This window comes from Poecilia reticulata, linkage group LG19 (assembly GCF_000633615.1).
Source record: "Poecilia reticulata strain Guanapo linkage group LG19, Guppy_female_1.0+MT, whole genome shotgun sequence".
Lineage (NCBI taxonomy): Eukaryota > Metazoa > Chordata > Actinopteri > Cyprinodontiformes > Poeciliidae > Poecilia > Poecilia reticulata.
Window position 1 is genome coordinate 9,211,292 of NC_024349.1, and position 58,327 is coordinate 9,269,618.

The 58,327-nt window shown below is 40.1% G+C and overlaps 2 protein-coding genes and 2 long non-coding RNA genes across 6 annotated transcripts; 1 reads left to right on the forward strand and 3 right to left on the reverse strand.

Annotated features, from left to right (window-relative positions):
- Nucleotides 1-1,598: 1,598 nt before the first annotated feature.
- LOC103481420 (transient receptor potential cation channel subfamily M member 4-like) lies at nucleotides 1,599-19,909 on the reverse strand. Of its 2 annotated transcripts, XM_017310641.1 has the most exons (29): nucleotides 19,711-19,774; nucleotides 16,668-16,903; nucleotides 16,535-16,596; nucleotides 16,288-16,465; nucleotides 15,152-15,332; nucleotides 13,977-14,146; nucleotides 12,613-12,790; nucleotides 12,404-12,468; nucleotides 12,096-12,329; nucleotides 11,721-11,823; nucleotides 11,521-11,642; nucleotides 11,130-11,429; nucleotides 10,559-10,660; nucleotides 10,310-10,438; nucleotides 9,551-9,680; nucleotides 8,955-9,100; nucleotides 8,098-8,210; nucleotides 7,894-8,007; nucleotides 6,677-6,723; nucleotides 6,356-6,588; nucleotides 6,161-6,276; nucleotides 5,378-5,510; nucleotides 5,121-5,295; nucleotides 4,468-4,633; nucleotides 4,178-4,359; nucleotides 3,580-3,712; nucleotides 3,436-3,508; nucleotides 2,533-2,626; nucleotides 1,599-2,369 (listed from the first exon to the last, which is right to left on the reverse strand). In XM_017310641.1, exons 2-29 carry the CDS (start codon nucleotides 16,677-16,679, stop codon nucleotides 2,338-2,340), a joined length of 3,723 nt encoding a protein of 1,240 aa, XP_017166130.1. In that variant the 5' UTR covers nucleotides 16,680-16,903; nucleotides 19,711-19,774; the 3' UTR covers nucleotides 1,599-2,337. The 2 variants fall into 2 exon arrangements, with proteins under 2 accessions (XP_017166130.1, XP_008435047.1); XM_008436825.2 differs by lacking the exon at nucleotides 16,668-16,903 and having other exon boundaries at nucleotides 19,711-19,909.
- On the forward strand, nucleotides 19,298-20,700 carry LOC108167254 (uncharacterized). Its single transcript, XR_001777606.1, has 3 exons — nucleotides 19,298-19,534; nucleotides 19,903-20,005; nucleotides 20,665-20,700. It is a non-coding gene; the product is annotated as an uncharacterized LOC108167254 (long non-coding RNA).
- A 1,559-nt stretch (nucleotides 20,701-22,259) lies between these two features.
- On the reverse strand, nucleotides 22,260-28,619 carry LOC108167300 (uncharacterized). The gene is made up of 5 exons (XR_001777666.1): nucleotides 27,526-28,619; nucleotides 27,230-27,427; nucleotides 26,900-26,987; nucleotides 26,173-26,217; nucleotides 22,260-23,201 (listed from the first exon to the last, which is right to left on the reverse strand). It is a non-coding gene; the product is annotated as an uncharacterized LOC108167300 (long non-coding RNA).
- Nucleotides 28,620-31,289: 2,670 nt separating this feature from the next.
- med1 (mediator complex subunit 1) lies at nucleotides 31,290-46,067 on the reverse strand. Of its 2 annotated transcripts, none has more exons than XM_008436827.2 (19): nucleotides 45,862-46,067; nucleotides 45,653-45,740; nucleotides 44,602-44,744; nucleotides 42,925-43,198; nucleotides 41,208-41,311; nucleotides 40,531-40,609; nucleotides 39,736-39,790; nucleotides 39,520-39,652; nucleotides 39,349-39,377; nucleotides 39,174-39,245; nucleotides 38,525-38,599; nucleotides 38,080-38,231; nucleotides 37,045-37,156; nucleotides 36,825-36,949; nucleotides 36,601-36,728; nucleotides 36,204-36,405; nucleotides 36,007-36,102; nucleotides 35,630-35,735; nucleotides 31,290-35,555 (listed from the first exon to the last, which is right to left on the reverse strand). In XM_008436827.2, exons 4-19 carry the CDS (start codon nucleotides 43,043-43,045, stop codon nucleotides 31,790-31,792), a joined length of 5,355 nt encoding a protein of 1,784 aa, XP_008435049.1. In that variant the 5' UTR covers nucleotides 43,046-43,198; nucleotides 44,602-44,744; nucleotides 45,653-45,740; nucleotides 45,862-46,067; the 3' UTR covers nucleotides 31,290-31,789. The 2 variants fall into 2 exon arrangements, with proteins under 2 accessions (XP_008435049.1, XP_008435048.1); XM_008436826.2 differs by having other exon boundaries at nucleotides 41,208-41,314.
- Between the last annotated feature and the right edge of the window lie 12,260 nt (nucleotides 46,068-58,327).

Below are 58,327 nucleotides of genomic sequence, written 5' to 3' on the forward strand. Positions count from 1 at the left end.
TTTTTACCAAATACTTTTTGACTCTTACTTCTTGGACCGTTACTTTTTTCACTTTTTACTTGAGTAGAAATAAGCTTTAGTGCTGCTCTTACTTGTAATTTTTGGGCTCTCTACCCTTCCTTCTCAAACAACTCAATAATGTCACTGAAAATGTGTTAATTTTTGTTGATTTGTTTGACTATGGGTTACAGCTGATGAATAAAGTGCAGAGCTGCTGTCGCATGAATGACTAAATAGACACAGTGCAGCGTTAATAGCAGCCAATCCTGTTAGAACTGTAGGTATTCCTTTTTGGGGAACTTCCATCAAACTTATTCCTTCCACTTAACTTTCCATTAATATTCTTCCGACCAACTTGTTCAACAGTTGCCTTTTGTGACTTAGCCTCTCTTTGGTTTGTCAAGCCTGTTTGTTGAATAATTGTGGTTTCCACAGTCAGTGCTTTAATGCTGGTAGCCTGAATATTATTAAAAGTTTCCCCGTTTCATCAAACCTGAATGAAGTGAATGTGTAGTTGACATGTTCCTACAGAACAATTTAAGCCAGGAAAACATTTAAAGCAGGACACTGGGTGACATTTCTGTTTTGAAAATTATTTCTATCCATGCCATGGGGTTAGCTGTGAGGCATAACTAAATAATCAGAGTAAACACTTGAAGTAGCTCTCTGTGTTAATACAAGCTTCACTTTTTTGTATTAGCATGAAACAAATTACTTTTTTTACTCCCAAAAAGTCATTATTTTGAGAAATATTTCAAAAATATTTCCCATTAAAATCACTGGTGTGGAATTAAAAATTAAAAGTCCATTAAGCTGCGCAGACGAAGTTGTGTTCATCTGCATTTACAACCAAACTGTTGCTTTCTGCTGTGTTTGGATCCTCTATATTTCATTTCCTCACACTGTAATCTAAATAAATAAGATGCCACATATTATGAGGTGCCAGTGACAAAAAGCAAAGTGACATATCTTTAAATGCCAGTTTGTAAACTGATCTCGGGCTCAGAGGAGGACGGCGTGCCAGCATGATGCATGGCCTGGATGTAAATAGAAAAGAAGATTGTTGTGTGCACATTCCAGTCGCTTTTCAACCGTGTAATGCTTTCACTTTCAGGTTTTGCCAGCGAAAGCAGAAAGCAGGTCAGAGGACAAATGTATTTACTTTATATTTTAAAGAATCTTAAACAATCCTTTCTGTAAAGCTGCACAGTCAGAGGAAACGAAGGCAGAAAGTGATGACGGCGTTTCATTTCTCAGTGAGCTGATTGACAGGAGGTCCAGCCAGCTATTTAGAGTAAAGGTTCCTTCAGTAGTTTGCTCCACTATGTGACCTTCAGTGGAGCCATGTCATGTTGAAACCGGGCACCAGGCCCCGTTTGCTCTCCTGTCCTCAGTAAATCCTCCATGAGCTTTACGTGCAATTAACCAAATGAGAAAAGTCAAACCCACCTCTGAAGATTGAAATTAAGACAACTGGCTTCTAGATTTGGACAAAATCCATCTAATAGATATGAAAAGTATAAAAAGTATCCCAAATTTATGAAAACAAGTGTGAGGGAACAAAAGGTTAAGTAAGACTCTCAATAACACAAAAAGCATTAAATCAACATAATTTAATGCATTTATTAGACAGAAGGTATAAAATTCCTAGGCTCAATGAGAGAAAAGTTTTTGTAGCTAATTTTGAGCAACCGCTGACTGTAAATAAACACAATAAAATGAAACACTCATTTCCCCAAGTAAACATACACACACTGCAAAAACACAAAATCGTACCAAGTTGCTTTGGTCTAGTTTCTAGCGCCAATATCTTACTACACTTTAAATGAGGTGAAACTAACTCCCAAAAAACTTTTCATCAAGATATATGAGCTTGTTTTAAGTTAATTCCTTAAAATGGAATTAAAAAGTTATTGTTCCATTGGCAGATTATTTTCTCTAATAAGACATGTTCCCATGTTATCAGTGGAATAATCTGCCAACAGAAATATAAAACAAGCCGAAAAGTTACTTATAAGTCAGTTTTGTCTTATTTTAAGTTTAGTTAGGATTGTGTTTTTGCAGGGCAGTTTTAGATCAGATGTTAAAACTACAGCATAGATCATGTTAAACTGACTTCAATGCAAACATAGTAAACAAACAATCAGCATTTCAATATCAGTTCATGAATACTGTTCCACGTTTAGGTGCGTCTGAAGGTTTTTAAGACGGATTGTTGTTTTTAATCCAGTGACAATGAGGGGTGGGAACTACATGTATGTGCCTCAACAAGCTGCCAGTGTGTCATGTTCCATTTAGGCCATTCCCTCCTGGTTCACATGTGTCCTTAAGGTCCAGCTACGATGAACCGGAAGAACTGGGAACGCCATCTGTGTGGGAAACCACAGCAAAGACATGAGATGGTAGAAGTGAGGAAAAATACCCAGAAGTTTTGAATCACTAGTCAAACAGGTTTAAAGTCTGTGTCACATTAAATCCCTGCAATATTCCTGTAGACGCCCGTGAAGGTTTTTGCATAGTTCTGGAGATTACCTCTGAACGTGGGCGGCGGTCTGGGCGGTTTAAACGCGCCGCCTTGTGCTAACGTGTCAACAATCCATCTCAGAGCATTTGAGCAGTTCTCCATCTGAGGAGAAGAAGAAAAAACAGGTAAATTCATCGAGCTATTTTCCCCTAACAGAAGAAAATGATGCCAAGCAACCAAAGAATCCTTTAGATTTTGCATTTTTGACTTTAATTCAGCAAATGCGAGTCCAGCTCCAGGGCCTATTTTTAGGATTCATTCAGCAGAAACTCAACAGCCATGTTGGAGAAATTTAGGCATGTTAGTAGTATAACATAACAGCTTAAGAAGAAGGAGAACAATTATCTGCAATTTTTGTAATTAAAGAGAACAAATATAAAGGCTAAGCTAGCTTTAATAAGTGTTACTGAAGGTCAAACTGATGCGACTTTCACTTTGTTTACTGTTCCATGTTCCCTGCCTGCCTCTTTACTTGTGGTTTTGTTTTGTTGGTTTCATTAAAAAAATTACAAGAGAAAATTCTTGTTGTTTTCTGTATTTTAGCAAGAATAAAGGAACAAAGTCATGACAGCGGAACATATTTCAAATGAGTGAGGGAATTGGGGTATTTATTTCTTAAATTCACATGTATTTATGTATAATTGGCTGATCAATACCTGTAAGGAAATAATCACCTTATCCACCAATCCTTCCAGCTTTGGCCATCAGAGACTCTGACATGATACTGAATGCTACTTTTTTCATTGTTTTCAGGCTGTTCCAACATTAATGCATTCAAAGACATGATGTAACTTTGGAATATTTAAGACTCAATCCTTCTGTAATTTTTCTGTCTTTTGTTATTTATCACATTAATGAAACAGGTAACGCTGTGACTGTCGGGCCAAAGGCAGCGTCAAGTTTATTCTCACCTCGTTCTCGAGAGCCCGGAGTCTCTGGTCAAGGTCTCTGTTTTCAGTCATGTGTTTAGCAACACTGTCCATCCTAGAGAGAAAAACAGAGATTAAATGATAATAATAATCATCATCATCATCAGTAGTAATCTATACACTCACTTGACAGACATCCGTTTGAGCCTCTCTGAGTCGCTGCTTTTCTGGATTTTGTTTTGGGCCGTCAGGAAGTCTTCTTTCTGGATCGTTTCCCACGTCATCAGTCTGTTGGCAGCCTTCTGACTTAACTGAAGAACTACAAAAAGGCAAAGGAGGGCAGATTGTGACATAAAGTTGATCCTCATGTAATCTTCATTAAAAAGGCGACAGTAAGCAACAAAACAAAACAAAAGAGATGCTTGACTTTACACCTTCATGACTTTCACTGACTGAGGGATGTGTTTAGGAAATACTGAACCATCCAGGAGAGCATTAGTAAGGTCACACACTAATGCTGGACGAAAGCTGACTCACAGTCTCTGCTCTAACCCTAAATGCTCCCTAAATGCTCTCTACTAGACTTTAAGTCAACTCTGTGCCTGAATCAGTTGAATGTCTTACAACTACATAATTTAGCACGAAACGGTGTTTGTCTGAAATAAAGCTGCAAAATCTGGTCTCCAAAATAACTTCATGTATATTTTAGTTTTATACTCAAACTTTTAATCCCAAATAAAGAATCTGAAACACCCAACTTTGCTAATGCAATCAAAATACTGACCAAACTGCTGAACCTTGACAGAGGGAACTTTACGGATCTTCCTCTTGATGAAAAGATTGATGTGGGAGAAGATGATTAACGGAGGAGCCAGTGACGGCCTGGAGTGATACTGGACAATCAGGTTGTAGCGCTGGAACTTCCAGTAGGACTCGCTGTTGGCCTGGACCTCAGTGAAAGTGTTGCTGCGAGGACAAGAGTAGAGTAAACCCAGAATCAGTTATTTAAACCCAGAATCATTCAGTTAAACCCAGAATCAGAGGCGTCCGATTGTCCGTTCCTGGTCCACCGACCTGAACATGGCGATGAGCAGGTTGATGAGCAAGATGTTGGTCACCAGGAGATAAACCATGAGCAGGATGACCACCAACCAGTTACCGGAGGAATTTCTGCACTGCTCAGCGCCTCCATCAACCAACGTCTGGTTATCCGTGCATTCTACGTCCCAAACCATTTTAACTGAAGGACAAAAACAAAACAAACAAAAAAACACATAGATCAGGAGAAAAAGTACAGTTATGTTTTATTCTATTGTCAGTCAGTTTACCGTTTATATACAAACCCAGATAAACCAATGGGAGGACAGATGAACAGGATGACTGGACAAATGGATGGATGGATGGATGGATGAACAGATTGACAAATGGATGGACGGATGGATTGTCAGATTGACAAATGGATGGATGAACAGATTGACGGATGGATGGATAAATGAATGGGTGGATGGATGGATGGACGGACAAACGGAAAAAAGGAAAGATGCCTAGCTGTGTAAAGGGTTTAGTGATTATGGGACAAATCGGAGGATGAATGAATCCAACATTCTGCATTAGTACCTGGTGGAAAATCTGATTTTTTTTTTCTTTTTGAGTACTTTTCTAGACATACGTAAAATATCAAAATTAAATTCCAAAATGCTACAAAATCCAGGAAACGCTCATCTTACCGTCAACCTCCTCCACAGGAATCTGACCGTAGATGTGCAGGTACGGCCTGTAGAAAACTCTGCGAAAGATGCGATCAAAATTGGGATCGCGGCGGTAAAGCAAAGCCTGATTCGCCACTCCGTACGCCATGATCCAAATTCCCAGGAAGAAGAGGAAGAAGAAGACGTCTTTCACCTTGAAAGAAGAGAGACGCGCTTTTTGTTGCACTGTAAAAAATGATGCGCAATCATAATAATAATTTGGAAACTTTTCTCACCATTTTGCCAACAATGATAATTTTTGGTCCCATCTGTTTGTGAATGGCAAAAATGTGAATGAGACGAAGGGTGAAGACCATGAAGTCCACACAGAGGAGTTCCCTTCCATACTCATAAGACCATTCAAACATTCTGAAATAAATGTTATGCAAGCATAATTAGTGTGGTAACAGCGCCATCTGGTGGTCAAACTTTAAACTACACTTAACTTATTATGCTTCCTGGAACAGGTTAGAATAGGTTTATGGGCGACACAAAGCATGGTCATTAACATTGTTTGGCACTAAATCATTCTTACATGACTAGATTTTAGTCTGGTCAGTTCTGAATGTTTTGAGCACATAGAGCGGTAAAACCAGCTGACCAAATGTGCTGGAGATCTGCTTGGTTGCTAGGAAACGGGGCTGGGCTTGGCTAGGGTTGCTAGGTAACGGCGCAATGCTTGCTGAATGTGACTTAAATATTGGAAGGTTTTTCAGACATCAAAATAAATTAACTAATTGACAAAAAACTGACTGGGTGGGAAATATTAAGCAGTGTGAATTATAAAAATGTTCAAAATGTGATTTTTTGATAATAGGTCCTCTTAACACAAAATAAATACTGTGGTAACAGCACCATATAGTGGTCAGCCTTTAAAACAACCACATTTAAATGTACAACCAACAGAACAGAAAATCATTTGAGACTTTCTACGGCAGCGATAATAAAAATGACTTCAGAAACTTTTTGTTGTGAAATGGGAGAATATAAATGAGTTGAAATTAATTCAAAGTTCATACCTGCAGATTAATCCCGAGATGAAAAGAGTTATAGCAAGAAGGTCAAATTTATTCCACACATCCTGAATGTAAACTCTGAGTGTTTGACGCCAAGTCATCACCCCTGAAAAGAAAGTCTGGAAGAGCAAAAAAATAAATAACATATTAGCTTATTAGAAAAGCAACAGAAAAATCTGTGTATAAGTAATTTCTCACCTCTCTTATCTCCTCACACACCATGGTGAAAACCCAGAAGTAGAGCACATACTCTGAAGCGGCCAGACCTGAAGGGCCTTTGAAGTCCAACAGCAGCACAAATGCATACAGGATGAGAAACAGGAAGTACATCAAGACGTTCCCCAAAAATGCCGTGACAGGAGCAAACCAGAACTGGCGCCAGCGGGACACGATAAATGGGCGCCGCGGCGGTCTGTAGGGTTCAGGAACGCCTGCGTCGAAGTAAAAACAGATCCTGGAAATGAGCATTAATGATGTTTGAAGTGTTTTTCAGTGATGGTGTCTGGAGAAGAGCCTCGCCTCTGATGCTGGGACTCCTGGGGCTGGAGAGCTGGCCGTCAACTTCACTAATGAAATGAGAGATTTTCAGTTCAGAAAACAGCAAAAATGTGTGATAATAAAACCTCTGAAGATTGAAACAATTAATCCGATTGATCGTAATGAATCAATTATTGTAACCAATGTTAATTGTTAATTGGAGTACATAAACAATTCCTGAAACACACTCAAAGCAGAAATTAAGAGAGCAAAAGTGTTCAAAGACTATCTACATTTTGCATCATTTAAGACATAAAAACATTCTTCTGTAAATATGTTCTACACAAAAATCAAGTGGAATAGTTTTAGCTTCACCAGGTTAAACTGTTGTAAAAACTAAAATAAAAGAATCTTTAGTAATCAGTTAATGTAAAATATAATCAACAAATCATCCCTAGCCTGACCTGATGTTAAGTCGAGCAGAAAGGACTGAACTTTTCACACGTTAGAAGGATTTGTTTTACTGCAGATGCATCAAAAAGGTCAAGTGTTCACTCAAGGAATGATGAGCAATAATATTTTTACCTTTCATCTAATGTATTTCTAATATTATACAGAAAAGGACTACATGAAAAATCTGCACAAAGTGCCAATATTTTTGCTCGATTAATCGTCCGAATAATTTATAGTTTAACTGATTACTAAATGAATCATTAGTTGCAGGCGTATAGATGTAACATCATTTACAAAGAGAGAACCACAAACTTCCATTTATGTTATTGACATTAAAGTGGCATGCAGTGTTGAAATGGAAGAAAAATGACATGAGGTTTTCAAACTTTTTGGAAATTAAACTATGAAAAAGTGTGACATGCATTCAACCCACTGAATCAAAACTCTTTTTAAATTCAATATTAGGGAATTATACTGTGGTATAAAAGGTCAGATTTGAGCTCTGTAACTCTGCAGCTCCTCCAAAGTTCCCTCTTATCTGCTTCACAAACTCTTATACACAGAAGGACTCTATCCACAAAGTAGGTGGAACCTGATTGCACTGGATTTTATTTAAGGGCGTTACAGTAAATGGAGGTGAAAACATAATATACGCTTTTCAGATTTTTATTGGTGAAAACATTGCATAGTTGCAAAATGCCGACATGTGAAAAGGTTTCCTACTCCTGCAGGGAATTGTATGTGGGAAAATGTTTATTGGTGAAAAGGCCAAAAAAAGCAAATATAGAAGAATAATTAAACTTTACATGTGTTTGATGTCGGAGAAAGAGAAGATGGTTGTCCCGTAGTGATTGTCCGCATCCGGACTCAGGTTTTCATCGCTGCTCCTTCCTTCCTCCTCCTGTTGGTTTCCATCTTCCCTGTGTTGGAAATATTACATGCAAATCAAGGTTACAGTGACTCCGACCCATTTGGGAACCTAATATCAACCGAGATTCTGCAGATTTCACCTGAAAGAAATGAATTTTGTGTAGCAGAGGAAAGGGCAGAAAAAGGTCAGCAGCAGCTTCCAGACGGCCGTGTCTCTCTGCATGTCGCCCCACCAGATCTGGGACAAAAACGACTGGAAGGGAAAAGAGACAAGGTCCAGTGGGATCATCAAGAGATGCAGAAAGAGGCTGAGCTGCTGTGGTTAAAGGGTCCAAAGTGTGGTTCAGGGGCCATTTGTGGCCCTTGGACTAATATTTGAGATATTTTTTACAATAGAAAATTGTAAGTCTTTTATTAACAAATTCTACCACGTCTATTCAGAAGCTGACATTGGTGTCCACAAATCTATTCTGTTAAATTTGGCTAAATCTTTTTATGTTTTGGATATACAACAATTTACACATCCCCTTCCTATAAAGAAATCTGACTCTTTATTCATTTAAAATATTCAAAGCTCAGTTTATTTCTTTGGTTCTTTGGACAACAAGTACCAAATCATAATTCACTGTATATCATTTACAAATAGAAATATTTATGTTTGAAACATTTCCTTGTTCAGTTGGTTTAAAAGTGCTGGTGGTCCCACCACTATGTGGTGTTGACAAAAACATGGGAATGCAAAGTCTGGATGAAGATGCTCATGTTTTTTCAATTACTGATAACATTTTTAAGCACAATTAAAAACTGACGGCTAAATTCACAAATTTAAATCTCTGTGGCTTTTTCCCCTCAAAATCTTAAAACGGAAAAAGTCTGAATGGAAAGAACAGAACAGACCTTAAAGAATTGCTTTGGACAGACAGCTACATTTTCCCCCCAAACTACCGTTTTGCTGTGGACACAGATAAATAATCAGAGTGCAAAAACGATGATGCACCTGCACGCCGTCATGGCTGAAGAAGAGGCGCGCGTCGGCGCCCATGCCCATCTGCAGGCAGGTGGTGCTTCCCCAAACGGGAGATTTCCTGATCAGCAGGTCGAAGGAGCGACTTTCATCGCTACGATAGCAAGAGCTGAAGATATCTTAGACAAAGAGAGGAGATTAGTTTGCCTGAAACAGATTTATTGATGACACGAAGGCATCACAGTTAACAAGAGATCAGAATAAGCTACACAATAATCTGAACAAACCATGCAATTCATGCTAATTTTATGAATAAATAATCTAGGAATGTTCTGATAAAATCCCAAGCATCAATTTTAAATAATCAGTATCAGAAACCCTGACTAAATAATGTTTATTCCATAAAAACAGCTTTCTTGCAAACCTGCTCTAAAGAAGGATTTTACACAAAATAAAAATGCAGTTTTATGGAGTCAATCAACCTTCATCACTGCCATTAAGATTTTGAGACAAATATTATTTGAAGTTTGGAGTCGTTTCTAAATTTAGCAGACTACAAAACATTATTTCTCAACATGTATTTTAGTGTGTGGCTGAATTAAAGTGGAACATGTTGGTATCCGTCTCACCGTGCGCCAGGTTCTCGAACGTCTGGGCCAGATCTTTCATGGACAGTTTGATTTCGGTTTCAGACTCCAGCTTGGACAGCTCTCTGAGCATCTTACAGCCACTGAGAGCCGTCAGCACCGACTCTCCGGCCTGACAAACACGGCAGGACAAGCAAAGACGTGAAACAGTTTTAGAGAATATTATTTTCTCAGGTCCATACAGTCGTTTATTTTCAATGCAACGCTCCCGACACTTAAAAATGGAAAATCTGACAATGTAAGAAATGTTTCTGATAGACCAAACTGACAAAAACAAAATGTTTATATAAATAATTTGGTTGTCCTTAAAAACAACCTATTTCTCATTTATAAATGTCTAGTAGCAATATAAAATGTCGAAAGCTGAAAGAATGAAAAAAAATTACTAACAGTTGCAGAAGGTTGTGTACAAATCATAATATATTGGGTATAACAATACACCTAAATATAGTTTCACGGTTTTGTGTGAATAAAAAACACACAATAAACAAGACAGCTTGTTTACTGTCTCATTCAGTAAACAAGCTGAATGAGACAAACCCAAAAGACAAATGCAAATTTATTTTTAACCTTTTAAACAGAAAATGAAACAAAAATGGGACAGAAAGCATAATTCTAAGTTAGCAGGCTCTCAATTAGCATGTTAGAGCTGAAACATTTCAAATTAGGATCCATATTTTAGCTTTTGTCTAATAAAAAAAGGTTATGTTGTACATTCTTGTTTTGTGTCAGATATTTTACCATCTCCCAGAAGAAAGTGGCCATCTCAGTGCGGTTCTGCAGAACGGCCCAAATGAAGAGCGAAGCCCAGGGGTAGAGGCAGCGCTGGTTCTGATAGGAGCGATTTTCACACAGCAGCCTGCTGACACGCTGAGGAAAAAACACAACAAGACCCAAATACATCGGCTCACATCAGCTGAGATCTAAAAAAGAAACAAAACGGTTCTTATCCAAACACCTGACAAAAACAAACAGGAAAATCAAGCGTACCTTGACAGCTTTCCTTTTAGAGCTGATTTCTGAAATTCCCAAAACGTCGTAGTAAAACGGCTGGCAAGTATCACCCAGTAACAAATCCAGGACTCCTGAAATCTAAGAATATGGAAAATAAAGTTTCATCAGTTGGTGTTTTATCCTCACATAATTTTTATATTAGCAATGCAGTGATAGAAAGAGAGTGATGGAATAATGTAGGCAGAGATACAGACAAAAATATAGAGAGATGTAGACAGATGGATAGAAAAAAACACCATGGGGATCTTCATGTGTCACAGCAGCATAAACAACTCACAATGACTCAAATCACAATGAAAAACAATCTAAAATATAACAATATTTAGAGCAATGTATAAAAATCATAGAGGAGCGATAACAGAGGCAGTAGTGTTGGAAGCTGTAGAGATATTTCAGCAATTTATTAATGGTCCATTACTGGTTGTATGCAGTCAGAAAGCAGTTGGTCAGAATGACCTGCTGTACCTTTCAGTCGGCTGCTGAAGGAGTTTTTTAAGGCTCCACAATCTCATAAGATTTAATATTGATGAAGGAGGTGGAAACTCACCTCGAAAAGAGTGATGTCTGTCGTTGGCTCGCTCTGAAAGTCCTCTTCTGTCATTTTGAAAGGGCCTTTTGGCTCACTAGTTGCTGCAGGCAAAGTTGTTGCAGTTCCAAGTCTGACCACTAAGTGGCGCTGAAGCAGCTGATATAACAGCGTTGAATCGGGAACGGAGCGGTAGAGCTTCTCCAGTCTGCCGTAGGTCAGGTATTCGACGATGTTTAGACCGTTCTCAGTGAAAAGCTGCACAAACTGCGGCTTATCATTGACCAAGACGTCCGTCATGGATTCCTTCAGATCCTCATACTGTTTGGACGAGAAATACATTTTTATAACCAAGAAAAAGGTAAAACGATTGAAAGAAAATGTAAAAAACTCTGCATTTCTTTCCATTTACCCTCCAATGAATGTCTCCATTGAAAAGTTCGCTCTTGGCAATGTCAACCCTGTTCCATGCAACAGCGAGTTTCAGCTCTTCGTTGTGCGGACTGGCCTCAACCGACGTCCGCTGCTTACTGGCTGCAAGACAAACAGAAAACAAACATGTCTGACCACATAAAAACATCTGCAGGTTTTAGTTTTAAAGGTTTTCCCTACCTCCAACCAATGCCTTGAGGAGGACTGTGTCAAAGTCTGTGGGACTCTCCTGCTCTCCATAGTGGATTGAAATCAAGTCTCTGCATTGGTAGATGCTCAGAGCCTGCAGACAGAGACGTCAAAATTAGAAAAAAACTGGCCTCCATCATGACTGAAGAATCAAAGAGGGACACCTTTAGGAAACAAGAACTAAAGTTCAACCACCTTCGGTCCCGACCTGTTTGGGCAGCTGGACCAAAACTCTCACCACAAGCACTTGGGTAAATATTTTCTTGGTATTTTCTTAAAAGTGACCTATTATGTTTCAAGTTCGACATGCAAAGAGCAGAAAAAACCACTTCCTCTTTCAGTACAGAAAAACCAAGCAGAACTCACACGCTCAACAAGTTTGTCAGACGCCGATTCTGCAGGGAAGTGCTTCTTGACTCGCTCTGCAACTTTTTCTTTCAGATCCACACTGGGACCGGATTCGCCGTCACCTTCACTGCTGGACTGGAATCCTGGGGCAGCAGACACGTTCTCCAGGAGGTCGGCAACAAAGTCTGCTAGGCCTCCGGAACCGGCCAGGACCAGCCAGGGCATGGAGTACTTCAGCGACAGATCCATTCGCTGGCAGAGACCAGAAAATCCATGATTACCACGTAAACTAAGGCAAAACGACAGTAATCAAGTTGACAATTCACCTTTAAGCTGCTTGTGTCTCCTGATATCAACATACAAAGAACAGGGATGTCAATTGTTCCACTACCTGTTAAGAAAAATATTCATTTTACCTTCATTTCTATGCTTACCAGATTACCCAAAAAGGTCAGAATAGTTCAAATTACTAAGAAGCCCTTAGATTATTTTTCATCCATTTCATGAACATTAAGTAAATACATATATTTCTAACCCCATATTCCTGTGCGCTGATGGGAAATGTAGTCCTCCAGCTTGGCTCTGAAGACAGTGTCTCCTCCTCTGCGGCCCACACTCCCATCGTCCACCAGCAGGAAGGACTGGTAGTTGTTGTCCAGACAGCAGGAATCCCGAACTGGGTTCTGGACATAGTACTTTGCAGGAAAGCTGCCCTGCTCAAGAAAGAATACACAATAATTTATTTCAGATGAGAAACCGGCAAAATTAATGAATGTATCTTTTTATCTGCAGTGAGTATAAATAGTGGAGGCATCCCTGAACAAATGGTAGCTTTTAGTGATGCACAAAATGGAGACAAAGGCATTACAGAACCTTTTCCACCATTAAAAGGAGATCCATTATGTTTTCTTGAACAGATTAGGATAGAGCTATTGGTGATTTAAAAACATCTTCATTACATTCTTTCCATAAAAATCCTCCTTCAGTAATGAGATTTCAGTCTACTCAGTTCTGCATGTTTTGAACTGTTTTAGAGCGTCTTGTCACTTTAAATCCAAATAATCTGCTGCTGGCCACGCCCCCAAACCAATGTTTACACTCGCACATGCAAACGGCTAAACAGATGCGCACTAAAACAGCCGTACAATCTTTGAAAAGCAGAAGAGGAGCCTCCTACACAACCAACAAAATTTCAGTAAGCAGTTTATAGGTGGCAAGTCAACAAAAAAAAAAAAAAACACTTTTCCAGCAGCCGTTGTACAGCTGTGAAACCACCTGACCAAAAGTGCTGGAGCTCCTTGCGTTGCTAGGTGACGTGCTGGGTTTTATTGGGGTTGCCAGGTAACAGGCAGCCACTGTGCCTCAGTGCGGTTGTGATGCTCTGTTAGCGATGTGTAGGGTTGAGTTTTTTCAAGAAGTTGTGTCCGTTTTCTGTTCGTGTTTCCCCGCTTTGTGTAGCTGTGGTGACGTTAACGCCACGACGAAAGTTCATCCAACATGATTCATTTCAAGTGCTTTGCTTTCTCTTTTCAATATCTTTTCTTTTTTTTCAAATAATTTATAATATTTGAACTTCCAGCTTCTGAAAGCTTGGAAACAGTTGTTACAAACCGACCTAATGTTGATTAAGACAGAAAATTAGTTTAAGTCCAACGGGTCAAGGTAATATGTTTACTTTATGTTTTGTATTGTATACTTTGTACATCATCTGTGTCTTTTTTATTAGTTCTGCAGCGTACTTGTGGTGTAAAACAGAGACTGAAGATATACTCGTGTTTGTGAACAAGCCAAAGTAAATGCCTTTTACAAATGAAGGTGAAAATGTTCAGTAAACATCACACCTTCCTGCAGAGCATAGAAACCTCCAGGGTAAGATCATGTGACTCTTAAAACAATGACCTTGGGGTTGACCAGCTGCTCCTTGTTGTGCACTACTCCCCACGGAGCGACGCCCACGGCCACCACCTTGTTGAGGGAGTCGGAGGAGGCTGCAGTGGCGTGATCTCTCACCGCCTCGCCAACACACCTGCCGACGCCTTCACGCAGTCCTGTTGTAAAGATCCACGCTCCTGGGCAGGGACAGTTCAACATTACGTGTTCAATAAAAAGTCTAAACAGGAGTCCATGACAAATCAAAGTCTCTAAACTTGGTCCTTATCTTTCCATGAAAGATGTTTAAAGTATGTCTGAGCCTTTTGGAGATTTACCAAAATTTAATCAGCCTACGTCTGCAGTTTTGTCAGATTTTTGTCTTCCATTTGTTTGTAGCCGTGTGTGAAATAAGCGCTGTGATCAGCTGATTTGACTGTGCACTGTAAAATCACAAAATCTTAAAAGTATTCTTGCTCTAGATTTTAGTGCAAATATCTCAGCACACTTGAAATAAGATCAAACCTTAGAAGTAGCTTTTCAGCAAAACATAGGAGCTTATTTAGAGTCAATAATTGATTAATATTGATGAAAAAGTTCTAGTTCTACTGGCAGATTGTTTCACTTATAACAAGACATTTTTCCCATGTTATGAATGAAATAACCTGCCAATGTAACTAGTACATTTTAATCAATATTAAAGAATTATTGACTTAAAATAAGCTCATATATCTTGCCAAAATGCTACTTGTAAGTTAGCTTTGTCTTCTTTCAAGTGGACCAAGATATTTGCACTAGAAACTAGACTAAAAATACTTGGTGAGTTTTTGTGTCTTTGCAGTGTGCAAGCAGTTCATTAACAAGCAGATCATTGCTTTGATCTATACAATATAAAATCAAAGGAGAATACACAAACGTTAGTGCTTGTAATGTTGGACAGAGTGAAAATGTAGTATAAATGCTTTTAACACTGAACAAAGTGATATGATACAACAGCAACGTAATACTTAGCATTTCTGTGAGTTTTCAAGCTGATTGTGTGTGAACAAAATGAGTAAATAAATGTAAATATGCAAAAAGTTCCTTGTCTAAAAGGACATTCTGTTCTGGATTATAATTGACTTTTTCATTTTGGAGAAAAACGTCTCGCTGCCCCTTTTCCATCTTTTCTGCTCTGGGTTTTAAAGACCTCGGTTTACATTCACCTGCTCTTTGTGCTGCTTTCACCAGTCCCTGCCGGAGGACTTCTCGGACCCAGGTCTTGACCTTCATTCTGCCCTCTCCACCCACAACGGAAACCACCAGGTTTGGTACGGGAAGATGCCAATGGGTCGTCATCAAGTTGTACACCATAGATGGCTGGGTGTCCCACGACAGGCGTAAGAACTGACAGAAAGACATTTCTGTCAGTTAAAAAAAAATCTAAGAAACCAGCACGCATCAGAGCGAGGGATCAGACATGAGGTCAATAACAGGTTTACGCAAATTTCTTACAGACCTGTGATTGTTTGATACACTCCAGAAACACAAAATCTTACTGAGTAATTTTTTTCTAGTTTTTAGTGCAAATATTTTTAGTATTGTTGAAATATGGCAAATCAAACTTTCCAGCAAGAAATATGATCTAGTTTTAAGTCAATAGTTAATTAATATTGATGAAAAAGGTTTAGTTTTTTGGCAGAAAAATTGAGTTATAACATGCAAAAAATGTCTTATTATAAGTGAAATAATCTGCCAGTGGAACTAGAACTGGGTTGCTAGGTAACGGCTGGGCTTGGCTGGGGTTGCTAGGTAATTGCTGGGCTTGGCTGGGGTTGCTAGGTAATGGCTGGGCTTGGCTGGGGTTGCTAGGTAATGGTACCAGTGGAATTAGCTTTATTTAGTTAAAACAGTAGTTTTAAGTCAATAAAACTTAAAACTATTGGAAAGTTTTTCTGGAAATTTATTTTTAAGTTAAATTTGTCTTATTTCAAATGCGTCAAGATATTTACACTAAAAACTACATGGTAGGATTTTGTGGGTTTTGCAGTGTATTAGGCTTTTCCACATGAAGCCAAGTTGCTTTGGATCACTTTTACAAATAAAACCATAATTTAACAACTGGAATTTGTATTTACTCAGTTATTTCTCTGATAGTAAAAGTAGTTTGATTGTCTGAAACAGAATAAATCTACAATGGGACAATTTATTTACTTAAGTGCAGCCGCAAGTCAGAGGTCAGAAATCTCCAATGTGTTGACATATACTACAATCTCTCTTGATAATTAGGTCGTAAGATTAAAACAAACATTTATTAACCAACTCAGATCAGATTTCTTAAAGCCAAACAGAAGGGACCCACTTGGCTGTGTCTCTTGCTGGCTCCTGCAAATTGAACCTCTCCAAAAGCGTCGGTCGGGTATTCAGACGAGTGCTGGGCGCTGTCCCAGCGGTTCACAATGGCCGTGCTGAAGCAGTCCCCAAGCGCCACGGAGGAGTGGGTGTCTCTCGCTCCTCCACACTGACACAGCGCTCCATTACTGACACAAAGAGACCAGATGAGGGTCCGACATCCACACCGCGGCACGTAACCGTCACGCTGCACTTACCTGAAAGAGTCCTCCACAAAGGTGGTGCAAACCCTCTTCTTGTAGATCTTGGCAATCCAAGTCTGTAATGATTTCAAACAGTTTAGGAAGTTGAAGTGAAGCGCTTGCTAAGTCCTGTTAAACCCACTCTTACCCTTTTGTGCATGTTGCCTGCAGGGAGTTGAAAATGCAGCAGGGAACAGAGAATGTCTCAAGCTGCTGAGTCAGGCTCGACCCGAACACCTGAATGTGACTTTTGACGGGGCGCTGCTGATTTGACAGGGATCTATGCACAGCCAACATAAATCTATGAAGCAAAGCAGCAGCGGACGTCCCCGACTTACAGGCTGATTTTCTCACATCTTAGAAATTAGAAATATTTTTGAAAAACTGCAAAAAAAAAAAAAAAAAAAAACCACTAATATTAACAAGTATTTTTGATCCAATTTCAAGTGCAAATATTTTAATTCACGTGAAATAAGACAAAACTAACTATTTTTTTAATCAACATATAGGAGTTTGTTTAATAATAATTTAACCCTGTCATGCATGGCGGTCACTGCAGTGGACAGATCCTAAAAGACTTTTTTTTGTGTTTCTTGTAGATTTGTATGTGATAAATGCACACAGACCACTGGCCAGTCCCACAGGATGACCAAAGATGTCTTCTCTGTGATTTGGGGGAAATTGAGAGTGAAGAGCACTTTTTGTTTTGCTGCCCTCAGTTTTGCTGAGAAATGATTTATTTATTAAAATACTTGATGTTTATCCAGATTTCTCTTATGAGGACAAAATGCGTAATTTAAATATTTTGCGTTTCAGTTAGCACAGTTTATAAAGAGGACACTTTTTGTTTAAATAATATTTATATCCATCTATCCATCCATCCATCCATCCATCCATCCATCCACGAGGACACTGGTGCATCTTACAACACACTGCCAACTACTGGTCATCCACTGCAAGTGCAAGAAGTGTTTTTGTTAAAAACTTGACAAATTTCACAAACTGATGAAAAATGTCGACCAACTCAGGAATATACAGTCCCTCCTTCTACTGTAAAAAAATCTGCTGGCAAGTAAAAAAAAAAAAAATAAATATATATATATATATATATATAGTGACACAAAGTGGCATAAACAAAGTAGTGCGAAGGAATGTGCAGAACTTTGCAGAATACGTTTCTGACAGGAGTTGACGTGTTAAACATGTTGGGTCTGCTCCTTTTAGTTCTGCACATGACGCGGAACATGCAGAAGCCGTGCCAACTGGCACCGCTGAAAGAAATGGAACGCGGCCCTCAGTCTGGCGAAATAGCTGCTGTGAGGAGACAAGTTTCTGAGAAAAATTAACTCTGCATTGCACTTCTATCCAGTGTTTTACGGTCAGAACAATAAACTTAATGTTCAAGTACACCTTGTACACTAGATCATTTATGTATACATTTTGTAATAAAGGCCAATAAAAACAACTTAAACTGGTTATTCAATAATATATTTTTTAGTAAAAAAAATATTCCAACTCAAATTATTAGAAATTCTGCACACAATCGTTATGATAAACTGAAGAAAACCAATGTTTTCTATTGAAGCATCTTTTTAAATTGATGGACTCAAATGAGCTTAAACGACAGATGTCAAGGTTTCAGTGTTAAAAAATATAAATGTGCAAAACACAGGATTTGCTTGTCCTTGAAAACTGGAAAAATTAACCACCCCTCAAGTCTGAACAAGAAAATAGAGCAGCTGCAGGAAAACCTGAGTTTAATATTAATATCTCTGCTGTATGTGTATGCCATGTTGTGAAGGCTGCAGGAGTAACTATTTAACCAGAGAAACACAAACTTTACTGATGGCATGCAGATAACAGGTGTGATGTCATTCCCAAAACCTCATAACCAACTAACCAAACCTGTCCTCTTTATTTGCATGCAGTTACCTTTATTGAACCCGCATGGTTTACAGGAAAAGCTGGAAATAATAAAACAGTCAGAAGACCAGGAAAGACTGGGATGGTTCCATTATCAAAGATCTTTAGCGAGCATTTCAAGTTGCAACAAAACTACAGTCTGGTTGATGACGTCGAATGAAAAGATATCCATGTCCAATTTTCTGCTAAATCGCTACAAGTCGAGGCCCCAGGGAGACAAACTTACAATTTGATTTGATCAGAACGCTGAGTGAAGAAATAAAACACATAAATCCACAACAAATTAGTCCTCCTCCTGCACAACTCGCATCTAATCTGAAACAAGAGGGCATTTCTTAATGCTTATCTGCATTAAAGTCTGAATTGTGGCATTCAGATTTGTTTGTTTGTTTTCTTTCTCTTTTAGTGGCATTAATCTTCTTCCATACAAATGCAACTTCAATGCTTCTAGATCTATTCAAAAAATCTGTAAGAAGTCAGTTGTTTTATGTTTACTGATGTTAGCAAATGGATTCAAATACGTTAGTGTAGATTCAGTTTTTTTTTTTTTTTTTTTAAATAAACCGCTTGACAATATCTTTCAGAGTATTAAATTGTTAACGGATTATATGCTAAAGGAATCCAAAGGACATTTTTTAATGTTTGTTTTCATAGTGCGTCTTTTAGTAACAAGTATCAAAATATTTCTTATTATTTTTAAAATAGCTAAAATGTTATTTAGGAAGTCTGAATGGGTCTGAGGTGAACAGTAACGCTTATAAATTTACTAGTTTTATTGTACGGCTTGACTTAAACGCACCATGGAGTTAGAAAGAAGCCGTAAATCACAATGTAGGAGCGCAAACAGATCCCGGCACAACACCTGCAACTGATTAAGCGTCGTCTCTGAAGTGTAAAACAGTTTAATGTGTTTCTGGTCGGAGCTTTTATTCAGTTAATTACCCAAGGCGATACGTCAGCTAACTTCCGGTAACTTGCTGGACAAGTGGTGTTGAAGATTACGCAGGACTTTTACGCTCCCTCCGTAATGACGCCGCTACAGAGACGTGGGTTTCCATAAACAGAACATTGTTATGACCGGTGTCGGCGACAGTAAGTAAGTGGGTGAGCGAGGTCCCCACAAAGCTAATATTTCTCTACTTTCGAGACTCTCAACAATGCATACCACTGCTCTGAGGACACCTTTCAATTGTTCTTTTCCATCACAGCCGTCATGACACACCTCGCTTTACTTGTTTAGTTGTTTCTCTTCTTAAAGGTTTACCCACCTGGTCTTTCTCAGATTTACTGAGCTTGTCTGTGCTTCCTCGCATTTCTCCGGCGTCTTTCATCTTCCCCTTTCTTTCCTTTGCGTCCTTGTCAGTGGGAAGTTTTGTAGAGGAAATCACTCGAGGTTAGGATTTCTCTCGGGCCATTTCCCTCCTCTCTAATATCAGTTCCTGTTTGTATTGTCTCTGCAGCCAAAGAGGAAAAACGAGGTGCGCTGCAGCCCAGACACACCTAACAGGGTGTGGTTTCGCAGCTCAGCTGTATGGCTATCGGCGTGGCTTGTCAAAACCACAGGTATTTAAAAACCAATGACGTCAGCTGCTACCTTTTTTGAGTCCACTTCCTGACATAACTAAATACAGATCTATTAATTTCATACATTTTTTTACTACTTTAGCTGGTTGTTTACACCAGCTGTATGGTATTTGTTTATGGTTTCACTGTTTTGAAGACAAAAGCTTAAAATAAAACGATTGTTTTAGTCATTTTTGGTTGATATTCGTATAAAAAATGTCACGTTCTGCAGATTTTTCATTTAACCACTTAAGCCTTTTTTTAAACATTAGATGCAAATAAACAAATAATCAATCCCCTCCCCTTTTTTAAAAACAAGATAAACATTTTACCTAAAATGCAACAGCATTATTTTAATAATTTGTAGATAAACTGATTAATTTTTTAATAATTGGATTGCTAATGGTGCTTATTTTTCTATCTGTATATTTCTTGTATAGTTTTGGTTTAATCACTGCTCTGAGTTTATTTATCTTTTACAAAATTATATTTTTTCTGAGTCTGCATAATACTCAAGTTAACCATTAATCAATTACTAAGTTAGTTGATGATTATTTGAATTAATCACATTTAATACGATTAATCGTCCCAGCTGTAAATATGTATTTTTTTTTAAAACTGTGTTGTAAGTGATGAGATTTTCCCTGAGATGATGAAAGCTCTGCAGTAGAGAGGATGTAGCAGCTGACACGGCTGCTATATCCTCAGCGTCCACGCTGAGGATGGACGACCCCAGCGGACCGGCAGATCAGGGCAGCGGGTCAAGTTTCCAAAAAAGAGGGGACCGGACCGTGGCCTTCAACTAATCCTCTGAAGGAAAGTTTATTCTTGGACGTTGCTTTCGCTGGTTTCCCTCAGTGAAAGACTTCTCTGACACCCACCAATTCACAACAGGTTATCGTCTATTTCTAAATGTGAATTTCTCTCTTTTGTAAGTGAGGAAAAAAGGCAGGATTTTTTTTTCAGCCATCTGATCCAGCAGTGCACCGCAGAAACTGGGTGCACCACTTCTGTGCTTCTCATTAAAGGAGTTTCAAACCATAGAAATAATATGGTGGAAATTATTGGGATGTTTGAACTCATAACTTTTTAAAACCATTTACAAACTGTGTAAGGTACACTTCAGTTGTATTTTTTATTTTTATAAAGTAATAATTATATTTTCTAAGCTATAAACTTCCTACAACAGCTGACACGCATCACCCATTAATAGCTCCAGAACAGCTGACACCCAAATAATATTAAGGAAATATTATAAATATTTTACCCCACATTATTTCTATTCAATATAATGTAAATAAATAAGGTATAACTTAAATAAATACATGGAAACTCAACTCAAAAAGAGTGATTTGTGTTATTGGTCTGAATCTCTACCGTCACTTTGGACCATCGGCGGCTGCAGGAACTGTTGTTGCAGTTCGAGGTCTCACCACCAGGAGGCGCTGAAGAAGCGGAGCTGTTCAAGCTATTCTCATTGAAAAGAGTAAAAACTGGTTTTCATCATTGATGTTGTTTTTAAGTCATTTTATAAGTGTCAGTGGAACTAGAACTTTTTCATCAATATTAAGGAATTATTGACTTAGAACAATCTCCTATATCTTGCTGAAAAGTTACTTGGAAGTTAGTTTTCTCTTATCAAATCTACTAAGAGACTTACTATAAGGGTTTATGTTTTTTTTTAAAGATGGTGATAAATGTTTACTTGAAAGCTCATTATAAACGTGGAGGACTTTAACTCAGGTCTTATGAGGAGAATATTAAATTTGCCCAATCTGGGAAAGTGATTTGAAGACATTTCTTAAAGGGGACGACTATTCAAAAATCTCATTTTTATACTTTCATGTGGGTTTCTACTGCTTCTAAAAAAAACCCCCACCCAATCGTTTTTTGGAAATAAATGAATGTTCCTAAACCTATTGAGTCTTACTCTAACTAGAGCTTCTGGAACAATCTGTTAAAGCTGGTTTCACTAAACCACCTAATCCAGGTGCCAGGCCCTTTTTCGGTTAATGAAGCAAATCAAGTGAGTAACCCTGCAGCTGCATAAGAGCCACACCTGTTAACGGCAGCTCTCTCTCTCTAACAATGAGCTCTTGTTATCGGGCTAGATTAATTTATTAGCTCAACATGAGCTCCAGGGGTGTTGTAACCATTAAAAACCTCTAGAAACGTGTGCCATTAGTTTTTACAATCACTAAAATAACTATAAATTAAAAAACGACAACATTCATTTGATTGTCCACACTTCATATTAGAATTTTTCATGATGCTTTATTTAGCCAGGTTAATCAACTGCATAAACTCAATAATCAATTGTTTTAGATCCAAGTTAATTTCAAAGTCACATATATTAAATCTACTACCTTTCCCTAATCTGTGTTGTTAATTAAAGAATGAGCAGTTGGACTCAGATGGCTCATGATCTCGGCGGCAGAGGTTTGCTTCTTCCCTGCAGAGTCCTCCTCTGAATGGGTGAGAGATGTTGTCGTCCTCAGTGTGGTTCAGCTTGTCCTCAGCTGTGGAGTCTGTAGCCACAGTCTGTTGCAGCTGTTGGAGATCTCTTTGGGAGAGTTGAGGACAGCAGTCCAATCAGGAGCCAGGGCTGTAGGCCGTGTCTTTCCACGGCTCCGTCCTCCATCCGTATTTTCTGTCTGGACGTCTGCAGCCGGGGACGAAGCGCTTTGTTCCCCTTTTCAGAGTCTTTTATACTTTTTCAACAACAATTTCAAAGCACCTCTATTTTTTTTTGTTTCGTCCTGACCCTAACTGATTTTACCTTTGGCTTACTACAGCACTAAGGTTACAATGTGATTCGTCGTGTACATTTCACAATCATATTATTATTTAATCACAATAATTAACATTAAAAAGATTACAACCACTTTTTATATGGGCCTGTTTCAATACTAATACTCTTTTCTTCTTAATTACCATTATTTTATTCTGTGCATGAAACTGGAAAGATCTCAACATGCCAGTTTGGACGCCGGACGTGGCCATCGGGGCCCGAAGGCCCCTAACGGCCCCTAACGGCCCCTAACGGCCGAATCCATATGGGTCCTTGGCCTTCGTTCCCGCCTTTTCCAATTTGCCGTTGCTGAGTCGGTCCTGGTTGCGAAGGCGACAATTCGTGGATGTGCATATTCTGCGAAACGGGACTCGACGGAAACGTAACTTTTCATTCAGGGTGTCACTGAAAAAAAAAAGAAGAAAAAAAGGAGATCAGCTAAATTACAAATTAATAATCAGGTTGAGTTTATTTGACATAAATCTAAAATAAGGAAAAAATAAAATCTCCTTGGGCTGCCACCTTATCGTGGTGGAGGGGTTTGAGTGTCCCAATGATCCTAGGAGCTATGCTGTCTGGGGCTTTATGCCCCTGGTAGGGTCACCCAAGGCAGACAGGTCCTAGGTGAGGAACCAGACAAAGTGCAGCCCGAAGACCCCTATGATGAATACGAACTTTGGACTGCGTTTTCCCTCGCCCGGACGCGGGTCACCGGGGCCCCACTCTGGAGCCAGGCCTGGAGGTGGGGCACGATGGCGAGCGCCTGGTGGCCGGGCTTTTACCCACGGAGCCCGGCCGGGCTCAGCCCGAAGAGGAGACGTGGGTCCCCCTTCCGATGGGCTCACCACCTGTCCGAGGGGCCAAAGGGGTCGGGTGCATTGTGCTATGGGCGGCAGCCAAGGGAGGGGACCCTGGCGGTCTGATCCTCGGCTGCAGAAGCTGGCTCTTGGGACGTGGAACGTCACCTCTCTGGTGGGGAAGGAGCCGGAGCTAGTGTGCGAGGCTGAGAGGTTCCGGCTAGAAATAGTCGGCCTYRCCTCGACGCATGGCTCTGGTTCTGGAACCAGTCTCCTTGAGAGGGGCTGGACGTACTTCCACTCTGGAGTTGCCCACGGTGAGAGGCGCCGGGCTGGAGTGGGCATACTTGTTGCCCCCCATTTGGGCGCCTGTACGTTGGGGTTCACCCCGGTGAACGAGAGGGTAGCCTCCCTCCGCCTACGGGTGGGGGGACGGGTTCTGACTGTTGTTTGTGCTTACGGGCCGAACGGCAGTTCAGATTACCCACCCTTCTTGGAGTCCTTAGAGGGGGTACTGGAGAGTGCCCCTCCTGGGGACTCCCTTGTTCTACTGGGAGACTTCAACACTCACGTGGGCAATGACAGTGAGACCTGGAGAGGCGTGGTTGGGAGGAACGGCCCCCCCGATCTGAACCCAAGCGGTGTTCTGTTGTTGGACTTCTGTGCTCGTCACGGATTGTCCATCACGAACACCATGTTCAGGCATAAGGGCGTCCATATGTGCACTTGGCACCAGGACGCCCTAGGCCGCAGTTCGATGATTGACTTTGTCATCGACTCATCGGATTTGCGGCCGTATGTCTTGGACACTCGGGTGAAGAGAGGTGCGGAGCTGTCCACTGACCACTACCTGGTGACGAGTTGGCTCCGGTGGTGGGGGAGGAAGCCRGTCAGACCTGGCAGGCCCAAACGTGTAGTGAGGGTCTGCTGGGAACGTCTGGCGGAGTCCCCTGTGAGACGGAGCTTCAACTCTCATCTCCGGCAGAATTTCGAACACGTTCTGGGGGAGGTGGGGGACATTGAGTCTGAGTGGACCATGTTCCGTACCTCCATTGCCGAGGCGGCCTATCGGGGCTGCGGCCGCAAGGTTGTTGGTGCCTGTCGCGGCGGCAACCCTCGAACCCGTTGGTGGACACCTTCGGTGAGGGATGCTGTCAAGCTGAAGAAGGAGTCCTACCGGGCCTTTTTGGCCTGTGGGACTCCAGAAGCAGCTGATGGGTACCGGCGGGCGAAACGGCATGCGGCTCGGGTTGTCGCTGAGGCAAAAACTCGGGCGTGGGAGGAGTTTGGAGAGGCCATGGAGACAGACTTCCGTACGGCTTCGAGGCGATTCTGGTCCACCATCCGGCGTCTCAGGGGGGGGAAGCAGTGCAGCACCAACACTGTTTATAGTGGGGATGGTGCGCTGCTGACCTCAACTCGGGACGTTGTGGGCCGGTGGGCGGAATACTTYGAAGACCTCCTCAATCCCACCAACATGCCTTCTGTTGAGGAAGCTGAGCAGGGGGACTCTGGGCTGGGCTCTCCAATCTCTGGGGACGAGGTCGCCGAGGTGGTCAAAAAGCTCCTCGGTGGCAGGGCCCCGGGGGTGGATGAGATCCGCCCGGAGTTCCTTAAGGCTCTGGATGTTGCGGGGTTGTGTTGGCTAACGCGACTCTGCAACATCGCATGGACATCGGGGGCAGTTCCCCTGGACTGGCAGACTGGGGTGGTGGTCCCCCTGTTTAAAAAGGGGGACCGGAGGGTGTGCTCCAATTACAGGGGGATCACACTCTTAAGCCTCCCTGGTAAGGTCTATTCAGGGGTCCTGGAGAGGAGGGTCCGTCGGATAGTCGAACCTCGGATTCAGGAAGAGCAGTGTGGTTTTCGTCCTGGTCGTGGAACACTGGACCAGCTCTACACCCTCAGCGGGGTCCTGGAGGGTGCATGGGAGTTCGCCCAACCAGTCTACATGTGTTTTGTGGACTTGGAGAAGGCGTTCGACCGTGTCTCGATTTACCGGTCGATCTACGTTCCCACCCTCATCTATGGTCATGAGCTTTGGGTCATGACCGAAAGAACGAGAACACGGGTACAAGCGGCCGAAATAGGTTTCCTCCGCAGGGTGGCTGGGCTCTCCCTTAGAGATAGGGTGAGAAGCTCGGTCATCCGGGAGGGACTCAGAGTAGAGCCGCTGCTCCTCCACGTCGAGAGGAGCCAGTTGAGGTGGCTCGGGCATCTGGTCAGGATGCCTCCTGGACGCCTCCCTGGTGAGGTGTTCCGGGCACGTCCCACCGGGAGGAGGCCTCGGGGAAGACCCAGGACACGCTGGAGGGATTACGTCTCTCGGCTGGCCTGGAAATGCCTTGGGATTCCCCCGGAGGAGCTGGAAGAAGTGGCTGGGGAGAGGGAAGTCTGGGCCTCCCTTCTGAAGCTGCTGCCCCCGCGACCCGACCCCGGATAAGCGGAAGAAAATGGATGGATGGATGGATGGATGGAGGAAGGGATTAAACAAAGAAGTAGGAAGATTGGACAGCTCAAAGTGGTTGATGTTTGAATAATTCGGGATGGGAGCATATGCTCTCTCCTTGACCTCTGACCTGTGAGTCTGGTCCTCTCTCAGGAGGCCGGCATCCATTTCACTGCTGCAGAAACAACAACGTGGTTCAGCTTTACAATCATTCAGCTTTGATTTTAATGATTACAGAAACCTCTATGCAATAAGACTGTCAGTTATTAACAAATAGTTTTTATACATTACACTGCAAAATCACAAAATCTTACCAAGTACTAATGTTAATATCTTAGTGCTACTGAAATAAGACAAAAGTAATTTAAACAGAACTTTTCAGTAAAATATAGGAGCTTGTTTTAAGTCAATCACTTTAATCAGGATTATTGATTATTTCACTAACTAGTTCTTTTTAAATAAATACTAAAGAATTATTTATTTAATACAAGTTCCTAAGTCCTTCTGAAAAGTTGTAAGTTAGTTTTGTCTTATTTTAGTGTAATAAGATATATATATTATATATATATATATATAGTGAAAATATATATATATAGTGAAAATTAGTGTTTTTGCAGTGTATTAATTTAACTGTGAAGAAGATAAACTAATGATGAGCAGGTATAACCTTAAAATGAATAGTCTTCAAAATAATCTATGTATTTTTAATAAAAGTGTCTTAAAACTGCTTATTAATAATCTTTAAAGAGCTTATTGCTTCAATAGTAATGGTGATTTTAGCATTATATTAATATTTTTATGGGAGCGTCCTGCTTTATTACATTATATACATTAGCAGGGAGTGAGATGTTGCTGACCTTTGACCTTCTTTCAGTGCCGAGGCAGAAGTCAAAGACACCATCAGCAGCAGCAGCAGAAGAAAAGTAATCCCCATTCTGTCGTCACCTGGAATGAAAAAAAAGTTCATCTGAGTTAATATCTTGGAAGTATGGAAGACAATTAGTGCCACCCAAAAAAACAAAAAACATTTCTTCTGACTTTTGACCTCAGAAAATTAAGGTCTGAGGAAAAAAAGAAAAATAATATTTTTTTTAAGTTCTTTTTTTTCCCATTTTATCTCTAATAATCTTCCATAGTAAAGAAATGAAACTCACTAAATAAAAGAAAAATAATAACTTTATACTTACAGAGAAAATGTGATTGTTTTCCGTTGCTTCTTGCAGAAACTATTGGTAGCGTCTCTCTGATGGTTGGCTTCCCCGGTCTATCGCTGGTCCTTTTAAAGGCCGGCGGGGTGAGGGGGCGTGTCCATAAATGTCGTTTTAAATGTCGGCCGTTCGTTCATTCCTGGTGTAATGAATCAGTCACTCAGGCAGCTTTACTCTCTGCTTACAGGAACCAAGAAGGCAACATAAACAATCCTTAAGCCAAAGCATCGAAGCACTTGCACTTCATGGACACACGCATACACACACGCACGCACCCTCCTTCATTTCTCTCCTCCCTCGCTTCACTTGCTGCTGAGCAATTGTTTCAGAAATCACTGGGCCTTCATTAACATCCACCTCGTCTCAAACTTTGTTTGAAACAGGAGCAGCTCCTTGATCTCTCAGCTGCTCTCAGGTTTTGCAGTGATCCCAAACAAACCGCAGCAGCCTGAGTTGTTTACCGTCCAATGGATTTTTTTTTCCTGTATTGAAATAAAAACAAAAAGTGGACAACACAAGTATACAGAATGTCCATCCATATAACACTCAGGAGCCGTCTACATCAAATACAGTTTAAGCTGAGGTACACATTATGTTTTGGATGCCTGAAGGCAGTAAATTCTAGATCCTGCAAGTTCTGTCTTGCAGGATCTAGTTTTGCTCAATAATTTTTATTCTTCAATCTCCCAGAGAGAAATAAAAAATGAAGAGGAAAACATGTTGGAGTACAGAACGTGATGATCTGTTCTAAAAATGGGACATTTTCCTGCACAAATTGCAATTTTGAAAAAGTAACTTTGTGGCCAAAAGCATATAAATGTTTCAGCAGAGAAGCTGTGTCTTTTGTGAGGACATACTGAAACAGTGCAAGGCCACCGGATAGGTGAGAGAATCTAAACTGTCTTTCAGCTCTGCATCATAGATTGTAGGACTCTGATAAATGTCCAGGCATGACGCTGGAATTTAAAAATGTGTTGGAGAGGTCAGCTATAAAGAATAAATTGTCAACAGGTGGAATTGTATTGGGGGTTTGGTACTGTTTGAGCTCGAGTCTAGAACCTCTGATGTTTTTATCAGGGAACAGAGGGACGTGCACAGCAGAAGGTTCAATGCTGGCAGCTTTAAGACACTCAAAGTCAGGTGCAGCAATTTGTATCCCAAACTCTGGCTCTGGTTGAGCTGCCTGCTAATCATCACAGCAGGCAGTTCAATCAGACTTCTGCTGCATCCTGGGCAGAGAAAGAATGGAAGACGAGCTCCATGGCTTTCATTAAACATCCCATTGAATTCAGCTCAGAAACATTTAGTGTGAACAGGACATTATCCTCAGGCTTTGCAAACTGTTACTGCAGTAAAATAAACATTTGCCTTAATAACACACAAGAGTCAGATCAATGTTACGCACTTCCATCTCAGGAGACAAAAACATGCCGCAAAGCATTCTGGGAAATAACTCCTGTCTTTTTCTTCTTTCAGTTTTTTTTAAGTTGCATCTGACACGCAGATGTTTGTGTCCAGAGAGGCAGAAATGGATTGTTTCGTTCTCTGATTGTGCAGGACCACGCAGCTCTTTACCGACACCTAGTGGCCATTCTGCGTCATTGCTTGATGAAGAAGCGTACGCTGCGTGAGGACGCCGACGAGCTGCAGGGGGTGAGAGGAAAAAAATAAATAAAAAGCTAAACAACTAAATAAATAATTAAAAAATAAAATATGATGGACCGCACAGATATGAACAAGTTAGGTGAGAGGAATTCCATATAATATTCTGACAAATGTTTTCTAAACAGTTAGCAATTATCAGGACTAGCATAGCACATAAAGAATAATATGTTTTGTTATTAATTTGAATGTTTACATTACTTGAAAGCTCCTTATAAATGTGGAGGAGTTTAACACAGATCTTGCAGGGAGAATATTAAATTTGCACAACTTGGGAATGTATTTTGCCATTTCTTTAAATGGCATAAATTGTATTGAAATGGCATAAATTGTATTTAAATGGCACAATACAATTGCAATTCACAATTGTATTGTGAATTGCAATACAATTCACATTTTGCACATTTTTATACTTTCATTTGGGTTTCTACTGCTTCTAATAAAATAGCCCAACTGCTTAAAAAAAAACACCCAACTGTTTTTTTTTTCAATAAATTAACGTTTTTTGGAGTCTGGAAAGTGAGCCGTTTCAAAAACCTGCCACTCACCTAGCAACCTTAGTGAGTGGTTGCTAGCCACTCACGAAGGCTAGCAACCACTAACCACTAGCCTAGCAACAAGCCTGCTGTTGCTAGGCAACAAGCCTAGCAACAGCAGAACCCAGCCTCGTTACATAATAAACAAAAAATGTTTTTATGTCTTTACTAAAGGCGGGTGAACTACAGGTTCTGTATGTGTAAATACTTAGTTCTTGTACTGAGCTGAATGCTTAGGCCATTTCTCACTCAGAGGATATTTTGGGTTTTAAGTTGTTGACAGCCGGAAACACACACACCCTCACACTATAAAATATCTCACACTCATTGTTTTTCTAGCGTTTGAATTCTGGATTAAATGCTCCAGAGGAAACCTTATGAGTTTTATTCATTTTCCTCTTGTAGATGCAGCCGCTTAAGATTAATTTAAGACATTTCTGCTTTCAAAAGCATTGATTTAAATACATAGAAACTTTTAAATAAACTTTGAATAAATAATTGATCGTGCTACTGTTTGAAAAGTAGGATCAATTAGAATGTATGTTAATAAATTAAATTTTTTTTGTAAAGAGACTTGTAAATTGCTGTCATACAAATAAACTGAATGATTTCTTAAAAATAGAATGTCAAAACATGTTTGTCAAATGTGGGTAGAAATTAATCTGGATTTAAAAATCACGTAAATTAAATATTTTTACTGTAAAAACAGGAAAAACATCTTTAATTTATGTTGTGAAGGATACAATATTTCTTTGAGACACAAAAATGTGTGTTTTCTACACCAAAATACAATATTATTTACAGCTTTTTAAAAACATTACAGTAAGTACAGTAAGAAACTCAATTTTCATTTGCTTGATTTATCGTTTTTCTTTTTTTTTTTTTTTTTTACCAAAAATTGAATGATAAAAATCTTCAGTTTGGTGTTTTGGTCTTAACTATCCCTTTTTTGAAATATAATTTTGTTTACACAGACTTCATAACTCATTTTATTAGTAATTTCTGATGTTTTTTTTTTATTGATTTATTTTGGATATTTCAAATGTCTTCCAGTTCCAGTGTTTAAATGTTGTTCAGAATTTAAAGTTTATTGATCTTTGAGAATGTGTTCTTGCCATTATTACTATATAGCTTGAAAATGTTCTCAAAACAACAATATTATCGTTTATCGCAAGAAGTTCTGTGACAATTTATTGTCCAGCAAAATTTGTTATCGTGACCAGCCGAATTCCTGTCAAACAATTTTATGATTCGAAGCCTAAAACAGAAATAATGTTAAAAGGCAAACATTAAATATTTATTTCCAACTTTAAAAAAATTCTCATTCATATTCTGCAACCTCCTTCAGTTCTTATACTAATACACAGAAAGGTTAAAAATCAATAATCTAACAACAACCATCCTGACCTAAAAATTAAAAAGCAAAAACTTTTATTCTTGCTTTAACACATTTACATCAGATCTTTTTCTTTTTTTTGGACAGCATACAACACGGTAACAATGTCAAACGAACATGCAACAAGACATGTTCTCACAGATAAAATGTTCTGAAACAACGTCCGTTTCTTTAAAAAGCACACTGTTAAAACCATATCTGCAGTGAACCTAAAGGCAGCTGCCACTCCATTGTCCACCGTCATAAAAACCGGCATCCCATTCATGACACAACACAATGCTACCTGTACAGTAAACACTGGTGGTAAAGCACAGCATTAGCGGGACATGTTCAGTTTTTGTGGCTTCAGCTGAATAAATAAAAGTTACATTTGTATGTAAAATGCTTTTTAAAGCCACAGCATGTAACTTTTATAAAAATATGTCTTTCTTTTATATATTTATTAAAACTATCACTTTGTTGTGAAATAGAAAATCTGTGAAAAAAAATCTAGTTCTTCTGCTTTCTCCCAGTGCTCCCAGTTCTAAGTAGAAACAACCAACCAGAGCCAGAAAGACTCTATGCGGTGTCAATCATGCCTCTGTACACGTCAAACTCTCTGCTATGCCACCGTGCCTTCTTGTCTTGAATGCTAAGGCTAGTTAGCATGGCCGCCAATAAACAGTATTCCTGGAACAGTGAGTTATTTCTGTGCCAATAGCACATTAAGCAGCACCTACACAAGGTTGACTGACAGCGCTAAGATCCTCCTTCTGGCTGTTATTGGTTGATTTTGAGCTACTACATATCACTGTAATAGATCTGAGAAGAGGTGGAGAAGCTTGATTTTTTTCCACAGATTATCTATCTAATGCCATACTGTCAGGACATAGTGGCAGTTTTAACAAATATGTTAAAAAATTATATTTTTGTAAGAGTTTTATACTGTAGCTTTAAAGAGCCGATTTAAAAGTCTCCTGTGAGTGCTGAGTCCATAAGGTCATCGTCTTCGTTTCTCATATACATGGGGCTGGACCGTGATGGACGATCCGAACCAAGCATGGAGAGTGATGAATCTGATGCTGAAATGGGAGACCGCGACCAACTGTCTGCTTTTGTTGAATGTGAAGACGATCCCATGGACATGGAGGACTTTTTTTTCTCCTTGTCCCTGTCCCTTTCCCGGTCCCTGTCTCTCTCGCGCTCCTTATCCTTTAGTTTCTTCTTCTCTTTCTTGTGCTTCTTGTGTTTCTCCCCTGAGCTGAGGGGGATGGAGCTCATGTAGTCCTGGGGTGGAAGGGGCCTCACCGTTTGGTCGTCATCTGAGCTGGGGCTGTTCTGGTGGGACTTCTCAGCCACTGAGCTGCTGCCCGATTCGCTCTCGCTGTCCTGGTTTAGAGGGGTGTACCCTGGAGAGCGGCTGTGGCTTGGTGACGATCGGTCATGCTTCGGAGTGGAGCCACTGAAGAGAGGGGATGCTTTAAGCCCGGAGATTTGTTGACGTATCGACTCTCCAGTACCTTCCCCGGGTTTTTGAAGAGTCACTTTGGCCTTGATGCTTGGTGAGCCACCATCTGGTTTGCTAATGATAATTTTGGCCAGGGTGGTTCCACCGGACCCACTAGTTTTTGGGTCCATCATCTTTTTATCTCCACTGCCACCACCTGTCACCATCACTTTTGCTTTTCCGTCTTTGTCAGACTTTTCTCGCTTATAATCTCCGCTTTGAGATGATGAGGAATGCTTAGAAGAACCTACGTTCGGAGGACCGCTCTGAACATTTCCAGGCCCACAAGGAGTAGATGTCAATCCAGGACCTCCCACTGGAGTCCCCACCTCACAGCCGTCCTCCCCAACTCCTCCGCTGCCCACACTCTTCAGTTTATCTATGACTGCTGTTAGAGAAGGCTTCTTGTTTCTACTGGGAGACTTCCCTTTAGCGTTGGGGTTATTTGAATTGTTTTGACCCGCACCTCCACCATTTCCTTCATTTCCATTTCCTCCACCTCCTCCTCCCCCTCCACCGCTGCCGTACTGCGACTGAGATCCACCAGAGAAGCTCATGGAACCAGATGAAGAGGTAGAAGAGGAAGATGTAGAACCAGAAGAACCTCCACCACCTGGTTTTTGGGAACTTCCACCAGAAGAAGACTTAGATCCTCCTGAGCTGCCACTTCCTGATCCAATCGGAGACTTAGCTTTGGAAGATGGAGGAGTTCCTGGAACTTGGGATTGCTGCATTTTCATTGGAGAGGAGAGTTTATCCCCAGAGCTACTGGAGCGGGAATGGGAAGGCGAAATGTTAGGCTTTATGTTGGGATTCATAAGTGAACCTGGAGGTTTACCTCCCTGAGGCTTAATTTTACTGCCACTTCCCATTCCACCTCCAGTACCCCCAGGCCCAGACAGACCGTGTTTAGTGATTGGGGACGATCCTGGTTTGCCAACACCCATACCTTGAGAGGATCCCTTCATTTGCGACTGCCCCCCTCCACCTCCTGAACCCCCTGGCTTGGAGCTGCTGCTTTGCGCCATAGACCCTTCTTTGGACTTGATCTTCCCAGAGGAAGAGGAGTGTGAATGGTGGCTTTTGCTGCTACTGCTTGTCCCCCCTACACCTCCTGTGCTGCTAGTTGCTGAGCTGCTGGAGGTGTATCCGCTATGGGAGGACGTTTTCCCCCCAGTTATGGTACCCTTTGGGATCTGAATGGTGATTTTGGGGATTGGGGGCGTGGCACCTCCTGGGGGAGTTTGCGAGCGCCCAGAACTACCGGGAGACTTGGAGCCTCCGCCGCTTATGCTTCCTCCAGAGCCTGAACCACCACTAGGGGGCGTGTAAGGTCGCCCCCCTGAGCTGTGAGAAGGAGATTTTCCATCAGGATCAAGCTTTTTGCGTTTGGGGGGCTTATCTTTAGACTTTCCTTCACTGGATGGCGTCCTGCTGCGCTTGATCTGTTTTCCCTCAGCTGAGCTGCTTCCCATTCCAGAACCGCTACCTCCATTTCCCCCATTCTCATCCTTTGGCCGTATGAGTCCCGGTTTGACTTTTGGTTCTGTAGTTTTAAAATCCGAACACGCACCACCAAGTCCCATCATCAGGGGGCTCTGAGATCCTCCACTGTGTGTGTCTATTAAGTCAGGAGCTTGCCCCAGAAGTGGTTTACCACCACCGCTGTTACCTCCAAAGACTATCCCCATATCAAATGGATCCTTGAGTGAGGGCTCTGGAGTGCTCTGTCCATGTTGAGGGTTCTGTGGAGTTCCCGAAGGAGTGTTCTGCTGGCTACCTCCCCCAAATCCCTTGACCAAGTCCATATCTCCATCAGCACTAGGGGAGCTGTCATCAAAGTAGCTTTGGGAAAAGCCATGTCCTGAGGTCAACAAGTCAGGGTTGAAGTCGGATGCATCAGGAAAGAAGTTAGTGGAGGAGGAGTCACTGTTGGGAGTAGCAGCTGTTGCAGCCGCTTCTGCAATCAGGTCGGCTGCATCTGTAAACGGGTTTTCATTGCTGTTGGTATTGAAAATGTCCGCTGAGTCGAACACTGCGCTACCCTGGCCAGAGCTGGAGGAGTCACGGATGGGAGTTCCCAAAGGACCTCCATCCTCCGGTTGCCCATGGCTGCCACCGCTACCTTTTCCTGTTTGCTCTGGTAACTCCTGTAGGATTTCTGTGATATCAGGCCCAATGCTGTCAGAACTGGGAAGGCGGACAATGCGAGGCGGTACAGAACCAGGTTGCTGCTGCTGAGTCTGGACATGAGGCTGTGAGTAAGCCATGCCAGAGCCGGGTGGCGGCGTTCCGCACTGGCTAAGTGTTGGTGTTATGCTGTGGTGTGCATCCAGGCTGTCGCCTGCAAGGTTCACGTCAAATATTGAATTCTGAGAAGCATCAACATCCATCGAGAGAAGCTTGCGGTGGAAATCATCTTCATGAGAAACGGAGTGGTGCTGGAGGTGCTGCGGCATTGAGGACCCTGGTTGCGGTTTCATGCCTAGGCCACCACCTGCACCCACTCCTGGCAACACTCCACCCTTTTCAGGACCCCGAGGACGCTTCTTCTTCCCCTTGGTGTTCCCACTGGGACAGGCGCCACCCATGCTGTCTGTTCGTGGAGAGCCAGACGATGAGTTCTGCCGCTCTAAGGGACTCGAGCTGTACAGCGCGGCAAAATCTTGCGTGGGGTTGTCCTTTAAAAGGTTCATCAGCATAGGGTGACTCTTTGTGTTGCTGGCAGGGGATGAGGTTGGTGGCGGAGTTTGATGCGGTTGTGGAGCATTCTGGGAGCTGGGACTGGAACCAACATTTCCAGTTATCTGCAACAAACTGGTCAGGATGGGATTCTGTGTGACTTTGCTGTAGTCGTCTGAATGGACTTGCTGTTGTTGCGGCAGCGGCTGTTGGCCGGTCACCCCCCCTGGAGTAAGGCACTCTCCTTGAGCTTGCCTTTCTGCACGGGGCATTCCAAAGAGACTAGTGATTGGACCTGCAAAATTAGGTCCTCCAGGTGGTCCTCCACCAGTAGGTGTATTGCCACCAGTAAGCCCAGGTAGTCCCATTGGGTTAGTCCCGTCTCCTCCCACCATTTTATATGGAGGACTACCAGAGGGAGGAGGGTTATTCTTCACCATGGTTTCCACTGTCTGCGCTATTAATGAGAGAGCCGGAGTGTCGGCCTGGATGGTCTCAGCTTTCCTCCGAATGGCCCGCATGGTAACAGGAATGGACATGCATCTACAGTGGTGAGGAAACAATTAATACTAAACAGACATTTCAATATTAATGCATTAATGAGGAGAAAAACCCACCTTGTGACCACCTTAGTAATGAATTCATCAGTGCAGATCAAAGCATCTGATGGTCCTTTATACAGATGGCAGGAGACCTGTCTGGAGTCAATCACTTCCATCACAACTAGAAAAAAGAGGCAAGAAAGAAAAGAGAACTTGAAACAGGCAACAGTATTTGGATTTGTCTCGCAATTTTAGTTCCTGTGCTAAGAAAACTGAGTAAACCCTATAGTTTGCAACCCTAGATTGACCAAAGATATTACATAACTGTGTTAACTGCTGATTCTTCAACTGACATGTAATGGTAAAAGTTAATACACATGGATTTAAATGAAATGTGATTAGAATTTTAGGCTTTCCAAAAAAATGCTGAAAATGCAAAAGCGGCTACTCACCACAGACTAAAGATTCATTGACTGGATGCTGGAAAGAGACGCTGAAACTTGAGTCGGTGAGAGGACAGACTTCAAACTGCAGAAGACCTGCACTGTCTGAAAAACACGAAACAAAAAAAAGATACGCTGCTTTAGGTGAACAAAAATAAAAGAAGGAAGGAAGCTTCGTTACAAGTACGCATCTCATTGTTACTTACCTTCCTTGACAGATGTTCGTTTGACACAGCTGCCAATCAAGGTGTTGTATGCTGCCTGGTGGCGAATGATATCCAGCAAGAGAGGAACCTGCGCTGGGTGGCGGAAGGGGATCTTGGACACCATTGCTCCTTGCAATGAGTGGCCATCTTGCACCGGTGCATCACCATTTAGAAAATAACAGTGATGCTGGTCTGGTAAGATCTGGGAAAGAATAACAAAAAAAAAACTAACATTTAATACCTATGGGATGAACAATGTCAAACATATTCACTGTGTTCAATGAATATTATGCAAATGTGTACAAAGACCGGACAATTGAAGAGAAGGAGGAGAAACTTTGACAAGAAGTTATTAAAATAAACAAATAATAGGAATAGGAAGCACAAATCAGCTTACAGAATAAAAGTGCATGTTGTTTAAGGTGGCTGGTGTAGCACTGCCCTCTTCTAGAAGCTGCAGTTGACTCTGGACAATTAGCTGGTACAGAAGTGAGAGGGGAGGTGGCGTCTCAAACACTGGGATTGCTGAGGGGAGAAAAAAGAAGAAAGGTTTAGGCCTAAATCCTTATAGGAAACAAATTCATTACAACCAAATGAATGTTTTCATAAAGGTAAACTCACAAGTAGCATTGCCAAGCCTCTGAATAAAGGAGAGCGAGAACGGCATGGGGCGGTTCATCTTGAGGAAAAAACAGGCTGGCAGATCCACACTGTTGGAGTTGCTCACAGTGGAAAAGGATGGTGTGCTTAAAATAGAACAGAAAGCAAATATATGATGCCACTTTATCTCAGATTGAATGTTTTTATATCCAAAAAGCCAGAGTAAGAAACGCTGACTTACCCTTTGTTATCCACAGGGTGGGATCCGGTGATGAGTGGAGCGATTGGCAGCTTGTACACAGCTGAAGTTCCCTCGATTGTCACAGAGACACTGACACCTAGGGAACGTGGAACTACAAAAAGCAAACAGAGAAAAGTGAAAGGTTTGCCAGGATATTTCACCAACAATCAACATATTCAGGGCTCCTACACATTTTATTATCTATTACATAATGTCGTTCTTCCACAGACCAAACTCTTTTTTTATGCAATTTTAAAACGCTTAGGACATTTAACCATAAAGCATTGCTATTCTTAAACTTGCGTGAATATTTTTTCTATCCGTACGGTCCACAAATAACCAATTTGCTTAAATTAGGTTCAGATTTTAGAGTTTAATATCGGGTTTTATTGCCACCTGTAATATCTGGACTAACTAACTTAGGTCACCTCTATTTCAAAATCTAATTGGACATTATAGATAAAGAATGGATGAAAGAGATAAAAGGTAGATTTTTAAAGCCAATTTTGTTAACTCTGTTACCATTATCATTTGTAAAAATAAAAAATAGCAGTTTTAGTGTTTTGTTTGGCATTTTGGACACCATTTTTGAAACTAACAGATTACAATTCAGCTTAATCTGAATTTAAAGTTGTCTAGAGACCAAAAAGGCAGTTAAGTTGCCCCTTTTTATTTCTGAGTGAATGTTCAGAAGTTCCACACTTTTAAATTGGGAATCCTCATTGATAGATTTATCTAATCAGAAAAACAGTAATGCTTTTTAGTTACTTATTTGTCACAAATCATATCATCATTGCCACATCCATTCTTAATATCATGCAGCCCTACTGCGCATATAGCATCAAAAAACAAAATACCAGTGGGTAAAATGTTGGTATCATGGAGCAAATCAAAAATAAAACATTTAATGTGGTCTATGAGGTCTTATAAGACATGTTTGATACTCATCCACACCTAAAAGACAATAAAAGCCTATTCCACACTTTTTAAGATGGAGTAGGAACTAAGAGTAACACTGTTCATAGCTGGACTTGCCATTGTTATCTGTTGAGCCAGTTTCCACCTCAAATATGTCATAAGGGGAGACGTAGCACTGGAGAGACACCAGGTTTCCACCACTCCTGGAAGTCAACAAGCCAACACTCCCATGGAGAATAGTTTCAACTGTAGTCGCATTTGTTGCCAACCTATGAAGACAGTAAAAAGCAAGAATTATCCAAACAGTGTTTCACTACTGATCAATTATCTAATCATATGTTTCACAAATTGCAACCAGCTCGCTAAACATGACATGGTATTATAGCAGTCAACACTGAGAAATCTCTTAGGTCACAATCATTTTTTAAAACCTCACGAGAAATGCAGAAGGCTGCTTCACCATCGACTGTGATGTTACAATCTTCTGGCCGTTACTGAGCCGTGAAATCAAAAATATAGAGAGAAATCTTTAAGGTGACAAAGAGCTTTTCTGTTAACTTACCTAAACATGGTCATCATCTTGGTGAGATCGAGCTCCAGAGACTGCAGTGCAATGTACATCTTCGTTTTCAGTTTACTGAGACACAAAGTTAATCAAAGTAACAGGATTAAATGTGTTTTCTAGAAAAACAGAATACAATGAAACAAAGTATTTATTTTTGATCATGCCACATTAGATATTAAATGGCTATTTCCAGCAGACAAGGTGTTTAATTACATAGATACTGCTGTTTACAGTGATGCTAACTGCTAACAAGGGGTTTAACACAGTTTAATATGTCAATGCAAAATCAAGGAATAGCCAGAATTGTTTTTTTTTTGTTTTTTTTACAAAAACATACATCGAAAAGGAAAAGATTTGGATGAAAATATAAACACTTTTCCACACTCTTATTTACATTTTCCACACTTTTTCAGACCTACAAAGGTATTTTATTTCCATGCTTTTATAGACTGTGGAGAAAAAGATGACAACTGTCCTTACTGTTCAGTTTGATCTCAAAAGAAAACTTTATATTGAGTGTGTAGGTTTGCAGCAAAACCCCAAGTCAGCAGGAACAAATAATATGGAATATTTTTATTTAATCCAGGGGTTTTAAAACATTTAATTCTGCTTTAAATACCATTTCATAGTCTGCAAAGGAACTTACTTATCACCAGGAAGTCGGTATAAATCAACCAGTCCCTTGAGATGTTTAGAAAAGGCTTCAAAGTTCTTCTCACTAAAGAAAAAAGATGGCATAGCCATCATTAATTACACCAAAGCATTAATTCATCTGCATTATATTGAAGTATCAAAGGTTTGAACTTGTTGCTTGTACCAACCTTAGATGTTGAATAAGTTCAGAACAACTCTGAAACAAATTAATCGAGATAAAAGCAATATCACTTTTTACATATAAGGTGTTACAAACATTTAAGGCATCAAAAAAAAAGTCAAACTTCTATGTTCTTAGACATTATTACACCAGAATTTCTTTATAAAGTAAAATGTACCGTCGGGTTTTCTCCCTGATGAGCAACCTTGACGTCCACTAGCTGGCCTCCAGTGTCCAGCTGCACCTCCACATAAAACATATCTGACGTGATGTAGCACTCTGTTTTTGTTGTGCTGAGGTGAGAGCCCAACCTACAGACAAAGGTAATAAATAATTAAACCAGAAACATAGCAAGAAGAAAGTAAAACATGAAACAAAGGTGTAAGACACTCACATGTTTTGTCGAGCAATAGACTCAAGACGATCTGTCATGGAGGGGAGAGATGAGACTGGGAAAAAAAGAGGATCAGAAAATGTAAAATATGATCAAGATACAGATTAAAAGCATGCTTGTGACTTTTACAATCAAAAATGACTGATTTTGTGTTGTTATTTTTGAAACATTTGCAAGGAATTTTGTAATATTTCATCCTAATTAATCTCCTTCCAAAATCTACATATAGAAGAAAAAGGAAGAAAATAACAGGCGGACAGAATGGACACACACGGAACTTTATTCTTTAAAGAACTTAAATTGCTCAGTGGCATAACTTATAATTGCTTACTTGCCATATAAATCCTAGATTGTAACTTGAAAACAAGTAAAGCTGAGGCAGAAGTGTAGTAGACGTAAGAAATACTGCCACCCGCAGGTGGGAGTTAGAAGTCACTTAGATTAAATGTTTTTGACCATTTTTGAAAAAGATTTCTTTCTGATGTAAATAATTCATGATAAATCAAAGAAAGATTATTATATATAATGAATGAGTGATTTGACACATTGGACTTTTTCCTATCAAATATTAAGTTGTAGAGAAGTGTTACTTATTTTTGAAATTATATTTTAGAAACAAAAGTGAATATATATACGATATAGAGCAGAAAATAAATACAATTGTCTAAAATTGTTCTGAAAAAACTGTTATCGGAAAGCTCTGACTGGTGCATCCATTTTCTTAATGCTAACCCTCCCTCTAAATGGAAATGTAATAATTTGAAATAAAAGTCTCCTGTGGGTCAACATCCTCACCTTTCAGAGCTCTCTGCAGGGTCTCCAAACAGTTGAGCAGGAGCTGATGACCTGCTTCATTCATCACACTGCGTTTCTCCTGAGACACAAAGTGGTCAGAAAAAGATCAACATGCTAAATCTGAAAAAATGGATTTTATAGATAAGAGCTGTTGTTCAGATTTGATTTCTACTGAATTGCAGTATCATATATTTACTACAGTGGTATGTTATTACAGTTAATGTCTGTTTGTGCTATTATTGACCTTAATGAATATGCAATAAATACATTGTGATAGATGTGTCTCGGTAATAAGCTCATTAAGTAAAGCATTGGCATTGCAGTGGGACAACATTAATTTTTAAATCTTTCTAAATGTGTTTGCTAAGTTTTTCAAACAACATAAATTCACAGACAATGTGGAAAAATTCCCAAATAGCCTACACCCTTTGATTGTCAGACAAGAAAACATTCAAGTGATTTAGATGACAGTTCTGCCACCAGGAGGTATTTTCACCTGCCTAAAGAAATGCCTAATGTATATACAAATGACAAACATTGTTTTGATAAAACAAATTACACAACAGGAGCTTGAAGCAAGTCACTAGAAAGTTCATATCAACCGGTTAGAAACTGTTAGAAATTTGACATTTTTTGTATATTTTCAGATAGTTTGGTGAAAGCTGCCTCCGTCTCACCATCGCCTGACGCACAACATTGATGGTGCCCTCCCATGGCCGCGAAGCATTGTGTTTAGCATGAAGCCTCTCCAGCAGAGCAGCCATGCGACTCTGCTTCTCTGCTTCTAAAAACAACACAGTTTTTTTTTTTTTATAAAACAACAAAAGACACATTAAATACTGGCTGAAAAAAAAGCATTGTAGTCACACAGGGCAGCACAATTAGTTGCATATTTTGAATGTGGACAGTGTCATTTAAATGCAGACAGACAGCAGAAACCAAGTTGAAAATTATTTTGCATGTCACATTGACTGAAAAAAGTGTTTGATCCTCTATAAAATACAATTTACAATTTGGGAGAGAAAAAAAACTTTTGCTCCTTTTGTAGCATCACAACATTTTCTGTAGTTTGACAATACATTGGGACACATCACTGGAGGGATTTTGGCCCCTTATAGACGATCTTAGTAACCAATTAGTAATACTAAAACTAAATGCACTCTATAACAAAACTAAAATGCACTCTATAACAAAACCGACTTGATTAAAGAACGTCATAGAAGGGTGATATAATAATCCATCCATCCATCCATTTTCTTGCACCCTTTTTCCCTCAGTGGGGTCGGGAGGGGTGCTGGTGCCCATCTCCAGCCAACGTTTCGGGTACACCCTGGACAGGTCGCCAGTCTGTCGCAGGGCAACACAGAGACACACAGGACACACAACCATGCACACACACACTCACACCTAGGGGCAATTTGGAGAAGCCAATTAACCTGACAGTCATGTTTTTGGACTGTGGGAGGAAACCGGAGTACCCGGAGAAAACCCACACACACACAGGAAGAACATGCAACACCCCAGGCCGGGAATCGAACCCAGAACCTTCTTGCTGCAAGGCAACAGCTCTACCAACTGCGCCACTGTGCAGCTGTGATATAATAATTTAATTTAAAATAGCTGGTTAGGAATTATATATTACATATCTGCAGCCTATGCAAATTATATACTCCAAACGTTTTTTTCTTTAGTAATCTCTTTTATTAAACATGCAATCTATGCTCAAATATGTTAATGTTAAAGTTCATTTTTGTTGAACAAAACTCGTTTTCTACAAGCATTCATCGCCTCAAACAATAACAACACTTGAGTCTGTTTCCTATCTTCTGTAATAACTAGAGGATCAGAACATTATTTATGAAAATACATAATTAGAATAAAGTTGTATTAGATTAAATGAAGAAAAAACAAGGCAAACGAATAACTTTGATCACATTACATTCATCCATTCAAATAATACGTGCGACTGTCAGCTATATCACTCAATGTGCTATAACATTTTTATGACATTTATTAAAAGTTATTACTTATTCGTATAGATGCACAAACACTACAAATAATCACAAACAACATGGTTTTGTAGAACAAATATTTATCTTTCGTATCTTTTTGTTGTCTTGTGTTAATCATGGTGTTTAGACAAAGTTTTGCTAGCTTGTTAGCCTTTAACTTAAATAATGATTAACAACAAAACACACTGACTAATCTTATTTTTTATGTGTTCTTACTCTGTAAAGAACACATCAGGTATTTTTAACACGGCAGGAAAGAGGTAAGCAGCACTTACACACGGATAGACTAACTGTTAGCGATAGCTAGCGTTAGCAGCTTCAACTAGCGCTGTTACTTTCTCTAAAACTAGAATGAAAAAATAAAAATAACAGTGGTGCGCACCTGTCACATCTTCTGTTTTTATTCGTTCTCCGAAAGTCTGACTTGATCCTTGCTGAACCGAAATAGAAAGTTCTCTGGCAGGACTGCCGCTCTGCATAGAAACACCAGGCCCAGCCGCCATTGTTTCCCTTCTGGAAGCCTGCTTCGAGATTTCCCCGCTCTCCCCTCTCGGGCTTCCGTAGCGCACACATCGCACTTTCTTTCAGGGAAATACACATTCGTTTACTTAGACGTATACTCCAGCCTCATGTACAGTTGAACATCATTTTGAAACCTTTAAAAAAAAAAGAAAGAAAGAAACACGTGTAATCAATTACTTTGACTGTGTATATGCGGTAAATTACATAAAATATTTCATTTTCTGCTGCCACAAACACAGCATACTTGTGAGAGGGAGCAGAGTGTGTGCATGAATACATGTGCGTTTGTGTATAAGTACAGAGATCCAAAGGAGCCGCAATTCTAAACACATTTAACTGATTAAATTAATGTATGCTGTAATTACAATTCAAAAAGAGTGCGTAAATACCTCTAAAAGTATAATTTAATAGTCATGTGATAATAAATAAATGTTTTTTAATCCATGCAAATAACACACTAAAATATTTTTTTTTCAGCTTACTGTCACTCATCAGGTAATTTAATTTGAATAGATAGATAGATAGATAGATAGATAGATAGATAGATAGATAGATAGATAGATAGATAGATAGATAGATAGATAGATAGATAGATAGATAGAGATGCACTTAATCAAAGTAAGCACGAAATAACCGTTTAGAAACTTTAATAATTGTACATTATTTTAAAAAGTAGTGATTTCCAATTTTACATATTGGTTTTTAATAATAAAATACATTCATTTAAAAAAGACATTATTTTATTCACCGTTTACTTTATTTTCTTATGACACATATAATTATATTATATTATCTTTTATTATACATCTACTGGGGAAAAGACGCTCTGTTTAAAGACAGTTGCTTCATGAATACTGTAGATGGCGCAGTGCTGCAAGTAAATATTCATGTTTCACCAAGAGCAACCAAATTTTAAGTCAAGTTGAAATAAATGTTAACCTAAAATGTATTTATGATGTCTGATGATTGTATTTTTTTCCCCATTGAATCAAACAAAAAACAACAAACTAAATCTAGACTAATTAAACAGTCCAATGAAATAAACTAAGGCAGCCATGTCTTGCACACACAAGCACATACTGCACACACACACCTGAGCCTATTGTACAGCTGAGCCTGTGGCAATGAGTGCTCTCTGGGGAGGGTTTTCCCACCTACCATTATGACCTGCTTGTGAGAGGGAGCAGAGAGTGTGTGCATGAATACATGTGCGTTTGTGCATGTGTGAAGCTGTATTTATGAACAGGAGTTTAAAACAACAGTCACAAGAGACAGCTTTAGAAGGCAGAGGAGATGGAGAGGGACCAGATTGGCATCGTCTGAGACAGTAGACAGACCCACAGATAGACACGAGAAAAGAGGGGAGGTGCCGCTCTGTAATTGATGTGCCCACCAGGAGCTTTAGCTGGCTGCCTGGTATGAAGGAGGATTTGGACGGTGCTGCCAAACAGCAGTGGGAGAAAGGAAAAGGAGGCACGAGCCTCAGGGAGCACAGTAGCAGGCTGAAACCTTGCCCATCAATCAGAGGCTAGTTCACCTTGCCATGCCAAGCGGGACCTCCCGCTGCGCCGAGGGATGGCATGGCACAGGGAGCGAGGCTGGCACAAGAGCTAAATCTTCCCCTAATCTTCATGGTGGGTGTATCAGTGCCATGTCTGGATGGCAGCAGAGTGGCCAAAGCTAGACACGAGGCAAAAAAAGAGAAAGTTCAGCGCCACTGCTGAGAACTGTTTCACACAATGTTGTTAACATGAGGAAGAAATGTTCTAGTTAGTTTAGCAACAGACTGCATGTTTAGTGTCTCAAAGAAGAAGAAGAAAAAAAAAACTATTGAGAAGGTTGATTCTGCATAATGCTGAATTTAGATACATTTTTGGAGTTCCATGGCTTATCACATATAKTTTACTATATAAAAAGGTTATGCATAGTTAGATGGAACATTGAGAGAAAAAATTCATACTAAGTTTTCGGTCGAAATGGCTTTTCAATGATTTGCAAAATAATTAAATAACAGACTGAGAAGATTGTTAACTGAGTTCATTGTTGACTGATAACAGATCAACAACTAAGTGAGCTCAAAATATATACAACATTTAAAGGAATGATGGTGAGAAGTTTACCATTTCGCCTTGTTCTGACCCTATAGTGATTACTTACTTTTTAAGGTAAATAAAGTGCTACTTAATAGAGCCCATATTCCTGGATTTATGGTAAATGACATACATCATAGAGTTGCAATCTGTTGACGAAGCAGATAAAAGCTATATCATAGATGTTACATTTGGTTACTTAAAAAAGTATTCATACCCACAGATTTTTTCCCCACATTTTGAGACATTACAATAGATTGCAAAATGCTTGAGTCAGATTTTATAAACCCAACGCAAAAAGTACATAATTGTAAGGTAGGAAAAATAATACTTGGTCTTCAAGATTTCTAACAAGGTGTGTTATTTTTATTGAATCTGATACCCCTAAAATTGACATATAATTAATGAATAGTTTACCAGTGTGTTATTTAATCCTTGTATACATACAGCCAATAATTATCTGACAATGGAAAGAATGTGGTAAAACTGCAAACGTACCAAAACATGGCAGGAGAGCATTATCAGAGACGATGGCCCGTGTTAACAAAAGAGGTGCTGCAGAGATTTACAGTTTAGGTGGAAGGATCTGTTGACAGAAAAAAAACTATTAATACTGTACAAGATGAGCATTGTGAAAGAGCACCAAAGAAAACCATAACTGAAGCAAAGGAAAAAGACATCTTGAGATTGAGATGGAAATTCAACACCTTGCAGGACAATGACATCAAACAGCTGTCATCTTCCAGATAAAACCATTTAAAATGGCCCAGTCAGTCAAAGACCAGGACTAGATCTAACTGAGAATCAATGGAAAGATTCTCAGGGTGCTTACAGAAGCACCCAATCCAACTTGAGTTTGAACTGTTCTGGAAAGCAGAGTGGTAAAATTTCTTCCTCTCAGTGTGGAAAACTGGTCGAGACAAATCACCAGGTTGACACGTGACGTCACTCGCTTCGAAATGCCACCCACTCCACCATGATGGACGTCTAAACAACCTGTGCGCTCCTGTAAAGCCTGTCAAACAGCGCAGAGTATCGCGTTTATTTGATTGATTTCGCAGTAAAAATGGATGGTCACAGTGTTCTGCGCGGTCGGCTGCACAAACAAACATGGGTGAAAACCAAACTTGATATTTTATTGTATAACATTTAACAGGAAAAGATATGGCAGCGATGGATAGCAGCCGTTAGTCATAATGACTATAACTGGCATCTATCCACCTGTAACCGTGGAAACAATGCCCCACCATCATGTAGCCTAGCATGTACAGAAAAAAGCTGGTTAGCGTCTCGCCTTCTGTACGTTTTTAATGCTCCTCCGGTTTATGACGTAGTGACATGAATCATGTTGTATGAATTCAGGCAAAGTGGGTAATTTTATCAACACGTCGGGAGGGAGGAGGACGGGTCGGTTTCTAAGCTAACCGTTTTCAAGCTTCTGTAAATACCGCCGTCAATGAGCCCAAACCAGGTGTGTTACACTCCAAGACAAATTAGTGACTCGAACAAGAAAAAGACATGAATAAACTGACGAAAACAGCTTCAATCCATCAGTTCAACACTTCTGTCTCTCCCTTCCGACGTCCATCATGGCATTTCATCATGACAAATTCGTGCCATCCTTTTCAGAAGTCTCGTTGAAAATCAATTAGAAAAATCACGTTTTTTTCTCCATGTTACAGTTACAAATGACTTTATGTGGGGTCATCACAAAAATAACAATAAGTCACATTGAAATCTGTGATTGTAATTAAATAAAGTGAAAAAAACAAAATGTAAGATGCAAGGCTCTGTAGACACTTTTCTGTTAGGGGAGGCATCAGAATGAAGCAAATCAGCTAGAAACATAGTGACAAAGATTTATTTTCAGTGCTGAAAAGATCAAAGTGTCTTAAAACAGATGGTTCAAACCACAGGAAATCCTAATCTCACCACTATTGTGCCAATATAACATCATACGAGGTCAGAGAGGCAAATTGCACAAAAGCAAATTAGCACAGCACCATTCATACCAAAGGAAATTCAAAGTGCTTTGAAGCGCTAAATGTCTCACCAGGTTGTCCAAAGCACAGGAGCACCACAGAGCACTGTACTCTCACCATTCCTTTTCCCTCTGACATCTACAGAAATACTGAGAGGACTCTGAAATGATTGGGCGTATCACAGATGGACAAAATGCTGAGTGGAGAGAACTCGAGCGAGGTGGTGTGGAGAAAAATTATCTCATCTTGAATGTGACAAAAATACAAGAGATGATTGTAGATTTCAGTTGACAGAAATATATCACAAACCTTTTCCATCACGGGGGAAGACATGGAGGTGGTCAAGGTGTATCAATATCTCGGACTTCACCTGGATAACAGACTGGATGGAGACAACAGTGAACAAGAAGGGACTGTGCCGACTACCACTTAGAGACAAGATGCCACGTATATTTTGTAGCTCAGCTGCAGAGAGTACAGTCTCTTCTGCCATCATCTGTTGGGTTTGCAGCATCAGAACCACTGAGATTCAAAAGCTCAACAAGCTGGTGAGAAAGGCTGGCTCTGTTCTCAAGACGACTCTGGAGCCTTTGATTGTGCAAAGAAGGAACAAAAGTAAAGAGAGGTCTATTCAAAACAACAGTAAACACAAATGTTTTCTGCACATCTTACATTATCAGGCAGTTCCAGAGCTAAAAAAACTAACTGCTACCTTCTCCTGTTTTTTGAACTCTTAATTGTCTCTAGGACTGAGACCATTCAACATTTTATTGTAAGATTTGAAGTTCATAAAATATACCCTTTTACAAACAAGGAACAGTGATTTCAGGACTTCATGCTGTTGGTTTGGACTCCAGCAGCAATATTTTAATTAAGGTGCAGCTTCCTGATCAATTAGTTACACAGGCAAGCAGAGATAATGTCACAAATATCTAACCCACTGGAAATATAAAAACATGCACAGACTGTATTCTGACTTTGTTTTTAAGATAGTAATAGTATGCAGTTTTTAAAACCAAGGTCAGACCAAAATGACACAGCTTTAGTTGAATGCTAAGGAACTCTGAGTGACTTCCTGTTACATTGTTCTCCATCTTTGAAAGCACTGAATTGTTATGCAACTGTCTTTAAGCTGGTATTGTCTTTCTGTTACCTTTTGTTTCAGGTAATATTAAATTGTAATTTTTGTATGTGGTTGCTTTATCTTTCAATAATGAAAAAAAAGTAGGCTGAGGATAGAACCCTGCGGAACCCCACAAGTGAATTTGGACAAATTTAACCTAAAAACATATAGATTTAGCATGAACAAGCCAGAGTGAGGTTGATTTTTTTATTCTTCTACTTCATTTTCGTGCAGCATTTGTTTAGCAGTTCTTCCTCCAGCATGTCTTTTGGTTTCAGAGCTGGGATGTTGACGTGCGAACATCTTGGCAACCTTATGGAGCGCTTTGAAGTTGATTACCCTCCTTTTTTCACAGCCTCTCTAGGTAACCTCGCGTCTTACCTGCTGTGAATGGAGATAAACTATTTGATACGTACAAGCCTCCTTGACAATCTGTGGCCACCAGACAAATTAAGCAGACAGTGCAATCGACAGATTTCTCTGTACGGCTTGGTGCTTGGATGAGAATCGGTCCTATTAAGATGCTCTTTGTAGAAATGTGCCAGACAAAAGGAATCAACTGAGCCGCTTGCTTTTCACCTACAACGTACAAGTTTGAGATCAGTGAGCGTAAAAGCCTGGAAGGAGTCCAGGAAACAGTGAAGCATTATCAGGACACAGTTTCTGCTTTTTGGCACCGACTGCCTTGAAGTGTGTGGGGCAGCTGGGAAGATGAGCAAGGGGGGAGGGAGGGTGGTGAAGTGAAGGAAGAGCAAGAGACGAGGAGAGAAAGATGGAAAAAGGAGGGGTTAGCCCTATAGGACCATTTGTGATGAGGCTCATTTGCACAACGGCACTTAATTGGCTACAACAATTAATTAATGTGTTGGAAAGTTGGCAAAAAAAGTTCATTTAAGAGGGTTTTAATAAGCAATTAGGGAGAAGTAACCAGTGAGGTGGAAGCAAGTGCAGAAAAAGGATGCTGAAAACTCCTGCTAGGACTTTTTAAGCATAATGTGCCATAACTGAAAACCAATGTGATGGTTTGCTATTACGGGCGGTTATTGCACATCCCATTGTGAGCGGCTGATGACACTGAAATGCATTATTTTTACCCCATACTTTTACAGCCCCAGCTGAAAACACATTGTCTCGGCTCTCCCTCCCACTGTCTGCCTCCCTCTCTCACTCTGTGTATGAAATATCGCATGACTAATGAGCGGAGCAGGTTGAAATCCTGGGGAAGATGTCCTTGGAAGACGAATGCATTTTCAGCAGAATAATTAACTTAATTAACAAATTCACATGCATATTCATCAGCCTATTAATGTCTCCTCTGCGCGGCTTGATGAGCAGTGGGGTAATAACCATCTCATTTGCATAGGCTGTTCACACGGCTCTTTCCGTTTAAAGGCGGAGTGAGGGGGGAAAAGAAGAAGGAAGCGGGAAAGAGAAAGAAAACAGAAAAACGGGGAGAGGACCCAGCAGGGCAACGTGAAGGGGTGAGGAAGTGACGCGAACTGGTTGGAAATAGCCTCTCTGACTGATGGGTGACACGAAGAGCGAAGGGGAACAAGAGCCCCAACAGATTGTCTCCCTCTTTTTCCCCTTACCCGTCTTCCCCCTCCTGCTGCTTCATCGCCATTTTTGTTGCATCCATGCAAGAACAGCCCTCAAAGCTAAATTGCTGCCCCTATTTACTTTTTAATTGACCCTCTCAGTTGTATATAAAGTATTATATATAGATTAAGTGTATAAAGTATCCTTTTCTCCTTCAGTGATGACTACCAGCATGGCCTCTCTGAGTTTCCTCTCCCTCTCCTGTCTGTCTCTTTCCTTTTCTCTCTCTCTCTCAGGGGGAATCTTTTTGGCATTGCTCCACTCCTTTCTTCTCCACTGCCAGACTGCTGCTGATGCTGCCGTCTCTGCTCTGTTACCACTGTCTGCACACAACCTGGTGCTCCTAGCAACGCCACCTCTCCTTCGCATACACGCTCCTCATGGCAGTCCGAGAGGCACGCAGACACGCACGTACACCTCGTGTTTGCCCGAGGTTTATGGTTCGCTCTCTTGTTTGCGTCTGTCCCGCCGTAAATCCTCGGATCTAGATCATGAGAGCTGAGTGTTTGCTCTGCCACTTTATAAAAAAACAAAGCAAAAAGAGAATGTCAAATTCAATAATCCCATGTGCTTAGACTGTTTGTTTGAGCAAGTTTGAAGAAGCTCTGTTTGAGTATGGTATGATTGTTTTTATTCCTATTACAAATCAATGATTTCATCTCTTTAACTGCTTTCATAGCAAGTTTCTGAAATGTTTAATAGTGTTATTGAATATACTGGTACAATATAAACTTACTATAATTGCACTGGACATAAAGTTGAAACCGAATGTTTAAATACACGGTAGTTAAAAAAAAAATCAAAACAGATTTTTCCTTATTGTTTTTACTTTACATACGGCTGGTGTTCCCTGTTTTAGGCAAGATGTGATTTTAAACTCTTTGCATCTGCTATAAATGCCGTGAATTTTGACAAAAAGAATTGCTTTCACCGATTTTTTTTCCAAAACTCTGCACACATTTCCTAATGTAATGTGGGTAAAACATTTTGTTTCTCCTACAAGCATCTCAGAAACGTTTTCTAAAACTAAGGCCCAGTTCTCCTTTCCAAGTTGAAACTGGTTTTTAAGGCCTCCTTGCTCACACACACATTTTTACCTTTCCCTACAAATGGTGCGATGCAATGGTCCCTCTAAAATATTGTCATCGTTGCCACTTTTCTAGCTAAATTATGTTTAGGGTGAGTGTCCATATGGAACATTTGTTTATTCCCGTTTTAACTTTCTCAGTTATGTCTTGGAACGTTGCTTCAATATTTTCTCCTAATGTTCTTCACATATTGTTCAGGGCTGCCAGTAAATATGAAGTGTGCTTTGTCTGAACTCTACAAGATATCATCGATTGAGAATGAGTAATAAAATGTTGTTGCATTAGGACAAATGATCAGAATTACTCCGAATCCAGATGTTGTTGTATTTGTCTTTTAATTTTAATTTTTCTGGTCAGAACAACAGATGGAGCTATTCTGCATTCGTAACCCAAATAGAAATTGTCAACAGGAAACATTTTTTAAAATGAGCAAATTTGTTTGACTTTTAATGTAATTGCTTGATAGAAATCTTTCAAAAATAATTTCCTTTATGCTTATTAGATGCTTTTTTAGGCTACCATCTTTCTTCAGGATTGTTTTGTCCTAATCTAAAAATATATTGTACAGACAGGGATGGGTAGAGCAGCTAATATTATACTGAAGCATTACTTTACTCTTCCACTTTTCTCAAATAGAAGTAAATTGTGGTTATCCAAAAAAAATGTTGAGAGAGTAGCAAAGTTTAAGTAAAAAGTCGACTTAAATTCTAAACAGCTGCCAGATCGTAACGTCTTATTTAAATTTTACTAAGTTATATGTTCAGACACAAATATAAACGACATGCAAATAATAAAAATGACATTAAGACAAAGTCAGGCAAAATAAACATCTCTCATGAATATGTTTTCAGAACAAAGAGCTTTTAAAACCAGTACTTACAATATTACAACAGTGCAGAATATTTCCACTGACAATTTATGATGTTTCCTGTAGAATTAACTCGAACTCCAAATGTCACATTCAGCAGATGGAAGTCGTCTTGTTATAAAGCTTGTGTAAAAACACAAAATTTCATTTTATCATAAGCTGCTGCGTATCTGCTGCTTCCTCATTTGGTGAAGGAATTAAAATTGGTAGAATAGCTAGGAATTGTAATAAAGGAGAAATAGCATTACTTTAAAAAGTATGATGGAATTAATTTCCAAAAAGTTACTCAATAAATGCTGAGTAAACAAAACTAATTTGTAATTTCCTGTGTATGCAACAGGACACAGACTGACTGTCTGGGAATGTATGATTTTTGATTTTTTTTGTCATTTTTTTGTTTTGCTTAAACATTTAAGATAAATTTTAACTCTGATTAAGTACATTTGTTTTTGGTGTATTGGCTTTATGTAGCTAACCAGCTGTATTTAGCTAATCACACTCTGGACTGATTGATGCCAAAATAGTAAAATCAAAATAATAACCTGTCTGACAGTACGAAGTAGGTCAAAACAGCTAAAAAAACCCCCCAACAACAGATCATGTCCCTATTTAAAATAAGAATTAAAAAAAACCTTTCGACCTTCTCAGCAGAGGACAGGCTACTAAAATGTCTCCAGAAATGACAACTCAACTATAATGTCACAAAACATCTTAGATCAGAGTTTATGTTTCATCAATATGAAGGAGACCTTGGAAGAAGCATTCTGTGTCATGTTGAGACAGAAACAGAGCCATTTGGAAGATATGCGTTCTGCTCCATAATCAAGACATAAAACAGACAGCATTTCAGAAAAAAACAAAACAAAACAGTGTTTTCCCAGAAGTCAAACACGGTTGTGGCAAGGTGATGGTCTGGGACGGCTTTGTTGCTTTACAAACTGGACGATTGGCTGCAGTTGTTCTCTCTACCAAATAAATCCTGGGATTGTTTCACAATCAGTTTGTGGGACAGTCAAACACATGTGAGTTATGCAGTAACACAAAGATCACACTAGTAGGTCTAATCCTGAGTAGCTAATACAAAAAAAAAAGAAGGAAGAAGAATTTGGAGTCACATAATCCAAGTCTGGACTTAAATCTTAAGTATGGCTGAAATTCATCCACAGTGATGTAAGAGACTCGGTATATTATTACAAACTCTCAGTCGCAATGTTTGTCTCCAAAGGTGACAAAAACAGTTACTAAATCTAGAGGTCAAATAGTTTCACACCATTTTTAAGAGTCTTTCTATTTGCATTCAGGGTCGGAGTTTACCTGGCCTTTTACAAAAAATGCTCAGCACAGCTATCACCTCTTTGCAGAGTTCAGTTCGCTAACCATGTGTGGAGTACTTTTAGTTTTTATTTAAAGTTCTTATTCTCTGAAGCCTCTCTTTTGATCGTTCTGCACAAGCTGCTGCCTCGTTGTTGTGAACCAGGAACCAGACGATTGAGACACAGAGTATTAGCTGGTGTCAGGAGAAAATTAAAGGCCAGATCGCTTTCTTAATCAGAGCACAAGCACAGCGTTGAGGAGGAATTAGGTCGACAGCTGCTGTTTAGCTGCTTACCTTGCCCTCGCTCTCTCTTCCCCGTATATGTGCACACGTGTTCTTCGAAGTCAATCCCATGTTTCCTGCCGTTCACTTTCGTTAAGTTTGCAGCCATGTCCCTTTGTCTGTACAGTGTTTGTGTGTGAGTATTTCTAACCAAGTGTTTCCTTATTAGTTTGCCCAAAATAGGCGAAACAAAAAGTACAATGTGGTCCAAATCTGAGAAGAAGAGGAGAGAGGGGATGGAAATGAGTTCTGGTTCTGTTCCAGGAGGCTGAGTGGAGTCCCTGCGGCTGATGGATGAGCTGTCACTGCTGAGCTCTTCCTTATACACCTGAGATAAATGGTCAAACATCAGCGGTCCGTTCGTTAATCTATCCATCTTCCTCTGTTGAGACGCATCCTTCCAACTGCATATAGCTACACTCTCCAACTCAATGGGCCTATCTAATATGAGTTATATTCTTATTATAGCCCCAAGTAGGAAAGGAAGAACACTTGACTATACTGAGAGTTTTAGCAAACTCCTAACAGAGTTACTGCTTTTTATTTTAATAGCCACTTTGAGTATAATTTATTTATTGAAAAGCATGTAAATTGTTGTTTCTTAATAATTAGGTTAAAATTGGAATGTGCAGTGCTAATAAAACCATTTTGATAAACGAGAGTTTTTGGAAAGTTGACGTTAGTTTCACCTGCCGTACCGAGACGTGACAACTGTCAGGCTGCCTAAACTGAACCCGTCTGACAAAACGAAGAAGGCCAGCAGGTCTCAAACAGCAAAACATCATATTCCAACTTGAAGAAATTCAAAAAACAGATGAGAAAAATAAAGTTATTCACACTGATCAGTCTGGAGAGGAACTCAGACAAACCAAAGAACTATATTATCCACACATAGTGAAAACATCAACCATCCAAACAAAATGACTCCAACAGAACTTCAAGGCGACGTTTGCCCCTCAACATTTTCAAATTAAACAAAACTGGTGTTAAGCGTTGTGCTGCTACCATCTTAAAGATACTAATAAATGTTTCCAGAGGTCATCAAAGGTCAACCAGCTAGTCCACACTTACATTCATTTACATTTACAATCTAATCACAGTGTGCTACGTTTGTGCAGTAAAAAATTGTTTGTACCATTATGATTTTAAGATTTTTTTTTTAAGTTTCCAAGGTTTACCAGAGATCAGCCTGCTTTTTGCCCCAATATTAACAAAATCAAACAAAATTGATAAGAACAATGTACGCCATTGTTTGTGCAGCTACAGTATTTGTAGCTCAGTTGATTTACACCAAATTTGCTTGTTCTGTAAATGTGGTGGTGGAGGGTTGACCTTTGATGACCTCTGTCAGAAATTTTAAAATAATATCTTTAAAATTTCTGCTGCACAAACCAGCACAAACATTTGACACCATTTTTATTTAATTTGAAGAAATTAAATAAATGCATTTTATTTAATTTATGTGATGAATCTACATAAGGCCACTAGGACCCAGAATAACTGCAGGCCTCACATGCCTCAGTGATTCAGCTAAATGAAAAAGACTAGAAAGACTAACATATATGGAAGCCTGCCAAGACCAAAACTGTTGTGGATCCTCAACACTTTGGGGGAAAAAGTGGAACATTTTGGAAACCGTGCATTAATATGTGTTTGATCATTTAAAAAATGTAAGTCTCAGAAAAACATGAGCTCTAAAATGCTGTCTCCAAGCTGTGATGTCTATGCCACAAAGTTTGGGCAGGATTTTAAAATTTTCTAATGGAAAAAGAGCCGCCACACACAGTTTTATCTTACCTAAGAGGATTGGGCTGTTGCTCAGTGATCCAAAGTCCTCTTGTCAGATGAAATTTTGCATTTCATTTGGAAATCAAATTCTAAGAGTCCGTGGGAAGAGTGTAAGTGCCCAGAATCCAATTTGCTTGATGAAGTTTCCACAGTCAGTGATGATTTAGGCAGTCATGTCATCTGCTGATGTTTTCTATCACATCTACCGCAAAATTTTAGAGTCCTTGATACTTCCCTCTGCTGACAAGCCTTACAGAGACACTGAGTTTTTATCCAGCAGGACTTAACCTGCTCACACTGCCAAAGGCAACTTTAGGTGGGTTAAGGATGATGATATTGCTGCATGGGGAACAAGTCCTCCATAGAGGAACTAAAGGGCATTTTTAATAGGAAGATGAGAGACACCAGATCCACCAATGCATATGAGTTGGAGGTCATTATTAAAGCAACCTGAGCTTCTTTAGCCCCTCAGCGGAGCCACAGGCTGATTCCTTCACGCCACACTGCACTGATATAGCAACTCATGCAAAAGAAGCCCTGACCAAGTAATGAATCCACATGCAGTACACTACATGGAGTATTTCTTAATAAGCGTATGTAATATCAAATTTCCCAAAAAACTAAATTTGGCATTTAGTTTTAATCATCAAAATTATGAGAAATAAATGGTGGGAACATATCACTATCTATAGGGTATGCGTTTTTATTTTATGGACTGAAATGTTTTCAGAAATATTCTGATATATTACGGGTACGGCCACCAGGCTCGTTTGGTGGGGCAACATTAAAGGAAAACACACAAGGATTTTCTGACTTCAAGAAAATGGAAATGGAGCTATCAAAACAACAAACACCAGACAGCATTTACCTGTTACAAAACAAAAGACCTCTCTCTCTCCCTTCCTACAAAAGTGCAAAAAATCCTCATGGATCTCCAACAACATATGTACGGAACACCAAAAATGTCCAAAAACTAGCATGGTTTAAACGCCCAAAAAAATCTACGAATGACCTGCAACACAGGGAAACCAAAGTCAGGGGCATGTAACTGCAACCTGGACACAACAATGAGGCCAATCAAGCAAAATTAGTCCAAGCAGATCCCACAATGTTACCTCCACCAGGCTTGTTTGGTGGGGAAAAATTAAAGGAGCCCACACAAGGATTTTCTGACTTCAAGAAAAAGGAATTTATTAAATTATACTAAAGAAGTAAAACTTGAAAAGGAATACCTGAAATGAGAAACCAGATTAGATTAATGCAAAACCCATAGATAACCCAAAATAAATTAAAAAAAAGCAAAACAAACCTAACAAAACCCAACCATAAGATACAAACCAAACCAAATGGGGTTCTGAAGAGGGAGAGGGGAAAAGCCTTCTGTTGTGCTGCATGCATGGCAGCTTTAAGGCAGCAGAGCAGCAATCAGGGCAAAACAACTCCAGAACCCTGCAAAAAAAAAGGGCAGAGATCCACTGAAGCCGTAACGTTACAATGCAAGATTTAAGAACTTCATCATATGATCCATTTTCTGTTGTTGATCAGAACTCATTTTGGATTAGCTGCAGTTGCCTGATTTATTAATCTGACATGTTTTTCAAACTTTAGAGTCCAAAACCAGGGGAAAATGGTGATGTGGTGACACAGGAAAATGTAAAACCCAAACAGGACCAAGAGCACTAATGAAATCACAGATAATTGCCTCCATTTGCCGAAGGAAACAAATAATCACTCATCTTCCCAAATTTTTCACAATCCAATAACAATTAATCGCTTTAAAACATTTCTATTTGCATCTGATAAAACAGAAGATCAAAATATTTCAAGCATTTTAACACCAGAAACTTGCTTTTGCGTGTTGCCAAGTGTTAAAATCGTAGTTCTACAACAAGTTCACACTGTTACATAACAGTGCAGCAAACTGCCCTTGAGAAGTTGTGTCAGGTTCGCTCGGCCCATATTAAGTATCCTCTTTTTGACACAGAGGCACTTTTGGGTGAAGCTGCTCTGTGCCCTCTCCAAGGGGAAAGGTTTAAAAAACATTTAATTAGGCTTTTGGCATGGCTTCACTTTTAGCCTGGAGGTGTTGGAGGAGATTTTACAGACTTCATCCCTATTAAAGCCTCACAGATTAAACATTCATGAGAGCAATCAGCAGTCCTTCTGTGTCCTCTCCTGCAGTACAACTTCATCTGCAGTTTGCCGGTGTATGGAGTTACGTTTCCGCAGCTTTGTGGCTTGGAGTAAATAAGTGTGGCAGGTGTAGTGTTTTAGAGAGAGACGCTGCTAAATAATCTAAACTGATATTTGTGTCTATGTAAGTTTCTTCAAACTGGTAGACGTTGAAGTTTGGTGGCGCTTTGAGTCGGCTGTACGGGCAGGATGGCATGGGAAGGTGTAGAAGGGTGGGATTGTGTTGAGAGAGGGTGGGATGGAGCGGAGGGGGGCAACAGATGGTACGCCACGCTGCGAGGGACGTCGGCTGCCACGGGTGGGAGTGTGAGGTGGAGTGGGGGGCAGATAAATGGGAGTGGGAGGAGGCACTTTTTCCCCAAAGTGCCAGCAGGGATGACGAGGAGGGGATCTAGATGCGTACATGTGTGTTGTTTCGTGTTCCTGCGCTTGCATCGCAGCAAGAGAGGGGTCAATCAGATTTCTGACTCCCATCAAGCGAGGTTAGGAACCTCTGCCTCATTTCTTTGCCCGCTCTATCTGCGTGCGGACTCCCGGCGTTACAGAACAGAATGATGATTCTCCCCTACAAGCCAGAACACAGCTAGTTCACTGGCATGGAGACCGAGTGAAGATGATGCTTCAATTACTCGTAACCCAGTTGTTGTGATGAACTACAAATTATGATCCTCACGTCAGACACCATAAATCAGCCTGGAGCAAAACGGCCATATGTGAGGGGAATTTAATAGCTCTTGTTTGATTTTTGTGCCGTTTTCTTGTTGTTGTTGCTGCTTTTCGAGCTAGGCGGTAATTCATGCTCTGAAACTTGCTGAGCCGAGAGCAGCAAATTTGAAACTCGCCTTCTAATATCCTGCAATCCATTAGCTCCCCTCTCCCACAACACCTATGCAAGCACATGCTTGCACACATGCACAATGCATGCACCAACCTCC

What these genes read in the sequence shown, in the direction of transcription:
- med1 (XM_008436826.2), bottom strand. Translation starts at nt 43,045, where the DNA reads ATGGCGGCTGGGCCTGGTGTTTCTATGCAGAGCGGCAGTCCTGCCAGA. An exon ending in TACCGACTTCCTGGTGATAA is followed by an intron (nt 38,600 to 39,173) that starts GTAAGTTCCTTT and finishes TTTGTGTCTCAG; the next exon opens with TAAACTGAAAACGAAGATGT. An exon ending in TGGCTCAACAGATAACAATG is followed by an intron (nt 37,157 to 38,079) that starts GCAAGTCCAGCT and finishes TGCTTTTTGTAG; the next exon opens with TTCCACGTTCCCTAGGTGTC.
- LOC103481420 (XM_008436825.2), bottom strand. Translation starts at nt 19,773, where the DNA reads ATGAAAGACGCCGGAGAAATGCGAGGAAGCACAGACAAGCTCAGTAAA. An exon ending in TTTGTGGAGGACTCTTTCAG is followed by an intron (nt 16,466 to 16,534) that starts GTAAGTGCAGCG and finishes TCTTTGTGTCAG; the next exon opens with TAATGGAGCGCTGTGTCAGT. An exon ending in ACCGCCGCCCACGTTCAGAG is followed by an intron (nt 2,370 to 2,532) that starts GTAATCTCCAGA and finishes TTTCCCACACAG; the next exon opens with ATGGCGTTCCCAGTTCTTCC.